The sequence below is a fragment of the Hyla sarda genome, chromosome 10 (assembly GCF_029499605.1).
Source record: "Hyla sarda isolate aHylSar1 chromosome 10, aHylSar1.hap1, whole genome shotgun sequence".
Lineage (NCBI taxonomy): Eukaryota > Metazoa > Chordata > Amphibia > Anura > Hylidae > Hyla > Hyla sarda.
The window spans coordinates 124,369,463-124,441,551 of NC_079198.1; the positions used below are offsets into that span (position 1 = coordinate 124,369,463).

At 42.8% G+C, this 72,089-nt stretch overlaps 2 protein-coding genes across 5 annotated transcripts in view; both read right to left on the reverse strand.

The window, feature by feature from the left end:
- Window positions 1-9,896: 9,896 nt before the first annotated feature.
- Window positions 9,897-48,783, reverse strand: STT3A (STT3 oligosaccharyltransferase complex catalytic subunit A). Of its 3 annotated transcripts, none has more exons than XM_056544264.1 (18): window positions 48,632-48,783; window positions 33,287-33,412; window positions 32,676-32,736; window positions 30,898-31,019; window positions 28,357-28,502; window positions 25,977-26,067; window positions 25,788-25,894; window positions 24,649-24,813; window positions 24,061-24,241; window positions 23,329-23,484; window positions 21,345-21,436; window positions 20,436-20,591; window positions 20,131-20,319; window positions 17,720-17,836; window positions 16,387-16,489; window positions 16,112-16,300; window positions 13,052-13,167; window positions 9,897-10,165 (listed from the first exon to the last, which is right to left on the reverse strand). In XM_056544264.1, exons 2-18 carry the CDS (start codon window positions 33,372-33,374, stop codon window positions 10,127-10,129), a joined length of 2,118 nt encoding a protein of 705 aa, XP_056400239.1. In that variant the 5' UTR covers window positions 33,375-33,412; window positions 48,632-48,783; the 3' UTR covers window positions 9,897-10,126. The 3 variants fall into 3 exon arrangements, with proteins under 3 accessions (XP_056400239.1, XP_056400237.1, XP_056400238.1); XM_056544262.1 differs by having other exon boundaries at window positions 48,568-48,722; XM_056544263.1 differs by lacking the exon at window positions 48,632-48,783 and adding an exon at window positions 37,928-38,056.
- An 11,719-nt stretch (window positions 48,784-60,502) lies between these two features.
- EI24 (EI24 autophagy associated transmembrane protein) overlaps window positions 60,503-72,089 on the reverse strand; it is a 14,956-nt gene continuing 3,369 nt past the window's right edge. For both annotated transcript variants that reach the window (XM_056544272.1, XM_056544273.1), the window contains exons 3-11: window positions 69,863-70,008; window positions 68,858-68,918; window positions 66,266-66,332; window positions 65,889-66,013; window positions 64,009-64,128; window positions 63,727-63,838; window positions 62,777-62,888; window positions 62,441-62,515; window positions 60,503-61,081 (exon numbers count right to left, since the gene is read on the reverse strand). In XM_056544272.1, coding sequence (XP_056400247.1) covers window positions 60,937-61,081; window positions 62,441-62,515; window positions 62,777-62,888; window positions 63,727-63,838; window positions 64,009-64,128; window positions 65,889-66,013; window positions 66,266-66,332; window positions 68,858-68,918; window positions 69,863-70,008 — 963 coding nt within the window. In that variant the 3' untranslated portion in view covers window positions 60,503-60,936. The remainder of the gene's footprint in view (window positions 61,082-62,440; window positions 62,516-62,776; window positions 62,889-63,726; window positions 63,839-64,008; window positions 64,129-65,888; window positions 66,014-66,265; window positions 66,333-68,857; window positions 68,919-69,862; window positions 70,009-72,089) is intronic.

Consider the following 72,089-nt stretch of genomic DNA (forward strand, 5'->3'; position numbering starts at 1 on the left):
AGGAGTAATATTATTTACATGGGACTGTATGTTGTGGGGGATGAAGAAAGAGGAGTAATATTATTTACATGGGACTGTATGTTGTGAGGGCTAAAGGGAGAGAAGTAATGTTATTTACATGGGACTGTATGTTGTGGGGGATGAAGAAAGAGGAGTAATATTATTTACATGGGACTGTATGTTGTGGGGGATGAAGAAAGAGGAGTAATATTTACATTGAACTGTATGTTGTGAGGGCTAAAGGGAGAGAAGTAATGTTATTTACATGGGACTATGTTGTGGGGATGAAGAAAGAGGAGTAATGTTATTTACATGGGACTGTATATTGTGAGGGATGAAGAAAGAGGAGTAATATTATTTACATGGGACTGTATGTTGTGGGGAATGATGGGAGAGGAGTAATATTTACATGGGACTGTATGTTGTGGGGATGAAGAAAGAGGAGTAATATTATTTACATGGGACTGTATGTTGTGGGGATGAAGAAAGAGGAGCAATGTTATTTACATGGGACTGTATGTTGTGGGGATGAAGAAAGAGGAGTAATGTTATTTACATGGGACTGTATGTTGTGGGGATGAAGAAAGAGGAGTAATGTTATTTACATGGGACTGTATGTTGTGAGGGCTAAAGGGAGAGAAGTAATGTTATTCACATGGGACTAGTTGTGAGCGTTAAAGGGAGAGGAGTAATGTTATTTACATGGGACTGTATGTTGTGGGGAATGAAGGTAGAGGAGTGATGTTATTTACATGGGACTGCATGTTGTGAGGGCTAAAGGGAGAGAAGTAATGTTATTTACATGGGACTGTATGTTGTGGGGGGTGAAGAAAGAGGAGTAATGTTATTTACATGGGACTGTAGTTGTGAGGGCTTAAGGGAGATAAGTAATGTTGTTTACATGGGACTGTATGTTATGGGGAATGAAGGTAGAGGAGTGATGTTATTTACATGGGATCATATGTTGTAGGGAATGATGGGAGGGGAGTAATATTTACATGGGACTGTATGTTGTGGGGATGACGAAAGAGGAGTAATGTTATTTACATGGGACTGTATGTTGTGGAGTATAAAGGGAGAGTGATGTTTACATGGTTCTGTATGTTGGGGGAGCTGAAGGGAGGGAAGTGATATTTACATGGGACTGTATGTTGGTGCTAAAGGGAGAGGAGTGATACTGTATTACTTTCATGGGACTGTATGTTGTAAGGGCTAAAAGCAGAGGAGAGATGTCACTTGGGAGAACACACTAAAAACTAATACATGTTATTACTAATGGTTGGAATAAAGGGGGGAAAAAAGTATAATGTGGGAATTTATGCAAGTACATCTGGCTCAAAAAGTTTTTGCACAAGCCCCTGATTTGTGCAGAAATGTGACTTTTTGTAGTTTTACCTCAGCTGTCCCGGCATGCTGGGAGTTTTGTAACAGCTGGAGGCACCAAATTTGGGAAACAGTGGACTGGGATGTGAGATGCAGGTCTTACTAAAAAGGACCCCCAATGAATTTCCTATGTTTGGTAAACATAATGGGGGATATTTATCATTGGATTTACACCACTTTACGGTTTCTAAATATCCCTGCAAAATCTGCGCAATTGCATTTTTTTCCCTCTATTTTCAGTAGCACATTTTTCATTTGTTGGGTGCACTGTACACCACTTTTTCCAGTGGAGCTGTATTTATTATTTGCGCAAATTAAATGTAGAAGTTTTTTTTTTTTTTTGCGCAAATAGGACACGTACAAATGTGTCAGATGCCAGAGCACAAAGCTTAAACCTCGCTCTGCATCTCACTGGTTTCTATTATTGCGCAGAATTTATCATGTCTGTGCACCATTTTGGTAAATTTTGAGAAATTGTGTAAAAAATACACCAAGCAAACGAGTAACAATTATACTACCTGACACCAGCAATTATAAATGTCCACCTATCTTGTGCATAATGTATTATACTGTGCATTTAATTTAATAAATTCCCTGCAATGTAAAATGTTGCTTTTATTTACGCTAGTGGAGACTGGCGTGACTTCCGTGCCACTTTTTTTTAAATTGTGGCAAATTTTTTTGCACAATCTTCTTCAAAATCTACATAGAAAACAATAATAATTCCCGTCCTGGGATGGACAGTGTTTTTAATGTGAAGGTGATGGTAAAATTAACACAGATTTCAATTAATAGATTCCTACAAACAAGATGTATGTGGAGTTTATAGTGACATAAATACAAATACACAGATATATGTATATATGCAAAAACTGTCTGCAGCACTCCAAATGCAGTGAAAAAACAGGCGGTAGCTTTATTCCATGGTAAAATACAGATGCAATGTTTCGGCTGCCAGCGCAGCCTTTTTCAAGCATGCCGAAACGTTGCATCTGTATTTTACCATGGAATAAAGCTGCCGCCTGTTTTTTCACTGCATTTGGAGTGCTGCAGCCATTTTTTTGCTTTTGTCTGGATTCGGACCTTGGACCAAGGACCATTGGCCGCCTGCACCACCTCAACTTTCATTTTTGGTTGTTCATATTAGGGATCGACCGATATAGATTTTTTTTAGGGCCAATACTGATATCAATAATCTGTGACCTTTCAGGCCGATAGCCGATAACTTATACCGGAATATCGGTATAAGTTATCGGCTATTTCCCCCCACCCAGCCCCGCAGAAGCCGCTGCAGATCAATGATTTAAAGCGGGGGCTTTAAATCAATCAACTGCAGCGGCTTTTGCGGTGCCAGAGGCCGCCGCCTGCCTCTCTCCCCCTGCCTGTCCTGGGGTCCTCCATAGTCCAACAACCACCACCGCCGCCGCTGCCCCATTGCCTCCCCCATCCTCGGTTTTATAATTACCTGTTCCTGGGGTCCGCACTACTTCTGGCTCCGGCAGCGTCCTGAGCTGTGACTGTGCGCACTGACGGTGATGTCGCGTTGAGGACGTCACTCGTCGCTGCGCAGCGCGTAGGATGTTGCAGGAGCCAGAAGTAGCGCGGACCCCGGGAACAGGTAATTATGAAACCAGGGATGGGGGGGGGGCAATGGGGCGGCGGTGGTCTCTGGGCGGGGCATTATGGGCATATCGGCAAGGTAAGTGCCGATACCGATAATGTCCAAAATCTTGAATATCGGCCAAACCGTTGGCTGTCCGGGCATGCTGAGAATTGTAGTTTTGCAACATCTGGAGGTCCACAGGTTGGAGACCACTGCTATATGGCATCCTGCAGCACATTTACCCACAGATGTTGCATGTGGGCCTGTAGATCCAGCACACTTGGAGCTGGGTTCACCCTAAATACTCGACTGGTAATAAATCTGGTGATCGGGCAGGACAAGGAAGGGTTACAATGTGGCGGAGACATTCCTGGGAAACCATTTATGTGTGTGGGTAAGCGTTATCCTGCTGGAAATGCCAGGTGGAAGCCATGAGGGGTGGCAGGATGTCCTGCCAGGTCACCGGCAAAGGCTCCCCAGATCATCACACCAGCAGGGGGCAGTGTGTGGCTTGACAGTAAAGGCAGGATTGAAGCTCTTACCTCACAGCCTCTATCCCAGTGTCTTCGGCTGTCCGGGCATGCTGGGAGTTGTAGTTTCGCAACAGCTCGAGGCTCCCAGCTTGGGAAACACTGCTCTATACTTTAACTTAGTGCTGGCTGGTATGACCAAAAATGCATATCACAGTAATTTTGTAAGTTATGGCGGTTCCACGGTTTTTATCGATATTTCCCCCCCCCCCCCCACACACACACTGAGGAACTAATATGCTGTATTTCTCTAATTTCTCATTTGAAGCGCTGGCGGCCAGCATCTCATTCATTTAAAGCGCCGGCGGCTCGCATCTCATTCATTTAAAGCGCCGGCGGCCCGCATCTCATTCATTTGAAGCTCCGGCAGCCTACATCTCATTCATTTAAAGCTCCGGCAGCCTACATCTCATTCATTTAAAGCTCCGGCGGCCTGCATCTCATTCATTTAAAGCTCCGGCAGCCCGCATCTCATTCATTTGAAGAGCCGGAGGCCCGCATCTCATTCATTTGAAGCGCCGGCGGCTCGCATCTCATTCATTTGAAGCGCCGGCGGCCCGCATCTCATTCATTTGAAGCTCCGGCGACCCGTGTCTCATTCATTTGAAGCTCCGGCAGCCCGCTTCTCATTCATTTAAAGCTCCGGCAGCTCGCATCTCAGTCATTTGAAGCTCCGGCGGCCCGCATCTCATTCATTTAAAGCGCCGTGGCCGTCTGCGGCTGATAATTCATTAATTTGAGGGGGAGGGCGACCGGTATTGCGGTATAGGAAAAACATACCGGATTTCGGTATGAACCAGTATACGCCCAGCACACTACTTTAACTCATCTGTCAACAGAACCTGGATTTGTCACTAAAAACAATAATGGTTGCAGTGCAGTGCAGTTTTTCCCCCACTTACACCACAACTGCAATCAAGGGCAACAGCGCGTGGCCATCAATGGCAGGACACGTAATGGGTGCGAGATATTCTTTGGGAAATGGTCCAGCCAGAGACGGGTGTAATGAAGGCAGCCAAATATGTCTGGATGGTGGATAAGGAAACTGTGGGAACTTCTCATGTATGTCAGTAGATGAAACAATAGTGATACTGGTAGTCTGTGTGCATGGCCCCAGGTAACCCCTGCTCCCAACAACTAACAATTAAAACGACGATCCTCTTTCTCTCAGGCCAATGAACTGGGCAAAATCACTTTTGTACATGACCCAGGGGGAGACTTGTCAAAATATGTGCTGCAGAAATATCAAGCAGTTGCCCATAGGCACCAATTAGAGTGCTTTTATTTTTCAGATGCCTTTAAAAATTAAAGAAGCAATTTGATTGGTTGCTATGAGCAACCACACAGGTTTTGATAAAACTTCCCTCAGGGTCCAATTAGACCACACCTGTAATTATTTACATATGTGAATGACGTCTTTTGCAGCCATCTGGCATTTCTATCTGGGTGATAGAGATAGATAGATATATCTATATCTATCTATCTATACGTACGTTGTTTTTTGTCAATAATTAGACAGGTATTAATCGGCATCCTGCAGAGAACGGGATGCTGATGTATACATTGGTAACTGAAGTTACATTATTAATCAGTTCCAGGGCGACCATCGTATGTTGAGATCATAACTGTATGGAAAACTTGTAATTGGTTCTGAAGCCCCAAAATGTCATCCAAAAATAGGAAAAAGTGAAGTTTAACCCCTTAATGACCACAGACGTAAATTTACGTCCTGGTGCGGCGGTACTTAGCTAGCAGCAGCCGGGGACCTGCCGGTAATGGCCAACATCCGCGATCGCGCGGATGTCCGCCATTAACCCCTCAGATGCCGTGATCAGTACAGATCACGGCATCTGTGGCAGTGCACAAGTTAAAATAGATGATCGGATCTGAGATCGAGCAGAAGATCACCGATAATACTGATCAGTGCTATGCCCTATGAATATCACTGAACAGTATTAGCAATCAAATGATTGCTATAGATAGTCCCCTATGGGGACATAAAAAAGTGTAAAAAAAAAAAGTTGAAAAAGTTAAAAGTGAAAAATCCCCTCCCCAATAAAAATGAAAATTGTCTGTTTTTCCCATTTTACCCCCAAAAAGCGTATAGTTTTATTTTAATCCAAATATGATAATGATCCAGTACGGTGAACGGCGTAAATGTAAAAAAATGTCTAAAAATGCTGCTTTTTTGTCACATTTTGTTCCAAAAAAAAAAAAAAAAAATGATCTAAAAGTTTTATATATGCAAATGTGGTATCGATAAAAAGTACAGATTACAGCGCAAAAAATGCGCCATATATATATATAGAAAAATGAAAAAATTGTAGGTGGTCAAAATAGGGCGCTTTTAGATTGATATGTATGAGTAAGGCCAGCACCTGGCCGAAACGCATCACATCCTGTCTAACCTGTGATCCATGTAGCGTCCAAAAAAGATGGCATATTGATCTGCAAATCGAGCTGGAGGCTCATCTTTTTGTTTCATTACAAAGTACAATTGGTCACAAAAAAATAGCCCTTATATGGGTCTGTAGATGGAAATATAAAAGAGTTATGGATTTTAAAAGGCGAGGAGGAAAATACAAAAACGCAAAAATAAAATTGGCCTGGTCCTTAAAGGGTACTCTGGCCCTAAGACATCTTATCCCCTCTACAAAGGATTGGGGATAAGATGCCTGATTGCGGGGGTCCCGCCGCTGGGGACCCCCGCAATCTTTCATGCAGCACCCCGCCATCATCATCAGCCTCCGGGTCTGATGTTTGCTCCGGTTCTGATGAATCACGATCAGAGGGCCGGAGTATTGTGACGTCATGGCTCCACCCCCTCAATGCAAGCCTAGGGAAAGGGGTGTGACAGCCACCGTGCCCCGTCCAATAGGCTTGCATTGATGGGGTGGGGCGGAGCTGTTAAGTCACAATACTCTGGCCCCATGATCGTGATTCATCACCCCAGAACGGGTAGAATGAGCCAAAACCCTGAAGGGAGGGATCTTCCCCCCACAGCGATAGGCTTCCGAAATGGCAGACAAGATCCACCGAGAAAGGGTGGCCTTGGAAGCAGGTTATCCCTTACGACGACCTTCCATAAGGACGAAAAAGAAATTGCACTGACGAAGGGAAGAGGTGATAGAGAGGTAGGACCTAACAGCCCAAACCACATCCAGTTTGTGGAGCAAACGCTCCTTGGGATGAGAAGGAGCAGGACAATGTCCTCATTGAGATGACCCTGCCCAAGGAATCATTAGGGCATCCACGGCTAGAGCCAGGGGGTCCCGGGACTTTGCACAATCGGAAGGTTCTTCCATTTGTGTCAGAGACGCGAAGGAGGTCCACGTCTGGAATGCCCCAGAGGTCGCAGACCTGCGCGAAGTCCTCCGGATGTAGAGACCACTCGCCGGGGTCGGCTGAGGAAGTCCGCTTCCCAGTTGAGCACACTCGTAATGTGAATCGCTGAAATGGCCGAAACCATGTGTTCCGCCCAGATAAGAATCTTTGTCACTTCGGCCATGGCTGCCGAGCTGCGAGTGCCGCCCTGCCGATTGATGTAAGCTACGGCCGTGGCCTTGTCCGACTGGACACGGACAGGGCGGGTCTGAAGCAGGGGCTCCCAATGAAGAAGACCAAGAAGAATCGCCCTCAGTTCCAAGATGTTTATCAGAAGAAGGCCTTTCCAGGGAGACCAGAGGCCTTGAACCGTCCAGTCCCTGAACACACCGCCCCAGCTCGACAGACTGGCATCTGTTGTGACCACCTGCCAGTGGAGGGGAAGAAATGATTTTTCCCTGAAGAAGGGGGGAGCGGAGCCACCAGAGCAGAGACTGACGGATCCGACAAGGGAGAGCAATCTTGCGATCGAGAGACAGAGGAGATTCGTCCCATCGAGAGAGAATCGCCAGTTGAAGGGGGCGGTAACAAAACTGGGCAAAGGGTACGGCCTCCATGGCCACCACCATCCGACCCAAGACTTCCATGCAAATGCGGATTGAAACTGGGACCCGGGCCAGAAGGGAGCGGACTCCTGACAGGAGAGTCAGACGTTTGCGCGGAAGTCGGCAAGAACTGCATAGCAGTCAATGGTGACAGCGCAGTGCCGTGCGAATAATACTTCGGCGGTGGCCGCCAGACGCACTCTCCGCCCGCAGAATTCTGCAAGTGGAGATTCTGCAGTGTGGACATACCCCAGATGCACTGAAGGGTGTTTGGGCGTGATGGGGCTGTTAGTTTTGCAACAGCTGGAGGCACACTGGTTTGGGAAACAATGCTGTGAGCAAAGGCCACCATATCCATGAAGAGACTGGACACATCAGGGTGAACCAGTTTACTTCTTTGTATATACCCTTAGGCTATGTTCAAATGACGCAATGTCTGCACGGAGAATCTCTATGTCCGACATTCCGCAAACTGCGGGGCACCGGCACGATATGCCGGCACTAGGACCGAACAGGGATGCGCAGTCTCATAGATGGCTATGCATTCCGTGCGGACAAGGGAAATGGAAATTCCGTGCCGGAAACATCTGGCACAGAAATTCTGCTGCGTGCACAGCTCAGTAGAATCCCATTGAATTCAACCGGACTCTGCTGTAGCGGAATCTCCATGCAGAATTCCAATGCGGAATTAGACGTGTGAACATGGCCTTAAAGGGGTAATCCGTTGGAAACCTTTTTTTTTAATTTTTTTTTTTACAATCAAAGTTAAACAGATTTGTAAATCACTTCTATTAAAAAAATCTTTACCCTTCCAGTACTTTTAAGCAGCTGTATGCTACAGAGCAAATTATTTTTTTTTAATTTCTTTTTTGTCTTGTCCACAGTGCTCTCTGCTGACACCTGATGCCTGTATCAGAAACTGTCCAGAGCAGGAGAAAATCCCCATTGCAAACCTATCCTGCTCTGGACAGTTCCTGACACAGACAGAGGTGTCAGCAGAGAGCACTGTGGACAAGACAAAAAAGAAATTCAAAAAGAAAAGAATTTCCTCTGTAGCATACAGCGGCTAAAAAGTAGTGGAAGGGTAAAGATTTTTATAATAGAAGTAATTTACAAATCTGTTTAACTTTCTGGCACCAGTTGATTTAACCCCTTAAGGACCAAGCCAATTTTATTTTTGCATTTTAGTTTTTTCCTCCTCGCCTTCTAAAATCCATAACTCTTTTATATTTCCATCTACAGACCCATATAAGGGCTTGTTTTTTGTGTGACCAATTGTACTTTGTAATGAAACCTCATTTTACCATAGAATGCACGGCGAACCCAAAAAAAAAATATTTTTTTAGGGAGGAAATTTAAATGGAAACCAAAATTTTGCACATTGTGGAGGGTTTTGTTTTCACACTATACACTTTACGGTAAAAATGACATGTGTTCTTTATTCTGTGGGTCAGTACGATTAAAATGATACCCATGGCTAGATACTTTTATATTTCTGTACCGCTTAAAAAATAAAAAAAAAGTAAAACTTTTTGTACAAAGTCGGTAATCTAAAATCGCCCTATTTTGACCACCTATAATGTTCACATTTTTCCGTATATAGGTCGGTATATTTTTGCACCGTCATCAGAACTTTTTATCAATACCACACTTACATATATAAAACTTTTATATCTTTTTTTGTTATAAAATGTGAGAAAAAAAAGCAGCATTTTTGGAATTTCCACATTTTTTTACTTTTTATTTTTTCATTTTTTTACACTTTTTATGTCCCCATAGGGAACTATCTATAGCAATCATTTGATTGCTAATACTGTTCAGTGCTATGCATAGGACATAGCACTGATCAGTATTATCGGTGATCTTCTGCTCGATCTCAGATCCGATCATCTATTTTAACTTGTGCACTGCGACAGATGCCGTGATCTGTACTGATCACGGCATCTGAGGGGTTAATGGCGGACATCCGCTTTGGTCTGCTCGATCTCAGACCAGAGCAGGAGACGCCGGGAAATGGACAGAGGCAGGTGAGGGGACCTCCGTCCGCCATTACAGATGATGATGATCGGATCGCCGCGGCAGCGCTGCGGGCGATCCAATCATCTATTTTATCATGCGCATTGCCGCAGATGTGGTGATCTGTACAGATCACGGCATCTCAGGGGTTAATGGCGGACATCCGCGCGATCGCGGATGTCGGCCATTACCGGCGGGTCCCCGGCTGCTGATAGCAGCCGGAACCTGCCATGTATGACGCAAGCACCGCTCCGATGCTCGCGGTCATACACAGGACTGGTGCGCGAAGTACTGCGAAACCAGGACGTACATTAACATCAGTGGTCGTTAAGGGGTTAAAAAAAGAATGTTTTCCACCGGAGTACCCCTTTAATGGTGCAAAGGCTTTGCATATCCTATTACCGAATATATAAGAGGAAATACAGGACTGCAGGCTTTGTATCCCCATCTTTAATTGACCACCGTAAAGTCGATACCACAATTTCAATCATCTGGTAACACATTCGTATTGATAAAAAGCATTCCATCTCCGTTACGGGCAGCAAACAGTGCAAGTTCTACGGCCAATCAAGTTCCATTCTTCCCTTCAATAGAAACAGTATAAAAATCTGGTTCACAGGCGAGGGTACTCTCAGTGCTGTTTGTTTTTAAAGCTGAAGGCATCGCTATGTCCGAGACAATCCGCGGTTATCGAGATCTTTCACCTGTTCAAAAGGCAAAACATGAGATCAGAATTAGACACACAGCCTAACATCTACTGCAATATGAAATTATATAATATATATCTCTCTATCATACATATATCTCCAGTACCAGAGTTAGTGTTCCTGAATCAGGGTGCCTCCAGTTGTTGCAAAACAACTCCCAGTATTCTTATTGTTTTACAACAGCTGGAGGCACACTGGTTGAAACACACTGACCCAAGTGCTTCATGCTAAAAAGGAGTGCAGAGCAGCACCATTAATCCAGCTCACCTTTACGACGTTCAGAAATTCTGCAGAATTAATGCCGCCACCTTAATTCCGCATCATGCTGAATTTCCGCATGAATACTCAGCGCGTAAAAAAAAAATGCTTTTAATTCATTGCTTTTCTGTCTGTCAGGAATTGTCCAGAGCAGGAGAGGATCACTATGCTCTGGACAGTTCCTGACACAGAAAGAGGTGTCAGCAGAGAGCACTACTGTGGTCAAACTGGAAAGAACTACACAACTTCCTCTGGAGCATACAGCAGCAGATAAGTACTGGAAGGATTAGGATTTTTATATAGAAGTAATTTACAAACATGTATAACTTTCTGGCACCGTCTCCCATTAATGTCACAAACAGAATTCTATTGCAATGAAGTTCTGCATCTGTCCGCACATGCTGAGAGTTGTAGTTTTCTTAAAGGGGTACTCCACCCCTAGACATCTTTTCCCCTATCCAAAGGATAGGGGATAAGATGTCTGATAGCGGGGGTCCCGCCTCTGGGGACCCCCGCAATATTGCATGCGGCACCCACCTGTTTCTTGTCCCGAAGCGCTGGAGGGTCTGAGTCGCGACCACTGGAACTGAAGTTTGTGACGTCACGACTCCGCCCCATGTGACGTCACGCCCCGTCCCCTCAATGCAAGTCTATGGGAGGGGGTGTGACGGCAGTCACGCCCCCTCCCATAGACTTGCATTGAGGGGACGGGGCGTGACGTCACTGACTTCTGTTCCCGTGGTCGCGACCCAGACCCTCGAGCGCTTCCGGACAAGGAACAGGTGGGTGCCGCATGCAATATTGCGGGGGTCCCCAGCGGCGGGACCACCGCTATCAGACATCTTATCCCCTATCCTTTGGATAGGGTAAAAGATGTCTAGGGGTGGAGTACCCATTTAACAGCTGGAGAGCCATAGGTTGGGTTCATCGGTTATTTTTAATGTTTTTTTCTTCTTAAAAAAACTGATGTTGTTCATCCATTATCACCCGTTATTACCAGTTACATCCGTTTTTTGTTTTTTTTTTAATCAGGCTATGAACCCCTTTTTTTGTAAATCTGTACTGAGCATGTTCAGTAAAAAAATAAAAATAAAAAAATTGTTAAAAACCCTGACAATAACAAATTTTTTTTTTTTTTTTTTTTTTAACATCCTGTTCCCATAGGTTTCAATGTTAAATTTTAACATCCGATTTTCCACCATTTTTTTTTTTTTTTTGCTGGACAAAAAATTAGTGCGTGCACCGTCTTTTGTGCCGGCAAAAATAACTGACATTAGTAAAAAACAGACATGTCTGATGCAAAAGGATGTTCAAAAAATCCCATTGACATGAATGGGATTTTTTGACGGCCGTTTTCAGGACTTTATGCCGGGAGTAATAAGAGTTTTTTTTACAGGATGATACCTGTAGTGTGAAAGGGGCCTGACTGGGGTTGCTTCTGATTTCACGCTGCAGATGTGCAGACGCCAGTCACATAAAAGCGGATTTCCAGCTGTAGATATGCTATGAGCAGAGACACATGGCTACCCGACCGCAGCACAGCTTGCTCTAGTGACTGGCTTTGGCCCATGAGATTTGCTGCAGATGAACCATGTGTGACCCTAGCCTAAGAGTGTATTCACACGTGCAGCATCCTGCGCATATTTGATGCTGCAGATTTAAATGTGAACTAAATGATTTAACATTGCATCAAATCTTCAGCTTCAAATCTGAAGCATTAAAGGGGTACTCCGACCCTAACACATCTTATCCCCTATGCAAAGAATAGGGGATAAGATGCCTGATCGTGGGTTCCCGCCGCTGGGGACCCCCGCAATCTATCATGCAGCACCCCGCTATCAGCCGCCTCCGGGTCTGATGTTCGCTCTGGTACTGATGAATCACGATCACAGGGCCGGAGTATTGTGACGTCACAGCTCCGCCCCCTCAATGCACGCCTAGGGAAGGGGTTGTGACAGCCGCCACGCCCCCTCCAATAGGCTTGCATTGAGGGGGTGGGGCCTCACACAGGGGCGGAGCTGTGGCGTCACAATACTCTGGCCCCATGATTGTGATTCGGAGCGTAAATGTGCGTCATGGTGCATTAAAGAGGTACTGCGGTCCTAAGACATCTTATCCTCTTTCCAAAAGATAGTGGATATGTCGTCTGACCACGGGGGTCCCGCCGCTGGGGACCCCTGTAATTTTGCATTCGGCACCCACCTCTGAGCTGCACGCCGCTGCAAGCTCACAAACTGCCAGGTGCAGACCACGGGGCCGGAGTATCGTGACGTCACGACTCCCCCCGTGTGATGCACAGCGGGGGGGGGGGGGGGCTGACAAGTCTATTGGAGGGGGCGTGACGCCCGTCATGCCCCCTCCCATAGACTTGCATAGCGGGGGCGGAGGGTGACGTCACACGTCAGACATCTTATCCCCTATCCTTTGGATAGGGGATAAGAGGTCTTAGGGCCGGAGTACCCCTTTTAAATTTGCGCTGGGTACTGTACGTGTAAATAGACCCTGCAGCCCAACACATTTACGCATCTCCTGTATTGACCCATTTAGCATGGAGCGGAGAAGATTACCTCACCGCTCTACCATCAAAAGGATTAAACCATTTCCAATGGATTGTGAGATACGTACTTTGTATATTCTGACCAGCCAGTGCTCGGTGGTGTAGGCTTCCTCCAAGACATCAAGCTCAAAGTCCTTGTTTCCAATTTCAGCATTTCTCACACGGTCATAACCGGGAGGTCGCTCTAAAATAGAAAAGAAAGGTTAAAAAGTCTTAAAGGGGGTTCTCCACACACATTTTATTTTAGATTACTGCGCTCAGCTGCTTTTCTCTTTCACTAAGGTAGGAACAGGGTCATTACAAAAAAATCATTTCTTACAGTCTTGGTTTCTAGGGATCCACAGCCTAAGAACCCATTTTTTTTATTTTTTTTTATTTATTTTTTTTAAATATGGTTGTCATGCTGATCTCTGCCATTAACTCTTCAAATGCTGTGATCAATATTGGTTATGGCATCTAAAGTATCAGTGGGGCTTTGTGAGACTTTTGGACCACCCGCAGTATGATTACGGGGGTCCGATGAGTCAAGATGGTGGCTGGAGGTCTCCTTACCTGCTTCATGCTACTGTGCTTCGATCAGTCTGTATGGTCTGCCTTCTAGCAGGCTGTACAAGTGGATTGCAGATATCACTGATCAATGCTATGCCAATACATAGCACTGAATAGTAATAGCAATCTTTAGATTGTAGAGACTATGGCGTAAATGGAATAAAAAGTGACCAAAAAAGTCAGATATACCCAAGAGTGGTACTGATAAGTTACAGATGGTGGTGCAAAAAAAAAAAAAAAAAAAAATTATAATATATATATATATATATATATATATATATATATATATATATATATATAATATATATATATATATATAATATATATATATATAATATATATATATATAATATATATAGTGACATCCTATTACCACTTCATTTTTCTTGTTTAAATGTAACAATAACATAACCGAGAGTGGTACATATACAAATTAAAAAGAAAAATATAAAATGAAAAATTAAAATAAAATATTCAGGTTACTGTTCTTGCAGATGATTGTTCTTACCTGGCTATTCTCAAGACATGCTATTAATCTGTGATATAAATGTCTATATTGTATTTGGAGAAAGTCTATTATAACAACAAACGTTTTGGGTATACCCAGGTGTGAACAAGGCTTAAAAATTCATGTTTCTCAATCCGATACTCCAGCACCATGTCTTGTATTAGAACGATTTTATTATGAAGTGTGTGGTCATGTGACCGCTATCTTGTGTATTTTAAGATGTTCATTGTGGTTACCTGTTACCTACGACTAAGCACTCCGGTGCGAAACGCATCAGGTTATCCTGTGTACTGCGTTATGCTGAAATAAAGTTCAGAGTTCTGAACTGCATACAACAGTTCTGTGCCGGACTATCTTCTTTATTGCAAATTGTGTGAGCCGGAGGCGGTACCGGTGTGTCTGCAGCACGTACTAAGGAGCAGTTGCGGGTGTGGTGAGCGGTGATCCATTGTTGTGCATATATATATATATTAATAAATAGCCCTAATACAGCCCTGTATACGAACAAGGTATAGGAGGTCAGCAGAGGACAATTTTAAACATACTACTATTTTTTTTTAGAATAAGCTTGGCTTTATTTTTTTCCTTTTTTAAGAGGTACAATAGTAAAGCATGTAAAACTTCTGTATTGTTTTATCCAGGGAAATAAAACACCTATGTTGTCATGATCAGTAGGGGTCCCACAATAGCACTGGATCATCTCTATTATTGCAAACTCATCTCCTACCCTTTAATCGTCATTTACATAATGACAGACCTAATATTCAAGAAGCTCCTTAAAAGGGGTATAGTGGTCCCTCAAGTTACAATATTAATTGGTTCCAGGATGACCATGGTATGTTGAAACCATTGTATGTTGAGACCATAACTCTATGCAAACCTGGTAATTGGTTCTGAAGCCACCAAAATGTCATCCAAAAATAGGAAAAAGTGAGGATTAAACAATAATAAGTAGATAACTGATACTTTTATATGTAAGGATTTGCTTTATCTGTAAGAAAGATCTGCTGGGAGCTGTAAATCACTGTCTAGGTCAGCGTTTCCCAACCAGGGTGCCTCCAGCTGTTGCGAAACTACAACTCCCAGCATGCCCGGACAGCCGTTGGCTGTCCGGGCATTCTGGGTGTTGTAGTTTTGCAACAGCTGGAGGCACCCTGGTTGGGAAACAATGGTTTATGTAGGGGACATGAGCTTCTTCAGGATCCTATACAGTACACACAGTGTCCCAAATGGAGCCGCCCTCACTTGGTGTCCAAAGGAGCAGCTAAACCTGGCACAGGTAAGGAGTAGTACAGAACTTGTAGTTCCCTGGTTCCTTGTCCCTGTAGGGGGCGCTACCAGACACCAGTCAGTGCATATGCTTCAGTAATAGAGGTGATTTACCAGTGAATGACAATTCTGATTGGTCAGTTCCTCCAGTTGTGATGCATTTCACAGATCTGGACTGTCCATAGCATTGTATGTTGAGTCTGGTTTCAAGTTACGATGGTCCAGAAAAGACCATTGTATGTTGAAACTATTGTATGTTGAGGCCATTGTAAGTTGAGGCATCACTGTATTCCGGTGAAAAAACAATTTTTTTTTTCATATAAACTGGCTCCAGAAAGATTTGCAGATTTGGTTTTTAATTCTATTAAAAAAAAATCTTAATCCTGCCAGTACTTATCAGCTGCTGTATGCTCCAAAGGAAGTTCTTTTCTTTTTGAATTTCCTTTCTGTCTGATCACAGTGCTCTCTGCTGACACCTCTGTCCATGTCACGAACTGTACAGAGTAGGAGCAAACCCTCATAGCAAAATTCTCCTGCTCTGGACAGTTCCTGAGACAGACAGAGATGTCAGCAGAGAGAGCACTGTGGTCAGACAGAAAAGAACAACTCAACTTCAGCAGCTGATAAGTATTGGTAGGATTAAGATTTTTTTTTAAATAGAAGAACATTACAAATCTAACTTTTTGGAGCCAGTTGATATGAAAAAAAAAAAAAGTTTTTCACCAGAATTTCCCTTAATCTTTCCCTTACATCTTAACTGGAATTCAACTCTTAAATCATAATTTCTAATGACAACACTTACTGGCTTCTGTGTAAACTTGTCCAAATCGGTAGTAGCACATCTTATACATAAGGCAATTGAGAAGCACTGGGGAGCCTTCTCTGTCCACACGGAACTCCCCTGTGGGGGTGTAGTAGTCGTGTTCTTTTATGTGTTTCCCGGTGTCTGTGCTGCCACCAATTCTCACCATCCACAGAAACTTGTTAATATCTGGAAAACAAAAATAAAATAAAAGTTGAAAACATAGCAAAACAACCAAATATCCAGAAATGGCGATAAAACTAAAGAGCTCTCACCATCTGACGAATATCCAGTCAGGCCTCCAAATATCACAAGGACATAACTCACATCCAGCTCTCTCATAATCTCATAGGCTTTTTCCTCCGTGGACGCCATCGCCTGGGGGGGGGGGGGGGGGAAGAAAAAAAAAAAGTTAGAAACTGTGTATCCCACCTAGAAAGTATATTCTGTGGCAGTGATCTCTAATTTGTGGCTCTTCAGCTGTTGCAGAACTACATCTTTCAGTATGCCTGCGGCAGTGTTTCCCAACCCGGGTGCCTCCAGCTGTTTCAAAACTACAACTCCTAGCATGCCCGGACAGCCTTTGGCTGTCCGGGCATGCTGGGAGTTGTAGTTTTGCAACAGCTGGAGGACCCTGGTTGGGAAACACTCCCAGCAAGCCCTAACATCTTTCAGTATGACTTTGGGCAGTGTTTCCCAACCAGAGTGCCTCCAGCTGTTGCAAAACTACAGCTAGCATGCCCAGACTGCCAAAGGCTGTCTGGGCATGCTGGGAGTTGTAGTTTTGCAACAGCTGGAGGAAACCTGGTTGGGAAACACTGCCCAAAAGCATACTGAAAGATGTTAGGGCTTGCTGGGAGCTGTAGTTTTGTAACAGCTGGAGAAATAAAAGCTGCATCAGATGTCCCACAGCTGGCCTGTACCCCCAACCTGCATTCTGCAATAGGTAAAGAGCAAAAGATGTGTATAGATCACGTATGCCGTCACCAGCCACAAGAAAACCAGCAGATGTTAGAGCATGATGGGAGTTTTAGTACTACAACAGAGGGACAGGTTGGAAACTGCATGCACCAATTACACATACAGCCACAAGGGAGAGCTACCAACTAGGGAATGATAGATAGTGTATATTGTAGTACTACAATGGATTGGAAATTGTGCAGCGATCACACAGAGTAACCTGATTGCATTATACTATCTTTCTCTTTCACCGGCAAAGCTGCATCTTTGGAGATGCCCATGCATTTCAATATGAAAAAAAATAAAATAAATAATAATTATTACAATAAACAATAATAATTAAATAAAATACTGATCCTAATATAAAAATAAATAAAATATAAAAATATTTTTATTCTATATATATATATATATATATATATATATATATATATTTTTTTTATATATTTATTAATATTTTTATTATTTTTATTTATAAAAAAATAAAAAAATATTTTTTTAATTTTTATTATAATTTTTTATTAATTAAAAATAATAAAATTTTTATTAATAAACAAATATTTTTTTTTTTTTATTAATAAAAAATATATATAATATTATTATTATTAAAAATAATAATAATAATAAGTAGGCATTTGTCTGTCTTACCTGGCCCACTCTGGAAATGTGAGTGTTATTCCAGGTGTTATTGTCCACTAGGATCGTTCTATTGGCCATGGCTGTTATCTGGTATCCATAATCCCACCACGACATCACCTTGGCATCCTGGGAAAAACAAAGGGGGAATGATGTATATAGAATATGGTATTTACACATAATTTCCACCTACATGTAGTCTTACAATCCGATTAATATTGCAGGCTATGGAAATAAGACTGCATGATGGATCCTTCCCTTTCTGCCAGCTGCATGGTGCCCACAGGTTTTACAATGCGGTAATCTCTTGGCCAGCATATTACTCACAACTATTTTAGGGGAACCCCCCCCAGGGGAACCCTAAACTAAATACCCCCCAATTAAAATATACCTTTTATTATTCCATTTAAAATATAAATTGTGATGCACATAATTATGTGATTCTGCAAGTGGATGTAATGACACCACCACTAACTTTTAAAACCACAGTTGCCACCGTACTCCTTGACTCCTGTACTTGTCTTTTGTAAGCTCCTGAATGCTACAGAGTGAGCGTGGGTAGCTCAATCTCCTATCTATTGGGAGCCGGTGGCTACTGCTTGTTAAAATCACCAAAATTTAGCCCTCCCTTCCAACGTTTCACTGGCTCCCCAGCTTCGTCAGGAAAGTATGGTATTATGTGCATCACAATTTATATTTTAAATGGAATAATAAAAGGTATATTTTAATTGGGGGGTATTTAGTTTAGGGTTCCCCTAGGGGGGTTCCCCTAAAATTGTTGTGAATAAATTGACCCTAGTATCTCCCTTTGGGGTTTTGTTGTTTAGCATATTACTCAAGCGCTCAGCTCAGGGGTATTCCAGGTTTTTAGTAACTTTTCAGTATCGTGCCTGTGATGAAAATAGTTATTGTATCTTAAGTACATTTACCTGCCTTATATGTGTGGGGTGGATCAACCATTTTTCGTGTTTTCATGTTCTCCCCATGTTCAGCATTCCTCCATTGTCTGGATGACTATTGTCTCAAGCCTTTCCCAGGATCCTGTTTGGCTAAAGACAACAGCTGATCACAGGGCTTGGCTGCTTCTTGTCTTCCCTGACAAGCCAGCCCCCTTGATGAGGTGTGTGATCTAGCTGTACCTGCCACCGCACTGGCGTTCAATTAATCTCCCGCTGTCTACAGACAATGGGGGACGCATTAGATGCCAGAACGGAAGTACTGCTACACCGCACATGTCATCAAGGGGGCTGGCTTGTCATGGAAGACAAGGAGCAGCCAAGCCCTGTGATCAGCTGTTGTCTTCAGCCAAACAGGATCCCAGAAAAGGATCGAGACATCACCCAGACACCAGAGGAATGCTAAACCTGGGGGGGGGGGGGGGGGGTTGGGGGGGACCATGAAATCATATAAGAGTGGTCAATCCATCCCACACTGGTTAGGAAAGTGAAGAGAAACCTTTGCCTCATGGGCACGATCCTGAAAAAGTTAATAAAACCTGATATACCCATTTAAAAAAACAACAAACAGTACTACTGCACTAAAGGGGCACTCCAGCATTTAAAAACTTATCGGATAGGTGATGTGTCTAATCTTAGAGAAGGGGGGCAACCTCCGGGACCCCTTGCAATCTCTCTTGCACTCTTGTATTCTCTATGGAAGCCCTGGAGATCCCAGAGTGCTGCACTTGTGTATCCCATAGAGCACTCCAATAGAGAATGCAAGGAGCGTGTGCAGACCCTGTGCTGTGGATTCAGGGCCCCTTTCTGGAGATTGCGGGGGTCCAACCTCCTGTGGATAGGTGATAAGTTTTTACACACTTGTGTAGGACAAATAAATCAAGGATACAGGTCAGGGGTTCTTTTAGGAGTTCTTGAACTAACCCTATTCATATAAACCTTAACTCCTTAACAACCACGGACGTAAATGTATGTCCTGGTTTTGCGGGACTTCCCGCACCAGGACGTACATTTACATCTTGTGTATGACCGCGAGCATCGGAAGGGTGCTCGCGTCATACACGGCAGGTTCCGGCTGCTAGCAGCAGCCGGGGACCCGCCCATAATGGCCGCCATTAACCCCTCCGATACCGTGATCAATACAGATCACGGCATCTGTGGCATGTGGACCTGGGAGCTTGTGACATCATAGCCCTTCCCCCTCATGATTTCACGCCCCCTTCCATAGACTTGCATTGAGGGGGCGGGGCAATGACGTCACAAGCTCCCGGCGGCGCTCCAGTTTGTTCCAAACGCTGAGCAGCGGAGTACCCCTTTAAACTTTGTAGGAGAGTCCCAAATACTAACAGCATAAATAACACCACATAACGGTGCAGTCTGGCACAGTCCGGTGTATACCTACCTCTACCTGTACCTTATACCCCTTCAGCATAGAAAGATAAAGAAGAGCAGACACCCAAGACTCACCTCGGGGGTGTTGTGCCTCAGCCAGTAATAAGCCTCTCTGAAATCATCAAAGATTATACGGCTTCCATCTCCGCCACGGGCAGAAAGCACAATAGAGGGCGAGGAATACGCTTCACTGGTGACCCAGGTGGAGTGGAATGTATAAGTAACCAGGAAGAAAGCCATGACCATAATCATCCCGCTGGCGACCTGGGGATGGGACAGAATGTTATAGTTAAAAAGGAGGTCTTACAAAACTTTTTGGAACACACATTTTTTTTTATTTTTTTTTAGGGAGGATACATTACAAAGGAGTACACCCTCACCTCATTCTTGATGGGGTAGGTGGAATCTTGCTGTTTCTTTGACTTCTTGTCAGGACGGCTTATATCAAGGTTCTTCATGTACGTGGTTAATACCTGAGATACCCCGATACCAGAGAGAATGCACATGACTGGAGCCAAGACCAGCATCAGACGCACCTTTAAGAAAGACAGATGTCTGAGTTAAGAAGTTTTTGCTGTATGCCTCAGTGGGATTGCATAGGCGTGAAACAGGTATTCCCATATCAGCACATATTCCTATGGATATGCAAGAAATATTAATAGATTTCAAATCTGGGACACACACATCTACCTCTAGAACAGCAGTCTCCAAACTGTAGCCCTCTAGATCAGTGTTTCCCAACCAGGGTGCCTCCAGCTGTTTCAAAACTACAAGTTACAAACTTCAAAACTACAAATAAGTTTCATTAAGGCACCCTTTCTCCTAGTGGGATTTATATTTGTATATCAAAACTACAACTTCCAGCATGCCCGGACAGCCAAAGGCTGTCCGGGCATGCTGGGAGTTTTAGTTTTGTAACCGCTGGAGGTTGGGAAACACTGGATGTTACAAAACTACAATAACCAGCATGCTGAAAGTTGTAGTTTTGTAAAAGCTGGAGGCACCCTGGTTGGGAAACATTGCTCTAGATGTTGCAAAACTACAATGCCCAGCATGCCCGGAGAGCCAATGGCACCCTGGTTGGGAAACACTGCCACAGACATACTGAAAAATGTTAGGGCATGCTGGGAGTTGTAGTTTTGTAACAGCAGGAAAGCCACAGGTTGGAGAAATGAAAGCTGCAACAGATGTCCCAGAACTGGACTGTACCCCCAACCTGCATTCTGCTCTAGAACCTTGTCGAATATTGTGCAATAAAGCCTACGGGTTGGGAAATGAAGGCTACGTACCATGACAGCAGAGAAGTACATGCTGGTGACTCCATACATGATGATGAAGATTCTGGCATCAGACAGGTTGCTGAAGCAATAATAGAGACCCACTGTATAAGGAAGAGAAGATTGATGGGATTGAGAGCTGGTTTGCTGTAGGTATATATTCTGCACAGAGACATACAGATTTAGGCTGGGTTCACACCACGTTTTTGCAGTACAGTTCCCGTATACGTGTTCAATGTGAAAACCGTACGGAACCGTATTGAAAACCGTATGCATTGACTCTTCATTGAAAACAGTATGCCAAGCAATGCATCCGGTTGTGTCTGTTTTGCATCCTGTACGGTTTTGTCAGTTTTTTTCCCGTACCCAAAACTGTAGCCTACCACGGTTTTTGGTCTGGGTGGAAAACCGTATTGAATCGTATATTTTTTTTTTAACATAGGAGTCAATGGGAACCGTACATGCGTGTACGGTTCCATCCAGTTTTCACCATACGGTTTTTGACTTTGCACAATTTTTTTTCTTCGAATTTTTATCAAACAAGTGAAACTTTATTCATAATGGAGTGAAAAGTTAAAAACATAAGTTTTTTAATCTTAAAAAAAAAAAAAAAAAAACAGATGCAACCAAACATTCTTCAAACCGTATACGGATTTTAATTTTTACACACGTTTTGATACAGTTTAGTCCGGTTTTGAGGAATCATTTTTTTAAATAAAAATCCTGATACAGGAACTGTATTGCAAAAACATGGTGTGAACCCAGCCTTAGTATTTACTGATCTTTCAATTCCACAAAAATATAAGTTGTGTATTTTTGCAGAGTTCGGTTCCGGAAGCTCATTGTAGTCTATGGGGCTTTTTTTCCCTCCACTAAATGCGGATTTTGCTAAAAATTTGCATGGAATTTAACTTTTGCAATGAATAAAGGCACTTTAACGTGCACTGTGGACTCATGCGGGACACCGCAAATAATTAAAAGATGCAGAATTCCGGCCAAATTGATGAGGCCACAGAATTCACAAACCTATGCGGAATTTCTGCAGTGTCAACATAACCTTGGTCCAACACTGTTAGGCCACTTTCACGCTACAGGTATCATCTTGTAAAAAAAACCTCCGTTATTACTCCCGGCAAAAAGTCCTGAAAACTGCCGTCAAAAAATCCCATTCATTTCAATGGGATTTTTTGAACATCCTTTTGCATCAGTCTTGCCCGTTTTTTTACTAATGTCAGTTATTTTTGCCGGCACAAAATACGGTGCATGCACAAATTTTTGGTCCGGCAAAAAAAGTTTATAAAAAATTGTGAAAAACTGGATGTTAAAATTTAACACTGAAGTCTATGGGAACTGGCTGTTAAAAAACCTGACAATAACTGATAACGGATGTTGTTTTTGAACATCCATTTTTTGTACTGAGCATACTCAGTACAGCTTTACAAAAAACGGTTAAAAACCTGAGAAAAAAAAACAAAAAAAAAACTGATGTAACTGAATAACGGACGAACATCATCAGGTTTTTTTAAGAACAAAAAAAAAAAAACACAACAGATGATAGTCATCAGTTATCATCCATTTTTACCAGTTATTGCACCTGTTTTTTTTTTTTTCATCCAGATGATACCTGTAGTGTAAAAGGGGCCTTACACACATACAATTCTTATTTAGGCTAAGTTCGCTCATCTCTAGCTCCGTCCTATTCAGGGTCAGATTCTAAACGGACCCCGAACAGGTCTGAGCACAAATGACACCATCGAGTAACGATGGATCCCATTGACCTGAATGGGGTCAGTCGGGTGTTCATTATTTTAGGGGAGTTAAGTGGATTAAAATACTGGACATCCAGCATTTTTTTTTTCTCTCAGATCGACCAGTCTTTTTGCGAGTTCCCTTTAGCGGAGCACAGCGGTGATGTGAGAGAGGCCTTAGATTCATATATACAGCATGCTGCTTTAGATCATCAATTCAACATTAAAAAAACATGATACCACCGGACCTGGGAACATGAAGACGAGGAGCTGAAGATCAAAGTAGTAGGAGGACCAAGTAGTCGGCTGATGTTCAGAAACTGACGCAATGATAGGAATGTTGTTCTTGGCATAAGAAGGATCCAGAAGGGAGTAGAAACGGCCAGTCCATGGAGAGATTTTACCTGACGCAGAAGAGAAAACAGTCAGTCAATGTCTGTCCCAATACACAATGGGGGAGACTGACCAATATGGCCTAAATTTAGATCAGCATTTCCCAACCAGGGTGCCTCCAGCTGTTGCAAAACCTACAATTCCCAGCATGCCCGGACAGCGGAAGGCTGTCCGGGCATGTTGGGAGTTGTTTGTTCTGCAACAGCTGGAGGCACCTTTATTGCAAACCGTGATTTAGAGGATTTAGAACAAAGGCAGAAGCTGCACCAATTGTAGTGTCAGATAATGTGTGATAAGCTTGACGAATCTTGCTAGAATCTTAGAAACTTTTCCTTATGTCAACTATTTGTTATGTTGTTGCAAAATATTGGTCAATACTATAACATTATTCGGTCAATATTAGGGATGCGCAATATATAATCGCAAAAGCAATCAAATCACTATTTTTAGTCCCATAATCACAATCTCAAATTTTCCCCATATCGTGCAGTCCTATTCAACACTATTCCGGTTCAGCAGCATGCCATGAATTGTATGCAATGTGTATTGCTAGCCTAAAATCTATTGGTGCATCTGTATTGTTTTACCTGTCAGCATAAGTACAGCTCCTACAGTGAGCAGGATAAAGCCCACCAAGGAGATGACGCTACGGAAGAGGATCTCAAACTGCTGGGCATTCAGCTTACTCCGCAGATAATCTACAAAGGCATGGATCTGGCACAGGCCGAACACTCCTAAGGCCGCCATGTGCTCAGAGGACAGGACTGGCTGTGGGCGGCAGAAAAAAAAAAAACACAAACGTGAAGATGCAAATTGATGCAATATGAAACCTAAAGCTATGTTCAACTAGTGGAATTTCCTAATGAAATTCCGCTTGGAAATTCCGTTGCAGCAGAATCCTATTGCTTTGAATGGGATTCTGCTGCATGGTGCACACTGTGGAATTTCCGCGTCAGATGTTTTCACAGTGGAAATTCCGATTCAGGCCTTGACCATTCTTTCAGCAGAATCTGCTCGAAAATGCATTGCAGTCTATGGACACGGAGCATTTTAAAGAGGTCCTGCTTTATGCAGACTGTCAGCCTGTGTTTTCACGGGTAGAACTTCTGCAAAAATTTGCCGTATGAACATGGCCTAAGGAAGACTGGAAGCCACATTGCCTTTGAGATAATTACCTGGAATCCAACAAAGGAGATCTGCATGGACAGGATGGTGCCTAAACAATACACTGTGCAATAGGCCACGTAGATGCGATGGGAAAAGCGTCCGGTCAGCATCAAGACAAGGACATGAAGAGGGATAAGATTGATCAGAAAGACGTAACCACCCCAGGAGGAGACCTGCACACAAGCAAAAAAGGTTTGGAGGAAAGTGTGACCGATGCAGAGGGTCCATGATGTGCTATTTACTTACACCAGTGTTTCCCAACCAGGATGCCTCCAGCTGTTGCAAAACTACATCTCCCAGCATGCCCGGACAGCCAAAGGCAAAGGCTGTCTGGGCATACTGGGAATTGTAGTTCTGCAACAGCTGGAGGCACCCTGGTTGGGAAACACTGACTTACACTTTAGCTTTCCATCACTAGGATAAGCTTAGGAACTACTCATGAATTAGGAGTATTCTGATTGTTACAAATGATCAACTATTCACTGAATAGGCAAAATACCCTAGATCTGTGGTAGTAGGAGATGATCATTCTGCTGGTACTCCAACCGAATGCTGGGGTCAAGTTTGGGCTCTATTCAATGTCTATGGGGTTACTAATGATAGCAAATTACAGGGCTCAGCCATCTCCATACAGCAGCCACTTGCAAACTTGACCACCGACTCCATTCAAATGGGGAACAAGGGCCCTCCATTTTAGTAATGGGACCCAATCCAATCTAGGAGTTATAAAACTTTTTACCGCCAGAATACCCCTTTATTAGAAGCTGTATGGGCCAATATGCTGTGAGCCCTTGTCTTAAAATTCAATGGGGGAGATTTATAAAAACCTGTCCAGAGGAGAAGTTGCCCAGTTGCCCACAGCAACCAATCAGATCGCTTCTTTCATTTTGCAGAGGCCTTGTTAAACATGAAAGAAGCGATCTGATTGGTTGCTATGGGCAACTTTTCCTCTGGACAGGTTTGGATAAATCTCCCCCAATGACTTCCATCCCCTACACCAATGCTTCAACAGTCCAACAGCCATAGGGCTACTGCAATTTCATATTAACCAATAACATCTTATTGTTTCTAATTTTTATGCACTAGTTATGAACGTTACTGATACATTCGTAATGAAATTACAATTATCCCGGCAACATATACTCACCATGTAAAAATAGGCAAGAGCGCACATGGCCGCCCAGTAGATGGATCCAGTCTTCACTGCTTTGATCCACATGTAATACGTGAGCAGCATACAGAAGATGGCGATACCTGAACTCAGGAGAGAAACCAACATTATACCAGAAACACCACACACAGGTCCCAGCCCAAGGTCTCGGGTGTAGTCTCTCACCTTCATTATCATATGATCCGGCCACAGAACGGGAGATGTATCCCGGAACAACTGCAATCATCGCTGCGGCTAAGAGCCCCGCACCGGCGTCCTACAGAGGTAAAGAAGGCAAATAAAAACCTTGGCATCAATTAGTTAAAGGGGTACTCCGGTGCTTAGACATCTTATCCTCTATACCACAAGGCCGGCAGCATGTGACGTCACGACTCCGCCCCCGTGTGACATCATGCTCCCCCCCTCAATGCAAGCCTATGGGAGGGGGCGTGATAGCTGTCACGCCCCCTCCCGTAGGCTTGCATTGAGGGGCGGAGCGTGACATCACACGGGGGGCGGAGGCGTGACGTCACACGCCGCCGGCCCTGCGGTCGATCGTAATCAGACCCGGAGCGAACACGCTTCGGGAACTGATTACAAACGGGGTGCCGCATGCAAGATCACAGGGGTCCCCAGCTGTGGGACTCCCACAATCAGGTATCTTATCCCCTATCCTTTGGATAGGGGATAAGATGTCTAAGCACCGGAGTACCCCTTTAATGGCTTGTTCTTGTTCTCCATTGTAATGTAGATAAAGCTTATTTATTGATGATTTAAATGTCCCAACACTTTATAATACACTTTGTGTTTCAATTATTTAACATTTATGAACATTCCTGCTTGCTGTTATTGAATGGAAACGCACCCTGATTAGAACCAAACACTGAAAGAATGCCTTGATCAAACCCAACTAACATGCCCAGTGCTCGCTACAGTTACATGTTACTGTGAAAAAATACATTTAAGGCCCTGTTCACACTACTGAGATTCTGCACAAAGTTTCTAAAAAGGAACACTATGGGAGTTCCATTGCTCGGTTCACATCTCAGTTCTGAGACAGAACTGTTTACAAGGAATCACCCTCAATTTCCTGAGTATGAACACAGGCAGACTTAAAGGGGTACTCCGCTGCTCAGCGTTTGGAACAAAGCTCGTGACATCACATCATAGTCCCGCCCCCCCTCATGACATCACGCCCCACCCCCTCAATGCAAGTCTATGGGAGGGGGCGTGACAGCTGTCACGCCCCCTCCCACAGACTTGCATTGAGGGGGCGGGGAGTGATGTCATGAGAGAGAGCAAGGTGTGAGGTCATGAGGGGGCGGGGCTATGACTTCACAAACTCCTGTCACCAGCGTTCGGAAGTGTTTTCCAAATGCTTAGTAGCGGAGTACCCCTTTAATTGCGAGATAGCAGTGTGTTTCCCGCTGCTAGTTTGAATCAGGCCAGGCCAACCACAGTAGGTTCTCTCAGCAGTGGAATTTCCTTTGCGGAAAATCCTTAGCAGATTACATATAGTTCACTGAGGTCTGCTGAGGATTTTCAGAAGCAGAAATTCTGCTGACAAAAATCTGCCCCGTGGAGAGCCAACCCTGATTCAAACTGGAAGCGGGAAATACGCTGCCATGTCGCAAATAAATCCGCCTGTGCAAATGGACCCTAAATCTGTTTTTTTTTTTTTTTTTTGTTTGTTTGTTTGTTTTCCCTCTGCCGATGGGGACCCCCGTGATATTCCATGCCGCACCCCGTTAGAATCAGCCCTCGGAGTGTGCGCGCTCCGGGTCTGATTACTGGCGATCACAGGGACGGAGCATAGTTGTCATGCCCCCTCCCATAGGCTTGCATTGAGGCGGCGGAGCGTGACGTCACACGGGGCGGAGCCGTGACATCACTATGCTCTGTTCCAATGATCGCCAGTAATCAGACCCGGGGGCTGATTCTAACGGGGTGTGGCGTGGAAGATCACGGGGGTCCCCAGCGATGGGCCCCTGCGATCAGGCATCTTATTCCCTATCCTTTGGATAGGGGATAAGAGGTCTTCGCGCTGGAGAACCCCTTTAAACTAATTTATAAATGACTTCTATTAAAAAATCTTTACCCTTCCAGTACATTTTAGCAGCTGTACACTACAGAGGAAATTCTTCTCTTTTTGAATTTCTTTTTTGTCTTATCCATAGTGCTCTCTTCCGACACCTCTGTCCGTGTCAAGAACTGTCCAGAGCAGGAGAGGTTTGCTATGGGGATTTTCCCCTGCTCTGGACAGTTCCTGACACGGACAGAGGTGTCGGCAGAGAGCACTGTGGACAAGACAAAAAAAGAAATTCAAAAAAGAAAATAATTTCCTCTGTCGTATACAGCCGCTAATAAGTACTGGAAGGATTAAGATTTTTTTTTAATAGAAGTAATTTACAATTCTATTTAGCTTTCTGGCACCAGGTGATTTAAAAAAAATTAAATAAATGTTTTCCACCGGAGTACCCCTTTAACCTAGTAAGAAAACAAATTGTTTAGAAACTTTCAGAACTTGTTACCATTATTATAAAAAAAAGGATGTCCAAGTACTTACTTTCAGCTCTTTGGTCAGGTGGTAAGTGACAACAGTGGTGAAGGAGGAGAAGAGAGGAGCGAGGAACACGCATACATTCCTGATGTCGATGGAGATGTGAAAAAAGTGCAGAACATGGTAGAAAGCTGCTGATGTGATCATCAAACCTAAGGGAGAGGGTAAAAGAGAGCAATGAATAGGAAACCCCACTATTATTCCTGTCCAGCATTAACAGCACATTTTATGGGAACTCTCCAATACTCTAATAAGCCATAAAATTAAAACCACCTGCCTAATAGTAGTTTTAAATGTAGTTTTGAAACAGCTGGAGGCACACTGGTTGGGAAACACTGCTATAGACCTATGATGTGACTTGTGGTATCAGCAGATCCCGTAAGGCTGGGTTCACATCACGTTTTTGCCATACCGTTTTCAATCAGTTTTTCTAAAGAAAACCGTATGGCAAAAAAAACCAAAAAAAAACAAAAACGGATGGAACAGTATGGGAAAAAGTAAACCATATGAGTTTTTAAACCATATACTGTTTTTAAAAGTGCATACGGTTCTGTCCGTTTTTATATAAATAAAAAACATACGTTTATGAAAATGTTGTCCATTTTTAATGGGAGGGGTGTTGGGTGGGGACTTTAGGATGCAAATGCGCATGTGCAAAGTAAAAACCGTATACATGTGCGTTTCCCATTGACGTCCATGTTAAAAAATTTTTTTTAAAAAAATGTATGCGGTTGCTGTACGGTTTTTAAACCTGAGACAAAACAGTGGTCAACCACGGTTTTGAGTACGGGAGAAAACCGTATTGCAAGCAAACCTAGGGAATCTCTTATTCCTGAACAATGTCTTCAGTGTGGCCGGGGCATTAGCCTGCTGACAGAGGGCACTGCTATTAGGGAACCCCTCTGCCATGAAGGAGGGGAATTTGTCTATACCAGTGTTTCCCAACCAGGGTGCCTCCAGCTGTGGCAACTCCCAGCTGAAGGCTGTCCGGGCATGGTTAGGTAGATGGAACGTGTCACAGTAACATCCACATGATGCCAGGACCCAAAGGTCCACAGCAGAAAATGGCCCATCACACTGCCCCACCGGATTGTAGTCTTCCCATAGTTACTTCACTTCATGCTCCAGTTCTGATGCTCCCGAGTGCTCTGACTGGTCTGCGGGCCCCATATACAGCAAGCTGCAATGTCTTGTGTGATCGGACACCTTTCTATCATAGACGTCAGGAATGTTTTCAGCACTTTGCTCTACAGCAGCAAATCTGTAGGACCGGACTGCAAACAATTAGCCATGGACCCCCCCCCCCCCATGACCCTTTCCTCGATCATCGGTCGCCCTTCTTTGAAGCATTTTTGGTGGATACTAACCCCTACGTACCGGGAGCACCCCATCTGCAGATGTTCTGACCTCATAGTCTACACATCAAAATTCACCACTTGTCACAGTCACTCAGATCCTAACACTTGACTTTTTTTTTTTTTGCTTCCAAAAACAACATCTAACAGGTCACTTCTTGGTTGTCATTACAAAATCCACTTTATTCTCCTCACTTGACAGTAGTTTTAGGGTACGTTCCCACCTGGCGTATTTTACTGCTGAGTATTTTCCTACCCATTGACTTCAACGGGAAATAAAATACGCAGCAAAAAACGCCAGGTGGGAACGTAACCTTAATGTTACGGCTGAGGTGTAATTCTTAAGTCGCCTGCAACCAAAGCTTGGTAGGATCAAACGGGGGAGATTTATCAAGACCTGTGCAGAAGAAGAGCGGTGCAGTTGCCCATAGCAACCAGACTGCATGTTTCATTTTTAAAAAGGTCTCTGAAAAATGAAACGAGAGACCTGATCGGTCGCTTTGGGCAACTGCACCGCTATTCCTGTACATAGGTTTTGATAAATCTCCCATAAAATTAGAAGCGCTGGCTCTGCCATGCTTACTCTATATCCTGGATGATCCAGACTCACGCTCTTGCGTCACAGGGTCCAAACGGTGCACAAGTCAGAACAAAGGCAGCGTCTCGAATGAAGCACAGGAGATTAACAGAATCTCTGCAGCACACGTCTCTGATCCAACATAACTTTATTGACAGCAAAGTGCTGCGCTGTACTTTGCTGTCAATAAAGTTACGTTGGATCAGAGACGTGTGCTGCAGAGATTCTGTTCCTCTCCTGTGCTCCATTTGATAAATCTCCCCCATCGCTCCCCAGAGCTTTGCTCTATTTGAGAAAGTCGTGCTCCACTGACTAAGCAGCTCAAATTAAAGGGGTTATCCAGGAAAAAAAATTATATATCTCAACTGGCTCGAGAAAGTTAAATAGATTTGTAAATTACTTCTATTTAAAAAAATCTTAATTCTTTCAGTACTTATGAGCTGCTGAAGTTGAGTTGTTATTTCAGTTAAGTTTTTTCCTGGAATACCCCTTTAAGGGTAAGGTCACATGTGCCGTATTTTGTTACCCATTGACTTCAATGGTAGAATATGGCATGTGTGACCCTACCCTAAAGAGTTAATAAAACAGTACACTTAGGAGGGGGCAGAATCCTACCTGGATAGATGGTTCCCCCTATAATTCTTCCTAGTGGATACCATGCTCGGTCATCGAACCAGTTATGGAACTTATAAAACCCTTCTTCTGCCAGGAACCTGGTTGTCCGATAGTTGAAATACCTGAGGGATAGGGAGACAAAAATTGCAGATAAGGTCCAAGACAGTGTCTACCAAACAGAATGCCTCCAGTTGTTTCAAAACTACAACTCCCAGCATGCTGGGAGTTGTAGTTTTTCAACAGCCAGACACACATTGTTTGGAAGAAAACTGTGCTACGAAATAAAATGCAGAATTGTGAATTAATCTCTGGGTGGGAATAGAGAATAACACCTTCCAACTTAATGGAGAGGCTAATAATCCATTGGAGTCTAGTGCTTTGTTATTTGAGAGAATGCGGCAGATTTACTATAGCAAAGGCACCAAAGAGCTGCATTACGTGACTTGCACAACATTTATTTTAGATGCTTGAATAAAAGGCCCAATTTATCTTAAAAGGAGCCTAGTAAGAAACTGGCCTGTATGAAATTCTGTATAGGGGGATGTCCCAATACAAATGTCCCTAATACCGATTCCCATAAATGTAGACAATAAAATAATATATGTAATAAATAAATATATATATTATATATATATATATATATATAAAATATTAAAAAATTTATATTTTTATTTTGTTTATTAATAATAAATAAATCCCTCTCGCCTTCCCTAACTTCCTGCTCTGAGGCCTCTTTATTGTTCGCTTCTTTATCCTGAGTGGTGCAGGACCTGCCGGGCCTGAGGTCATTTCATCACACAGAAGGTCCCTCACCACTGTGGCTTGTAGGTAAAGTACTGGGGACTTATACCTAATAGGGGGATTATCTACCTACCGGATGATTCTGCCCAATAAGGGGGGGGGCGGGGGATTCTCTACCTACTTACTAATGGTGCAATTTTTTTTACCTACCTTCTTAATAGGGGGGATTCCCTACCTACTGGGGGATATGCTTTGAACTTACTAGGGGCTTCTACCTAACGCGAGGCGGAAGGTTTCCTACCTAACTGGGGATTCTACCTAATGCGGGAATATTCCCTATCTACTTACTGAGGGTGTCTACCTAATAGGGGAGTATTTCTTATCTACTTACTATGGCTTCTACATAATAGGGAGGTATTCCCTACCTACTTACTGGGGGAGGGGGTTAGGGGTTCTACATAATAAGGGTGTATTCCCTACCTACTGGGGGGCCTTTACTTAGCTACTAGGGGCAATGAGTGCCAGTGAGGACCTAAGGTGTCAAAATCTAGAGCTACCCCTGCTGTCACATCACATGAAAAGAAAAAAAATAGAAAAGAAGAAGTCTTTGTACATAAAAAAAAAAAGAAGAAGAATCAGGACTTTTCTAGTCTAAACTTAGACCAGACAGTCCATTGGGGTTGCCAGATTAATCATACAGCCTGGGACACTGTAATAAATCTATGAATTAGACAGCATTAATATATCTGCACCAGCATGTAGAGTTCTTGGTGTAGAGACATTCCCAGAATGGCAAAGGGGGCTGTAAGAAATAGAACTGCAGAATTCTGAATGCAGCTCTGGAGGTGACTGGAGTATGGGGCCTCACTTTCCAGAGAACAAACATGATTCTGGGCGTGGGATAAATACACGAGTCTCTCATCATCGTAGTTGTCGCCTTCATCTCCAGCTCTTAAATTCTACATCCAGGGCATTTACAAGGACAGGTTTGTCCGGTCAGACCGCTCACTATGTGGAGGTAATAAGGCAGAACTTACGGATCAAACTCATGGATGACACTCTCAAATCTCAAGACGGAAAATAACCGGGTGGAAAAAGCTGAAAGAGAGAGAAGAGCAAAAATAAATACAATATCAGGAGGCTCTAGAGCAGTGTTCTCCAACCAGTGTGCCTCCAGCTGTTACAAAACTACAACTCCCAGCATGCCTGGACAGTCTTCGGCTGTAGATTTGCAACAGCTGGAGGCACCTTGGTTAGGAAACACTGATCTAGACATACGGTATTTTCATCATATATCTAGATCAGAGTTTCCCAACTGGGATGCCTCCAGCTGTTGCAAAACTACAACTCCCAGCATGCCTGGACAGTCTTCGGCTGTAGATTTACAACAGCTGGAGGCACCTTGGTTAGGAAACACTGGTCTAGACATACGGTATTTTCATCATATATCTAGATCAGAGTTTCCCAACTGGGATGCTTCCAGCTGTTGCAAAACTACAACTCCCAGCATGCCCGGACAGCCGTTGGCTGTCCGGGCATGCTGGGAGTTGTAGTTTTGCAACAGTTGGAGGCATACTAGTAGGGAAACAATGATCTAGAAAAATATTGGGGTCGGGGGTGAAGACAGGAGGATGATGGGGGTACTCACAGAGAATTGCGGCCATGGACAGGATGAGGAGTTTGAGAAGAGTGTCCTGTTTCTCAAAGGACAGCCGCAAGAATCCTAACCGAGTCATTTTCACATGTAGGGGAGGGAGACACAACACTCAAACACCTGCGGGGCGAGAAAAAGCATCTGCGATCATGAATCTGCGCACAAAAATTACATTTTACCACAGAATGAGAGGAACAGAGAGTATTTTGGGAAAATTTTATTAAAAGTTTTTTTTTTTTTTTTTTTTTAAATAAAACTGTTGCCAGAAAGTTAAAGAGATTTGTAAATTACTTCTATTTAAAAATCTTAATCCTTCCAGTACTTCTCAGCTGCTGTATGCTCCACAGGAAGTGCTTTTCTTTTTGAATTTCCTTTCTGTCTGACCACAGTGCTCTCTGCCGACACCTCTGTCCATGTCCGGAACTGTCCAGAGCAGGAGAGGTTTGTTGGGGATTTGCTTCTACTCTGGACAGTTCCGGACATGGTCAGCAGAGAGCACTGTGGTCAGACAGAAAGCAAATTCGAAATCGAAAAAAAAAAGAACTTCCTGTGGAGCATACAGCAGCTGATAAGTACTGGAAGGGATAAGATTTTTTTAATAGAAGTAATTTACAAATCTGTTGATTTTAAATTTTTTATTTTAGGGATCGACCGATATTCACGATTTTGGACATTATCGGTATTGGCAATTACCTTACCTAGCTGATAATTTATACCGATATTCCGGTATAAGTTATCGGCCTGAAAGGTCACAGATTATCGGTATCGGCCCTAAAAAATAAAAACATATCGGTCGATCCCTAATTTTATATATATATATATATATATATATATATATATATATATATATATATATATATATATTTTTTTTTTTTTTTTTTTTTTTTTTACTTGAGTAACCCTTTAACACTGTCCTGCTCCACTTTGCAATTCTGTCCCTGAGCGCTCAAAAAGATCAGTACGCGCCTTTCCTGAAATACTCTGTGCTGCTGAGGACTCTGCTCTCATCACTACGTAACACCGTGACCACTTACATACTTCTCCTGGAATACTCTGTGCTGCTGTGGACCTTCCATCTCTTACTACAGAAAACTGTCCGTGAACCCCCCTTCCCCAGCACAGCAAACACTTCTTCTGAAATACTCTGTGCTGCTGTGCTAACGTAGTTCAGAAGAAGAAACTTCTCTCCTGACAATGCTATAGCAGTAGGTGCAAGACAATATGGTGGGCAGTGTAAAAAGGGTTATGCAAGAATAGAAGAAAAAAAAAGGAGCTAATTTCTTCCAAGAACAGCACCATGTCTGTCCCCAGGTTGGGTAAGGTACTGCAGCTCAGTTCCATTGAAGCGAATGGAGTCAAGTTGTAATACCACGCACAGCCTGGGGACAGACAGGGAGCTGTTTTTTTGAAGAAATTAGCTCTGGTTTTCTATTCCTGGATAACCCCTTTAAATACCTGGAGAAGCAACATCCACAGCAGCACAGAGTATTACAGGCATGTGCTTTTCTACCATGAGCTTTCCAGGGCCCTCGGCAGCACAGAGTTTTTCAGGAATGGGGAGGGGGGGGCACCCATTATTTGGGAGGTCATAACATGAGGTGTCTGGATGAGCAGAGTCCACAGCAGCTCAGAGTATTAAAGCTATGTGCCTATATCAGTGTTTCCCAATCAGGGTGCCTACAGATGTTGCAAAACTACAACTCCCAGCATGCCCGGACAGCCAACGGCTGTCCGGGCATGCTGGGAGTTGTAGTTTTGCAACAGCTGTAGGCACCCTGATTGGGAAATACTGGCCCATATGATGAAATGTTTTGCATGGTCAGACGAGCAGGGTCCTTGGCAGCACAGAGTATTTCAGGAGAAGGGAGCAACTATTATTTGGGAGGTCCTAGCATAAGATGTTTGGAGGAGGAAGGTCCTCCGCAGCACAATGTATTCCAGCGAGGGCGATTGCTGATCTTCCTGGGGGTCACAGAGCTACACGAAAAGATGGGCAAGGTCCACAGCAGCACAGAGTATTTCAGGGGAGAAAGTTATTACTGAACATGAAACAAACATATGCAGGGTCAATGCTGAGTAACCTCTTTCATCCTGAGTATTTTAGATAATGGCAGCACTTTGCTGAGGCTTTTAGCTGGCACCGAATTATATGTATGAAAAACACTTACCCAGCATGCACCAGGGGATAACAGGGCTCTATATGCCTGGTGAACAAAAGTACAGGCTGCTACTCACATCAGCGGATTAGTGATCACATTTCTCTAGACCAGTGCACTCACTATTCTGCTGGTGGGGTCACTGTGTACATACATTACATTACATTACTTATCCTGTACTGATCCTGAGTTATATCCTGTATTATACTCCAGAGCTGCACTCACTATTCTGCTGGTGGGGTCACTGTGTACATACATTACATTACTTATCCTGTACTGATCCTGACTTATATCCTGTATTATACTCCAGAGCTGTACTCACTATTCTGCTGGTGAGGTCACTGTACTTATCCTGTACATTACTTATCCTGTACTGATCCTGAGTTATATCCTGTATTATACTCCAGAGCTGTACTCACTATTCTGCTGGTGAGGTCACTGTGTACATACATTACATTACTTATCCTGTACTGATCCTGAGTTATATCCTGTATTCTACTCCAGAGCTGTACTCACTATTCTGCTGGTGAGGTCACTGTGTACATACATTACATTACTTATCCTGTACTGATCCTGAGTTATATCCTGTATTATACCCCAGAGCTGTACTCACTATTCTGCTGGTGAGGTCACTGTGTACATACATTACTTATCCTGTACTGATCCTGAGTTATATCCTGTATTATACTCCAGGGCTGTACTCACTATTCTGCTGGTGAGGTCACTGTGTACATACATTACATTACTTATCCTGTACTGATCCTGAGTTATATCCTGTATTATACTCCAGAGCTGTACTCACTATTCTGCTGGTGGGGTCACTGTGTACATACATTACATTACTTATCCTGTACTGATCCTGAGTTATATCCTGTATTATACTCCAGAGCTGTACTCACTATTCTGCTGGTGAGGTCACTGTGTACATACATTACATTACTTATCCTGTACTGATCCTGAGTTATATCCTGTATTATACTCCAGGGCTGTACTCACTATTCTGCTGGTGAGGTCTCTGTGTACATACATTACATTACTTATCCTGTACTGATCCTGACTTATATCCTGTATTATACTCCAGAGCTGTACTCACTATTCTGCTGGTGAGGTCACTGTACTTATCCTGTACATTACTTATCCTGTACTGATCCTGAGTTATATACTGTATTATACTCCAGAGTTGTACTCACCATTCTGCTGGTGAGGTCACTGTGTACATACATTACATTACTTATCCTGTACTGATCCTGAGTTATATCCTGTATTCTACTCCAGAGCTGTACTCACTATTCTGCTGGTGAGGTCACTGTGTACATACATTACATTACTTATCCTGTACTGATCCTGAGTTATATCCTGTATTATACTCCAGAGCTGTACTCACTATTCTGCTGGTGAGGTCACTGTGTACATACATTACATTACTTATCCTGTACTGATCCTGAGTTATATCCTGTATTATACTCCAGGGCTGTACTCACTATTCTGCTGGTGAGGTCACTGTGTACATACATTACATTACTTATTCTGTACTGATCCTGAGTTATATCCTGTATTATACTCCAGAGCTGTACTCACTATTCTGCTGGTGGGGTCACTGTGTACATACATTACATTACTTATCCTGTACTGATCCTGAGTTATATCCTGTATTATACTCCAGAGCTGTACTCACTATTCTGCTGGTGAGGTCCCTGTGTACATACATTACATTACTTATCCTGTACTGATCCTGAGTTATATCCTGTATTATACTCCAGGGCTGTACTCACTATTCTGCTGGTGAGGTCACTGTGTACATACATTACTTATCCTGTACTGATCCTGAGTTATATCCTGTATTATACTCTAGAGCTGTACTCACTATTCTGCTGGTGAGGTCACTGTGTACATACATTACATTACTTATCCTGTACTGATCCTGAGTTATATCCTGTATTATACTCCAGAGCTGCACTCACTATTCTGCTGGTGAGGTCACTGTGTATATACATTACATTACTTATCCTGTACTGATCCTGAGTTATATCCTGTATTATACTCCAGAGCTGCACTCACTATTCTGCTGGTGAGGTCACTGTGTATATACATTACATTACTTATCCTGTACTGATCCTGACTTATATCCTGTATTATACTCCAGAGCTGCACTCACTATTCTGCTGGTGAGGTCACTGTGTATATACATTACATTACTTATCCTGTACTGATCCTGACTTATATCCTGTATTATACTCCAGAGCTGCACTCACTATTCTGCTGGTGAGGTCACATGTTGCCTCTGAGCTGAAATCTCCCAGCTTTCACTGCCTGCACAGATCTTGCTCTGGCGATTTACATTCTGGAAGGTGTCATCTTTACACCAGGCACTTACTCATCCTTCATTTGAGGAAAAATTAAGTGCCCCCCTCCATTCAGCAGGAATAACAATTCATATTGGTAACATTTTCACAACTTGTCCTCTGCTAAAGCGACCGACCTGAGCTGAATAGAACAGACTCCTGTATTTGCCTTTTAACACAACCAGGAGACCATTACTGTCCCCATCTGCAGAGATCACTGTGTCCACCATTATAAGACTAGAACCTCCAGAGGAAAAGTTGTCCAGTCTCCCATAGCAACCAATCAGATCGCTGCTTTCATTTTTCAGAGGGCATTTTAAAAATGAAAGAAGCAAGCTGATTGGTTGCTATGGGCAACTGGGCAAGTATTCCTCCACACAGGTTTTGATAAATCTTCCCCATAGATCCCACTGTGGTCTATAATTTATTTTTATTTATTTATTTTTTTCTTTTTTTCTTATTTCAAACGAGTTTTATTGTAAGATTAACAAACTCAGAGCAATAGCAGAAAAAAGCTCTAACACAGTTTGGTCTATAAATTTATATAATTTTCTAACTAATGGGTCTACTGAAGGGATGCAAAACATGGGGGTCCGTCCAGGGTAAGGCTGGGTTCACACCACGTTTTTGCAATACATTTCTCATATACATTTTCAACGTGAAAACTGTATGGAACCGTATTGAAAACCGTATGCCAAAAGATGCATCCATTTTGCATCCTGTACAGTTTCGTCAGTTTTTTTTTCCCGTACCCAAAACCGTAGCCTACCATGGTTTTTGGGTTCGGGTGAAAACCCGTAATATATTATATTATATTATATATATATATATATATATATATATATATATATATATATATATATATATATATATATATATATATATTATTTTTTTAATTTTTTTTTTTTTTTAACATGGGAGTCAATGGGAACCGTACAGAACCGTATGTGCGTACGGTTATCCGGTTTTCACCATACGGTTTTTACTCTGCACAGTTTTTTTTCTTGGAATTTCAATCAAACAAGTGAAACTTTATTCATAATGGAGTAAAAAGTAAAAAAACGGATGCAACCGGACATCATTTTTCAAACCGTATACGGGTAAAAATTTGTACACACGTTTTGATACAGTTTAGTCCGGTTTTGAGGAATCCGTTTTTCATCAAAAACCTGATACGGGAACTGAATTGCAAATACGTGGTGTGAAGGCAGCCTAAGTGTACTTTCAGACAAGCAGATTTACATTGTATTTTACGCTGCAGATCCGCCACTGAAGGACCTCTGTATGCTGCCTTTACATGTGCCTGCTCAGAGAGTCAATACGCCGCTACGTGCAGACACACTGAAGCGATATGCTTGTCGCCGCGCATGCACGGTGTGCTCGCACACATCGCGCCCGCTCCCCATGCTCCATGAGCTAGGCCAAGAGCTGCCGTGATGTGCGATTATACTGCGCATGCACGTGGCGACTCGCACATCGCAGTGTGTCTGCTCGTAGCGGCGTATTGACTCTCTGAGCAGGCACATGTAAAGGCAGCATACAGAGGTCCTTCAGCAGCGGATCTGCAGCGAAATACACGCGGACAATCTGCTCGTCTGAACGTACCCCAAGAGGTGGTATTTACATCATCTGTTCATATACACCAGGAGGCTGACGGACTCCACTTGGGCAGCGCAGGTGACAGGAAAACAAACTCCCTGCACCCGAGTCCTGCAATCTGACTGGTGTCACTGCCTCCTATACAGCAGGTGAAGATGGAGGCCAGTGCCAGGAGGAGCAGGAGAGGGAGGTCTGATGTCCTCACACCTGCACAGTGTGTATGTATGTATATATATGGAATTGTATTTCTAGAGATTCCCCTAATTTGCAACAAATGAATGGAAAAAGTAATCTGTGACCCTGGCTACTGGGCTTGATGCCCTCTAGGCTGCAGGCAGAGTCATGGCTGCAGCCACTAGAGGCTGGAATTGTCTCTTCCTCCGGGATGCACACAATGAGTGACGGCAGTGACTGTGAGGGAGCCCAGAAGGAGAGTGTTTTTTTTTTTTTTTTTTTTTTAAATCTTCATGTGGGTCCTACCTACAGGGCAAATTCTATATTCAGGGGATAAACTACGGTACTTTCAGAATAAAAGACACAAACCTAGAAAAGCAGTTGTGAGTAGATATAATTACATATGTATTATCTTATATACATATTTATGGTCAATGATCCTCCCTAATTACTACAACCATACAGTATTATCCTATATACTGCTCTATTGTCAGTCATACAGTATTATCCTATATACTGCTCTATTGTCAGTCATACAGTATTATCCTATATACTGCTCTATTGTCAGTCATACAGTATTAATCTATATACATATAAGACCAGTGATCCTGCACTATTACAACCACAGTATTATCCTATATACTGCTCTATTGTCAGTCACACAGTATTATCCTATATACTTCTCTATTGTCAGTCACACAGTATTATCCTATATACATATATACTGCTCTATTGTCAGTCACACAGTATTATCCTATATACATATATACTGCTCTATTGTCAGTCACACAGTATTATTCTATATACATATATACTGCTCTATTGTCAGTCACACAGTATTATCCTATATACATATATACTGCTCTATTGTCAGTCACACAGTATTATCCTATATACATATATACTGCTCTATTGTCAGTCACACAGTATTATCCTATATACATATATACTGCTCTATTGTCAGTCACACAGTATTATCCTATATACATATATACTGCTCTATTGTCAGTCACACAGTATTATCCTATATACATATATACTGCTCTATTGTCAGTCACACAGTATTATCCTATATACATATATACTGCTCTATTGTCAGTCACACAGTATTATCCTATATACATATATACTGCTCTATTGTCAGTCACACAGTATTATCCTATATACATATATACTGCTCTATTGTCAGTCACACAGTATTATCCTATATACATATATAATGCTCTATTGTCAGTCACACAGTATTATCCTATATACATATATAATGCTCTATTGTCAGTCATACAGTATTATCCTATATACATATATACTGCTCTATTGTCAGTCACACAGTATTATCCTATATACATATATACTGCTCTATTGTCAGTCACACAGTATTATCCTATATACATATATACTGCTCTATTGTCAGTCACACAGTATTATCCTATATACATATATACTGCTCTATTGTCAGTCACACAGTATTATCCTATATACATATATACTGCTCTATTGTCAGTCACACAGTATTATCCTATATACATATATACTGCTCTATTGTCAGTCACACAGTATTATCCTATATACATATATACTGCTCTATTGTCAGTCATACAGTATTATCCTATATACTGCTCTATTGTCAGTCATACCGTATTAATCTATATACTGCTCTATTGTCAGTCATACAGTATTATCCTATATACATATATACTGCTCTATTGTCAGTCATACAGTATTATCCTATATACATATAAGACCAGTGATCCTGCATAGAGCTGGGCAGTATGACCAAAAATGTGGATCACGGTATTTTTGTAACATGGCGATTCCACGGTATATAACAGTATTTCTCCCCCCCAATTAATTATCAGCCCAGCGCTGCGCTGTCCCCATCGGGGAACTAATCACATGTCACCCGCAAGCGCTGCCCTCCTCGTCCTCCTGTTTGTTGCGGGCGCCGGGACTCTGTACTGTACGCTGTATCCCTATGCCCGGGCTGCAAAAGATAAAATAAACTTTAACTCACCTTCCTACGTCGGCCTCACGCTCTTCCTTGGGACAGGAACGTCGGACAGCCGTCAGCCTATCACCAGCCGCAGCCATGTTCCGCCTCAGCCGGTGATAGGTTGAACTCACTGTCATGTAAGGAGCAGGCCGGCTTCTTACATAACAGTGAGCTCAACCTATCACCAGCCGAGGCGGAATATCAGTGCGGCCGGTGATAGGCTGCCGGCTCTCCAACGTTCCCGTCCACAGGAAGCAGGTCCAGACCAACGGGGGAACGTAGGAAGGTGTGTTAAAGTTTATTTTGTTCATCTTTTGCAGCCCGGGCATAGGGATACAGCGTACAGTACAGAGTCCCGGCGCCGGCAACAAACAGGAGGACGAGGAGGGCAGCGCTTGTGGGTGACATGTGATTAGTTCCTTGATGGGGACAGCGCAGCGCTGGGCTGATAATTAATTGGGGGGGGGGGGGGGGGGGAGGAGCAGAACAGCGCTCGTGGGTCACATATGATTAGTTCCCCGATGTGGGGACAGCGCAACGCTGGGTTGATAATTAATTCATTGCCGAGAGGGAGGGGCCCAACTAGTATTGCAGTATGGGAAAAATTCATTTTGTGCAGCACAAAATTATCGGTATGGACCGGTATACCGCCCAGCACTATACATATTATTCCATACACACATGTATACTGCACTAATATACCAATCATACATTACTCCATACACACACGTCTCCTGCACTATTCTACCAATCATACATTATTCCATACACACATCTATCCTGCACTATTATACCAATCATACATATTCCATACACACATGTATCCTGCACTATTATACCAATCATACATTATTCCATACACACATGTATCCTGCACTATTATACCAATCATACATATTCCATACACACATGTATCCTGCACTATTATACCAATCAAACATATTCCATACACACATGTATCCTGCACTATTATACCAATCACACATATTCCATACACACATGTATCCTGCACTATTATACCAATCATACATATTCCATACACACATGTATCCTGCACTATTATACCAATCACACATATTCCATACACACATGTATCCTGCACTATTATACCAATCACACATATTCCATACACACATGTATCCTGCACTATTATACCAATCATACATATTCCATACACACACGTATCCTGCACTATTATAACCAATCATACATATTCCATACACACATGTATCCTGCACTATTATAACCAATCATACATATTCCATACACACACGTATCCTGCACTATTATACCAATCATACATATTCCATACACACATGTATCCTGCACTATTATACATATTCCATACACACATGTATCCTGCACTATTATACATATTCCATACACACATGTATCCTGCACTATTATACCAATCATACATTACTCCATACACACATGTATCCTGCACTATTATACCAATCACACATTATTCCATACACACATGTATCCTGCACTATTATACCAATCATACATATTCCATACACACATGTATCCTGCACTATTATACCAATCATACATACTCCATACACACATGTATCCTGCACTATTATACCAATCAAACATATTCCATACACACATGTATCCTGCACTATTATACCAATCATACATATTCCGTACACACATGTATCCTGCACTATTATACCAATCACACATATTCCATACACACATGTATCCTGCACTATTATAACCAATCATACATATTCCATACACACACGTATCCTGCACTATTATACCAATCATACATATTCCATACACACATGTATCCTGCACTATTATACATATTCCATACACACATGTATCCTGCACTATTATACATATTCCATACACACATGTATCCTGCACTATTATACCAATCATACATACTCCATACACACATGTATCCTGCACTATTATACCAATCAAACATATTCCATACACACATGTATCCTGCACTATTATACCAATCATACATATTCCGTACACACATGTATCCTGCACTATTATACCAATCATACATTATTCCATACACACATGTATCCTGCACTATTATAACCAATCATACATATTCCATACACACATGTATCCTGCACTATTATACATATTCCATACACACATGTATCCTGCACTATTATACCAATCATACATACTCCATACACACATGTATCCTGCACTATTATACCAATCAAACATATTCCATACACACATGTATCCTGCACTATTATACCAATCATACATATTCCGTACACACATGTATCCTGCACTATTATACCAATCATACATATTCCATACACACATGTATCCTGCACTATTATAACCAATCATACATTATTCCATACACACATGTATCCTGCACTATTATAACCAATCATACATTATTCCATACACACATGTATCCTGCACTATTATACCAATCATACATTACTCCATACACACATGTATCCTGCACTATTATACCAATCACACATTATTCCATACACATGTATCCTGCACTATTATACCAATCATACATATTCCATACACACATGTATCCTGCACTATTATACCAATCAAACATATTCCATACACACATGTATCCTGCACTATTATAACCAATCATACATATTCCGTACACACATGTATCCTGCACTATTATACCAATCATACATCTTCCATACACACATGTATCCTGCACTATTATACCAATCATACATCTTCCATACACACATGTATCCTGCACTATTATACCAATCATACATTACTCCATACACACATGTATCCTGCACTATTATACCAATCACACATTATTCCATACACACATGTATCCTGCACTATTATACCAATCATACATATTCCATACACACATGTATCCTGCACTATTATACCAATCATACATACTCCATACACACATGTATCCTGCACTATTATACCAATCAAACATATTCCATACACACATGTATCCTGCACTATTATACCAATCATACATATTCCGTACACACATGTATCCTGCACTATTATACCAATCACACATTATTCCATACACACATGTATCCTGCACTATTATACCAATCATACATTATTCCATACACACATGTATCCTGCACTATTATAACCAATCATACATTATTCCATACACACATGTATCCTGCACTATTATAACCAATCATACATTACTCCATACACACATGTATCCTGCACTATTATACCAATCACACATTATTCCATACACACATGTATCCTGCACTATTATAACCAATCAAACATATTCCATACACACATGTATCCTGCACTATTATACCAATCAAACATATTCCATACACACATGTATCCTGCACTATTATAACCAATCATACATATTCCGTACACACATGTATCCTGCACTATTATACCAATCATACATATTCCATACACACATGTATCCTGCACTATTATACCAATCATACATTATTCCATACACACATGTATCCTGCACTATTATACCAATCATACATATTCCATACACACATGTATCCTGCACTATTATAACCAATCATACATATTCCATACACACATGTATCCTGCACTATTATAACCAATCATACATCTTCCATACACACATGTATCCTGCACTATTATACCAATCATACATATTCCATACACACATGTATCCTGCACTATTATACCAATCACACATATTCCATACACACATGTATCCTGCACTATTATACCAATCATACATATTCCATACACACATGTATCCTGCACTATTATACCAATCACACATATTCCATACACACATGTATCCTGCACTATTATACCAATCACACATATTCCATACACACATGTATCCTGCACTATTATACCAATCATACATATTCCATACACACATGTATCCTGCACTATTATAACCAATCATACATATTCCATACACACATGTATCCTTCACTATTATACCAATCATACATTACTCCATACACACATGTATCCTGCACTATTATAACCAATCATACATATTCTGTACACACATGTATCCTGCACTATTATACATATCCCATACACACATGTATCCTGCACTATAATACCAATCATACATTACTCCATACACACATGTATCCTGCACTATTATAACCAATCATACATATTCCATACACACATGTATCCTGCACTATTATAACCAATCATACATATTCCATACACACATGTATCCTGCACTATAATACATCTTCCATACACACATGTATCCTGCACTATAATACATCTTCCATACACACATGTATCCTGCACTATAATACATCTTCCATACACACATGTATCCTGCACTATTATAACCAATCATACATATTCCATACACACACGTATCCTGCACTATTATACCAATCATACATATTCCATACACACATGTATCCTGCACTATTATACATATTCCATACACACATGTATCCTGCACTATTATATCAATCATACATATTCCATACACACATGTATCCTGCACTATTATAACCAATCATACATTATTCCATACACACATGTATCCTGCACTATTATACATATCCCATACACACATGTATCCTGCACTATAATACCAATCATACATTACTCCATACACACATGTATCCTGCACTATTATACATATCCCATACACACATGTATCCTGCACTATAATACCAATCATACATTACTCCATACACACATGTATCCTGCACTATTATAACCAATCATACATATTCCATACACACATGTATCCTGCACTATAATACATCTTCCATACACACACATGTATCCTGCACTATAATACATCTTCCATACACACACATGTATCCTGCACTATTATACCAATCATACATATTCCATACACACATGTATCCTGCACTATTATACATATTCCATACACACATGTATCCTGCACTATTATACCAATCATACATATTCCATACACACATGTATCCTGCACTATTATACCAATCATACATATTCCATACACACATGTATCCTGCACTATTATAACCAATCATACATATTCCATACACACATGTATCCTGCACTATTATAACCAATCATACATTATTCCATACACACATGTATCCTGCACTATTATACCAATCATACATTACTCCATACACACATGTATCCTGCACTATTATAACCAATCATACATATTCCATACACACATGTATCCTGCACTATAATACATCTTCCATACACACATGTATCCTGCACTATTATAACCAATCATACATATTCCATACACACATGTATCCTGCACTATAATACATCTTCCATACACACATGTATCCTGCACTATTATACCAATCATACATATTCCATACACACATGTATCCTGCACTATTATACCAATCACACATTATTCCATACACACATGTATCCTGCACTATTATACCAATCATACATATTCCATACACACATGTATCCTGCACTATTATACCAATCATACATTATTCCATACACACATGTCTCCTGCACTATTATACCAATCATACATTATTCCATACACACATGTCTCCTGCACTATTATACCAATCATACATATTCCATACACACATGTCTCCTGCACTATTATACCAATCATACATTATTCCATACACACATGTATCCTGCACTATTATACCAATCATACATATTCCATACACACATGTATCCTGCACTATTATACCAATCATACATATTCCATACACACATGTATCCTGCACTATTATACCAATCATACATATTCCGTACACACATGTATCCTGCACTATTATACCAATCATACATATTCCATACACACATGTACCCTGCACTATTATAACCAATCATACATATTCCATACAAACAAGTATCCTGCACTATTATAACCAATCATACATATTCCATACACACATGTATCCTGCACTATTATAACCAATCATACATATTCCATACACACATGTATCCTGCACTATTATAACCAATCATACATATTCCATACACACATGTATCCTGCACTATTATACCAATCATACATTACTCCATACACACATGTATCCTGCACTATTATAACCAATCATACATATTCCATACACACATGTATCCTGCACTATTATAACCAATCATACTTATTCCATACACACATGTATCCTGCACTATTATAACCAATCATACATATTCCATACACACATGTATCCTGCACTATTATAACCAATCATACATATTCCATACACACATGTATCCTGCACTATTATAACCAATCATACATATTCCATACACACATGTATCCTGCACTATTATACCAATCATACATATTCCATACACACATGTATCCTGCACTATTATAACCAATCATACATATTCCATACACACACGTATCCTGCACTATTATAACCAATCATACATATTCCATACACACACGTATCCTGCACTATTATACCAATCATACATATTCCATACACACATGTATCCTGCACTATTATACCAATCATACATCTTCCATACACACATGTATCCTGCACTATTATACCAATCATACATATTCCATACACACACGTATCCTGCCCTATTATACCAATCATACATTATTCCATACACACATGTATCCTGCACTATTATACCAATCATACATATTCCATACACACATGTATCCTGCACTATTATACCAATCATACATATTCCATACACACATGTATCCTGCACTATTATAACCAATCATACATATTCCATACACACATGTATCCTGCACTATTATACCAATCATACATATTCCATACACACATGTATCCTGCACTATTATACCAATCATACATATTCCATACACACATGTATCCTGCACTATTATACCAATCATACATCTTCCATACACACATGTATCCTGCACTATATTCACACAGTATCCCCTATATACAGGACACACATGCATCATCCTCCATACAGGATGTAACACTGTGCAGCCCGTATACAGTGACGTGCGGTATACAGGGGCTCTCCCTCCAACAGGCCGCTCCAGACAGCGCGGTGTCCCATCTGGCAGCGGCCGTCCTCCCGCTTTCCCCAGTCCTACGATCTCACCTGGCAGCGGCCGCTCCTCTCTCTTCACTCTCCCCATCAAACTCCCCACACTTTCTCAACCTACCCTGACAGTCAGAAGGCCCCGCCCCCACTAGCCGATTGCCCAGACGTGCCCGCTGGGCCGTTCGAATTGGACAAAACAAACAAGGTTGGCCAAGGGAAGCCGAAGGGGCATTTGTTCATTGGCCGCTCCAGTGCCTGCGTCACCATGAGGGCGGGGCTTCCTCGTGGACTGTCACAGCAGCGCTTGAAGCTAGGCCAGGTTTGGTTGAGGCGCGAGGAGTGACGTGTCCATTCCAGCCAGGCGCGCGGAGATAGGAGGAAGCAGAGGGGGGGCGGCAGCGCCACCTATAGGATGGGAGGACGCGCGTAAGATTTTCCTATACAAGAGCAGCGCAATGGTGAGCGCACTGTGCTATCGTCCGCCACCTGGTGGCGGGGAGAGGTAACTTCCATCTTATTGTTCTATTGTGTTTTATTGTCACTGAGATTGCACATAGAAATCCAGCCCCTTATCTCTCAACTGCGCCCCCTACAGGGTCCTGGCACACAATAGTGCACTGCAATAAGTTCACAGCAATAGGTCACACTGCTAGCCACTTCACAGGATAATGGGAGTTGTAGTTTTGCAAAAGGAATGGGGAAAATAAAGGGAGGACTAAGGCAATGTTCCCTGTCGTCCTTCAGCAGCACAATATGGGGTGTTTCCACCCCCGTGAGCTAATAGGACAGAGGATTTTTTAAATTAAATCAAACAAAAATTATTATAGGCAGCTCCACCTTTGCCTATATAAATGCCCACTACACAACAGCAAGAAAAGAGGGTAGAAGGTGCTTCATGGGTAAAACCTTTCGGTTAGGTGAGGTAGGGGGTGAGAACCAACTAGGGATCGACCGATATCGATTTTTTTAGGGCCGATAACGATACTGATAATCTGTGTAGGTTCCAATATTCCGGTATAAGTTATCGGCTATTTATCCCCCCGCGACGCCGCTGCAGATCATTGATTTAAAGCGGGCGCTTTAAATCAATGAACTCCAGCGGCTTTTGCGGAGCCAGAGACCGCCGCTGCCACCCGCTTCTCTCCCCCTGCCTGTCCTGGGGTCCTGAGTCCTACCACCGCCGCTGCCCCATTGTCTCCCCCATTCCCGTTTTATAATTACCGGGGCCCGCGCTACTTCTGGCGTCCTGAGCTGTCACTGTGCGCACTGATGGTGATGTCGCGTTGAGGACAACACTCGTCATTGCGCAGCGCACAGTGTAACTCAGGACGCCGCAGGAGCCAGAAGTAGCGCGGACCCCGGGAACAGGTAATTATAAAACCGGAGATGGGGGAGGCAATGGGACAGCGGGGGTGGTGCGGTGGTATGGGCGGGGGATTATCGGCAAGGTAATTGCTGATACCGATAACGTCCAAAATCGTGAATATTGGCCTATAATATCGGCCAAACCAATAATCGGTCGATCCCTAGAACCAACCACAGCCGCTTACAAGATGGAATTGTGTGGACGCAAACACAATAGTGTTTAGCGTATGGAGGTATAAACCAAGTCGTCCGTAGCCTTCCTGGGAGTCGAATGGACCAAGAAGTGACCGAAGAAGAGAACAGGACTAGTGTAGGCGCCTGGATGATGAAATGCCGGAGAGCAGCAGGTAGAATAACCAGGTAGGTTTATTCAGCATAGATGCAACGTGTTTCGCTGCGCATGCAAAGGAGTATATTCTTGGATGGGTGGTAAATTTGGAAAAGTCCAATTTAATTCCAGACAAGGTAAGAACATTTCTGGGTTTCTGCCTAGATCTCCTATCATCCTCAGCAGAAGCAGTCCCATGGGCATTGTGGCATATGAGACCCCTACAAGCAAAAGTTCTGCAATCCTGGGACAGGAAGATTCTCTTCTCAGACTTTCTCCTTCAGTTCGCAGGTCCCCGAGGTGGTGGGCTGTACCCCGGGACGGGATGTCTCTTCTAGAACCATGTTGGTTAGTTTTGACAACAGACGCTTCAGGGTCCGGATGGGGCGCTCATCTTCTAGGGAGGAAGGCGGCTGGGAAATGGAGTCCAGAAGAACTACTTCTATCTTCCAATATCATGGATCTGAGAGCAATCTACTATGCACTCCTTCATTTCTCCCCTCTCCTCATGGGAGAAGCTGTCAAGGTGAGAACAGACAACATGGTAGCAGTTTATTATATAAACAAACAGGGAGGAACAAGATCTGTTACACTACTTTAAGAAGTGGCAAAGATCTTCCATTGGGCAGAGTCCAGAATACTCAAGTTATCTGCTGCCCACATGAAGGGAGTCCAGAATGTCATTGCGGACCGCCTGAGCAGAGATCTGACAGTTCCTGGGGAATGGACGTTGGACCAAGAGGTATTCCTTCAGCTTGTGGATCTTCGGGGTCTTCCAGAAATAGACCTGATGGCTACAAGAGCCAATCACAAGTTAGACAGTTTCTGCTCCCTTTATCCGACAATCCTTCTTGGATAGATGCCATGACAATTCCTTAGAGATTAACAATGGCATACATCTTTCCGCCAACTTCCATGATCCCCAGGGTATTTATTGATGAAGATCAGACAGATCAGGCCTCAGTGTTAGCAATTATTCCATTTTGGCCCAAGAGATCCTGGTTCTCGCAGCTTATTCAGATGATCAGAGGAGTTTATTGGAGACTTCCCCCCCCAAGCAGAACCTGGTGCCTCAGGGCACTCAGCTCTGCCACAACCTCAGAACATTCAATCTGACAGCATGGAGGTTGATAGGTCCCTATTGAAAGCCAGAGGGTTTTCAGACCACATACTTCAGACGCTATCTCACTCTAGGAGGGAGGCGACTAACAGGGCTTACGCCAGAGTTTGAAGAATTTTGGTGGTGTTCTGTCAAGAAGATTGACCCCTCCTCCTCTTCTGAAATTCCTACAGAATGGATTTGACAAAGGCCTTTCTCCAAACTCTTTCAAGGTACAGTTAGCAGCTTTATCAGCGTTCCTTCTCAGACGCCTCACTCAAGAGTCGGTAGTCAAATCCTATTAAAGCCATCACCAGAATTTGTCTAAGATCTGTAAAACCTGTTGCCCCATGGGATTTGGCGTTAGTTCTGCAAAAACATTGCGCTCAACCCTTTGAACCCTTAGAGGAAGTGGAACTTAGGTTCCTCACTGTTAAACTGATCTTGTTGTTGGCTGTTACTACTGCCAAGAGTGTTCGTGAACTTCAAGCTTTGGTTTCAGTTGAACCTTAAACCACTTTCTTACCTGGGATAGTGTATCTGAGATTCCTTTCATCTTTCATGCCTAAAGTTGCTTCTTCCTTTGCAAACATTAATCAAGTAATTTCTTTTCCACAGTTTTCTCCAAAGTCTGGATCTTTTTAGAGGGATTTTGCAACCCTAGACTTGGTAAAATGTTTAAAAATGTATTTGGAAATAACTAAATCCTTTCGAAATTCTGGATTCATGGTCCAAAGAAGGGTTCTAAAGCATCAAAACCTTCTATTTCCAAGTGGAGTTGTGAGTGCATTAACCCCTTAGGGCCTATTTTCACCTTAAGGACAAAAAAAATGTAGTTTTTGCATTTTAGTTTTTTCCTTCAAAAATCATAACACTTTCAATTGTGCACCTACAGACCAATATAATGTCTTGTTTTTTGCGTCACCAATTGCACTTTGTGATGACATCACTTATATTAAAATATAACCGGGGGTGAAACAAAAAAAGAAACGTCATTTTGTAAATTTTGTGGGCTCCCGATTCTACGCAGTGCACTTTTCGGTAAAAATGAAACCTTATCTTTACTCTGTAGGTCCATACGGTTACAAGGATACCCAATTTATATAGGTTTTATTTTAATACTTTAAAAAATTATAAACTACATGCACCAAAATTAGTATGTTTAAAATTGGAATCTTCTGACCCCTATAACTTTTTTTTTTTTCTGTGTACAGGGCGGTAGGAGGACTCATTATTTGCGCCGTCATCTGCAGTTTTTATTGGCATTAATTTTGTTATGACAAGACTTTTTGATCGCTGTATATTAATATTTTTATGGTATATGAAGTGACCAAAAATTCGAATTATGGATTTTGGTATTTTTTTTTTACGGGTACACCATCAACCATTCGGTTCAGCTAACCTTATATTTTAATAGTTCGGACATTTACGCATGCGCCCGTACCACATATGATTATTTTTATTCTTTATTACATTATTTTATTTAAAAAAATGGCAAAAGGGGGGTGATTTCAACTTTTAACAGGGAAGGGGTTAGTGAACTTTAATAATTTTTTTTTTTTTTTTAAGCCATTGCATAGCATTGATCAGTGTAACCGGCACTCTGCTGCTCTAGCCTGCTGCGCAGGCATGGAGCATAAGATCGCCGATCGGACGACGGAGAGGCAGGTGAGGACCCTCCCGCCGTCCTGTAAGCTGATCGGGACCCGAGATTTTGTCGAGATAGTCCCGATCAGCTCCGCTGAGCTGCCGGGATTCTTTTACTTTTGCTTTAGAAGCCAGGTTTTTGATAAAATTCCCCCCTATATTTCTGCACAATTGTGCCAAAATCCTACAAATCAGACAGCAGTGGATAGTTCAGGGGCGTTACCATGGTGGGAAAGCAAACTAATAGGAATAGTCAGCTCACCTATCTGTTGCCCTGTCAATACCGCACGGCTCCACACTTTGACCTCATGCCTCATATTCTACTCCACTGTACAATGAAAAGAGATCCAGCAATGTAGCATAGTAACATAGTTCATAAGGTTGAAAAAAGACCAGAGTCCATCAAGTTCAACCTATATCCCTAATGAGTCCCTACTGAGTTGATCCAGAGGAGGCAAAAAACCCTCATACTAGAGGTAAAAATTCCTTTCCGACTCCAAATATGGCATCAGAATAAATCCCTGGATCAACGTTCTGTCCCTATAAATCTAATATACATAACCAGCGATGTTATTATTCTCCAAAAATGCATCCAGACCCCTTTTAAGTTCTTTTACTGAGTTCCCCATGACCACCTCCTCCGGGAGGGAATTCCACAGTCTCACTGCTCTTACAGTAAAGAACCCCCGTCTGTGCTGGTGTATAAACCTTCTTTCCTCTAGATGTAGAGGATGCCCCCTTGTTATAGATACAGTCCTGGGTATAAATAGATCATGAAGAGATCTCTGTACTGTCCCCTGATATATTTATACATAGTTAGTAGGTCGCCCCCTAAGCCTTCTTTTTTCTAAACTAAATAACCCTAATTCTGATAATCTTTCTGGGTACTGTAGTCCTCCCATTCCCCGAATTACTCTGGTTGTCCGTCTTTGAACCCTCTCGAGCTCCACTATATATTTCTTGTACATTTGTGCCCAGTACTGTACACAGTATTCTATGTGTGGTCTGACCAGTACTGTACACAGTATTCTATGTGTGGTCTGACCAGTACTGTGCACAGTATTCTATGTGTGGTCTGACCAGTACTGTACAGAGTATTCTAAGTGTGGTCTGACCAGTACTGTACACAGTATTCTATGTGTGGTCTGACTAGTACTGTACACAGTATTCTAAGTGTGGTCTGACCAGTACTGTACACAGTATTCTATGTGTGGTCTGACCAGTACTGTACATAGTATTCTATGTGTGGTCTGACCAGTACTGTACATAGTATTCTATGTGTGGTCTGACCAGTACTGTACACAGTATTCTATGTGTGGTCTGACCAGTACTGTACACAGTATTCCATGTGTGGTCTGACCAGTACTGTACACAGTATTCCATGTGTGGTCTGACCAGTACTGTACACAGTATTTTATGTGTGGTCTGACCAGTACTGTACATAGTATTCTATGTGTGGTCTGACCAGTACTGTACACAGTATTCCATATGTGGTCTGACCAGTACTGTACACAGTATTCTATGTGTGGTCTGACCAGTACTGTACACAGTATTCCATGTGTGGTCTGACCTGTACTGTACACAGTATTCTATGTGTGGTCTGACCAGTACTGTACACAGTATTCTATGTGTGGTCTGACCAGTACTGTATATAGTATTCTATGTGTGGTCTGACCAGTACTGTACACAGTATTCTATGTGTGGTCTGACCAGTACTGTACACAGTATTCTATGTGTGGTCTGACTAGTGATTTGTACAGCGGTAGAATTATTTCCTTGTCGTGGGCATCTATGCCCCGATTGGTGCACCCCATGATTTTATTTGCTTTGGCAGCAGCATGTCTAAAACTTTTATATAAATGGTCATTGTATGAATTAAATACTTTTTATATTTTGTTCTTGGCAAAACATTAACTTCTAATATACTTAATAAAAAAAAATCTTTTTATAGAAATCATGGCTTAGAAAAAAAAAAAAGACCACCAGGGGTCCCCATACCATCCAGAACATAATCCTGTCCAGCTGCATCATCATCTTTGTCCCAGCTGAAGCACAGGCAGGGACAAAGTCCAGAAAGTGATGGCGGGACTAGCACTCCACTGTGCTTACTCCTGTCCTATCAGACTGATTGGATGAAGAGACAGACTCAGGGAGGAAGTGAATGCATGGTCAGTGAGGGTGGGCTAAGTGGTTGAACAAAATGTAAAGAAGAAATCCAGCTCACCACTGCAATGTAGTGCACGGATCTGTGCCTGGCTTGGCACACTGTCTTGATCACTTGACACTGTTAAAACCGACCATACCATCAGATGCGTTTCGAGCGCATGCGCTCGAAACGCTTCTGAAGGTATGGTCGGTTTTAACAGTGTCAAGTGTTCTTCAATAAAGCTATCATTTCCAAGTGCTGGATCATCGTTCTTTTCTGTTGGCTAAGTGGTTGCCTTAGACATGCCCCTTCCTGAGCAGTGGGTGTCAGAATGAGTGAGCAGAAGAACACAGGGATTTGTGAGCCAAACGCTCTCCCTGTACTGAACACTGGAGAGGATGCAAGATGGCTGCCTCATCCCACCAATGGGGCAAAGAGAACTACGTGTGATATTTAGTCTATGAACACACGGCAGAATATTTGTGGAATGGCATGATAACACCGGCGGACATTTCACAAACAGCATAGCACTGGCAGAATGTGCAGTCCCTAGGACCGCTGGGAAATGCGCCCTTTCCATATTCCAAGCGGATTTTGCAAAAAAAAAAAATTTATATATATAAGCTTTAAATGATATATCCAGTGGTGAAACACTTATCCCCTATCCTAAGGATAGGGGGATAAGTTTCAGATCGCGGGGGGGGTCTGACCGCTGGGGCCCCCCGCGATCTCCTGGGGCCCCGACAGCCCGCGGGAAGGGGGAGTGTTGACCACCGCACGAAGCGGCGGCTGACACGTCCCCTCAATACAACTCTATGGCAGAGCCGGAGCGCTGCCTTCAGCACTCCCCGGCTCTGCCATATCGCTGCATTGAGTGGGCGTGTCGGCCGCCGCTTCGTGTGAGCCGGGGCCCCGTACAGAGAGATCGCGGTGGGCTCCAGCAGTCAGACCCCCCCCCCGCGATCTGAAACTTATCCCCTCTTGCATTGGACTATATTCTATTGGGTACGTGCACACCAAGCATTTATAGTATGTTATCCTACAGCGATGAAGAGGCTAATAGGATTGAAGAGGCTGCGGAATTTCTGAAAACCCCGGTGGATGAATTGAAACGCCGGGGACTCGAGAAAGAGAGCCGTCGCCTTGTTGCATATGAGCTACATAAGGTAACTCTCGCTGAGTACCACAGAACGAGTCGTATCCCCCGCGGCCTAAGGGTTAACCTGAGACCGACTCTGTTTGCTGAGGACGAAGCCTTTTGCAAAGACTTTGAACGTATTCTGAACAAGTGCTCTTTAGATATTATCGTTCTGACGGTACAACGTTTGCAGAAAGCAATAACGGACCTGAAGGAGGAAATCGCGGCTTCTGAACAGCAGCTTAAGGATATTCTGTCAACCGAGGACTTCACGAAATTTAAGGAGAACTTGGATTCGAAGATCGATACTTTGTGTAAGGATCTGGAACAGCGTAAAAGGAAGAAATACCTACGTGACACGGAGGATTATCTGGCCAATAGAGTGTACCGATGGCGGGAGCAGCCCGGATTCTACAGGCGCGGTGGAGCATTCCCCCGTGGTGGCTATTCCTCCTCGAGTTCCGGCAGCGAGCAGGGAGCTCGCAGAGCTGGGCGTCCCCCTTTTCGCGGACCATGGCGAGGACGCCAGGACGCCGAGCCGGCAGAAATCATCGACACTCTGGCAGGACAGATTGTCACGAGATCACAGGTACGGACTCCTTAGTTATTAATATCTCCTCACGTACTTTGTCACCCGTGGAGACCTTGGTCTTACAAAAGGGATTATCCCTCAGTCCGATTGAGAGACTAAATACCTTTCAACTAGACTTGGATTTGGAGCGTTTGTTCAGACGCATCAGACTTAAAACGCACTTTTTTATTAACCCGATAGAGAGACAGCCTGAAATTATGAATACGGAGGTTATTTCTCTTGATAACTATGATTTACGTAATAAAAGTGTTTATATGCCTCCTAAGTGTTACCATCCGATTGAGACCTACTGTACAATTGTGAGAAACCAGGTTAGTGAAGGCACGAGGAAATTACTAAGGGGGGACTATTGCACATATGGAAATCTTACTAAAATGGAAATGTCTGCTGTAAAATCTCTGTCCGCTGATCGCTCGATAACTATTAAAGCTGCTGATAAAGGCGGATCTATAGTCGTCATAGATACTGTATAGAAATGAAATATTGAGGCAATTAGCGGACAGAGATACTTACATGCAGGTGGAAAGGGACCCCTTAACTAGGATACAGAAAGAAATTAAAATCCTCCTAGATAGATATCTGGAGGAGGGGGTGATAGATACGAAAATGTTGAAATATTTACAGAAGGAAGATCCCATTACCCCGGTGATATATGTCCTTCCGAAGGTGCATAAGAGTTTGAGGGATCCACCGGGTAGGCCGATTGTGGCGTCGGTGGACTCGGTGTTATCCCCCCTTTCTATAGTCTTGGAAAAAACTTTAACCCCATTTGTGAAACAGACTCCAGCTTTTCTGTTAGATACCATGGACTTCCTAAATTCTGTTGGGAACATCACTGATATCTCAGAAACCACATTATTGGCTACGATTGATGTAACTAGCTTGTATACAAGCATTACACATGTGAAAGGTTTAGAGGCAGTTATATGGTTATTACAAAAGAGTCCATATACGGAGAAACAGAAGGAATTTTTTCTGGATTTATTGAAGGTGTTCTGTATGAAAATTATTTTCTATTTGGGGATAATTTTATATTCAATGCAGAGGATCGGCGATGGGGGGCGAACGTGGCCCCCCCTTATGCAAATGCTTATATGTCTTGGTTTGAAGAACAATTTGTTTATAATAATGATTTATTTTTACGACATGCCAAAATATGACGTCAATTCATTGATGACATCATTTGCATCTGGGAGGGGCCACGTTCGTCCCTGGAGGAATTTTTTCTATATCTGAACAACATCTGGGATGAATTTAAATTTACGATAACCATAGATGACAGACAGGTCAGTTTTCTTGATACTCTTTTGATAAAGAATGACATGGGTGGTTTTGTCACGGATCTTTATCAAAAACCAATGGATAAAAATAGTTTGCTCTATTTTCACAGTGCCCATCCGTCCTCTATTGAAAAATCTATCCCTTTCTCCCAAAAGAAGAGGGTACAGAGAATTGTTAGCGATCCCTCTTTGAGAGAAAAATGTACTATTGAGTTAGTGGAGAAATTTAAAGCTAGGGGATACCCGGAGAGGATTATTAATGCTATCCCCCAGGATAGACCCCGAGAGACAACCAAAAAATGTGACAGAATACCATTTGTCAGGACCTTTCATCCCCAGATGAACTTAATTGACAATATAATCCGAGAGAACTGGTCGATTCTAAGTAATGCATACCCCGATATCTCAGAATTTCAGACCGCTCCTTTGATTTGCAATAAAAGGCTCCCGAATTTACGTGATAGGCTAGTAAGGGCAGACTTGGGGTCCAGTAAGAGAAGCAGACAAATGTTTTTAGGTTCCCGGAAAAACGGGACATACCCATGCCTGAATTGCGCCCAATGTTCTAATGTATTGAAGGGGGATAGGATTGTACACCCGCATAGTGGTAAGAGCTTTTATTCAAAGGGCTTTTTTACCTGTAAGACTAAAAATGTGGTGTATTTGATTAAATGTCCGTGCGGTCTCCTGTACGTTGGAGAGACCACCCAACGTATAGGAGACCGGATTAATAGACATAAATCCACTATACGGTGTGACAATCTATTGTTCCCAATACCTGCACATTTAAAAAAAAAAATGGGTCATAACATTGCAGTTACAATATCAGGTATTGGAGGAGATAGTGCCTCCTCATAGAGGGGGGAGTTTGAAGAAGCTCCTCCTGAAGCGGGAGGCCCACTGGATCCACAAATTAGGGACCCTCGAGCCGAGAGGGTTGAATCGCGAATATGAAATAGCGAGATTACTCTGAAGTTTTTTTATGTTTGCTCATTCTGTCTATAATATATTATTTTTTGATTTTATTTCTAGAGACCAATGTGAATGAATAATTTACAAGGCGAGGACATGAAAAAATATAAGCATTTGGGCTTTTTGCTTTTTGTATCTCTATGTAATAGCATCCTCCTTTTTTTCTTGTTTGTTTGTAGTCATGGTTACTAATGAATTGTAATTAGCCCCCATGTCTTATATACTAGTCATGTGATGCTTTTGCTTTGTGCAGTTGAGAAAGGCTTTCATGCCGTAACGCGTACTGCGTCTTACTTTATGTGATATTGCAAATATAAAATAAATAAGAAGAAAAGAAAGATTTATTTGAGTGCCGGGACTCCTACTTTATTAGGCTTCAGCGGTCAGACCCCCCCGCGATCTGAAACTTATCCCCTATCCTTAGGATAGGGGGTACGTTTTTCACCACTGGACTACCCCTTTAAAGTAGAAGTCCACCCTTAGTCTACCTCCTGTTCTGCAAAGATCAGTGCAGAGACACAGCTCACGCTGAGTAGTACAGTTGCCAAGGCAACCAAACAGCACCCAGCGAGTTCCGTGCATGAGCCCTTTTCACACGAACATGACCCGTGCACAAAACTCGCTGGTTATCTTACAGTTGCCCGAGCAACTGTACTGCCCATCGTGAACTGTGTCTCTGCCCCGATCTACACAGAACGGGCGGGAGACAAGAGATGGACTTATAATTTAACTATGGCGAAATTCTGCTGCATTATTTGGCACAAGTGTTTACACCCAGGCTGCTCCCCAACAATTTTTTATTTATTTCATAAATACACATTTGTAAATCTGCCCTAGACAAAGTTTGAGACATTCATCTCACTCAATAGGATAAATCCATCTATGCAGTTCTACTGCATTTTATGTGTTTGATACAAACCACGTGCCTTGGGTGATTGTCAGGTCTAAGCTATTTGCGGATGTCTCACCCTCATGTTCCCCGGGTAATGTATAGGAAAAAAATAAAGATAGAACAGATCCACGACATGTCACATCAGTCACATAGAAATTGTTCATTTGCTGCTTTTTTTTTTCTTTTTGTAAATCACAAAATGGTCAAATTTAGACAAGTATTTTTTTTCCTTTTTCTTTTTTTGTCCATCGCTCAATTAGACACAAATAATTAACATCAAGGTAATAAAAACCGTAAATTAACCCCTTTCATCCCTGAGTGATGACGCCCAAGTGCTTAGGAATTACTGGATACCCTAAATTTAAAAAAATAAAATAACAATTTCCGTTTCTTCCAATAATCCAGTCTGGGATGACGGCATGGACAGAATTGCAGGAAATCGCTCAATGGCGAGATCACCCAGTTGATGTCGCTCACTCCATATGAATTATCTATCTAATCAATGTACATATTCCAAAATTTACCACTTGATATTTTTTTTTTCCTTAGGGGGATAGATAGATTTAATAGAAAAAAAATATAATAATTCTGCAGATAATTCTGTGGAAACGTCTAACACTGTACTGTAAGGAGCGGCACTGGGTTACACAGATCTGTTTGGGGGGGGGGGGGGTGTTAGGGTTACTTTGTCACTCTTCTTTGCTGCATTTGGAGACATCTGGTTGAATCTTGAAGATCTTACAAACCTTAAAAAATTGGATAATCCAGATCAGGGCTGTACTTGTTTGACACGCGCAAAAGTTTTACAAACGAGCAATAGTCTCAGGACTGAGGGGCCCAGCAATAAGGTGAAGAACAGAAAGAAACACAATGTAAGAAACGTGGCACCTTGTGCGGAGGAGACAGAACACTTGTGCCGGTCAGAAAGAGTTAAAAACATGGCGGTCGCTGGGGACGGACTGCTCCTTTAATGTCCCAGTGTGGCCTTGTGTTTGGCAGGAGACGGGTGAGGGCTGGTGGTGGCGCTCAGGCTGGACTGCAGGTAGACAGTCTTGTGAAAGAGACGGTTGCTGAGGAAGACGACCAGAGAGAAGAGACGCAGCTGGAAGTGACTGTGGATACAGAAAGATGGAGGACGATCAGACTGTGACTGCAGTTTAGCTCAGCTATATCCATGCCACATACTTAAAGGGGTATTCTGGCCAAAAACATCTTATCCCCTATCCAAAAGGATAGGGGATAAAATGCCTGATCATGGGGGGCCCGCTGCTGGGACCCCCGTGATCTCCCTGCAGCACCCACATTCTATGCCAGGCTGCGTCTCCAGTTTCGGAAACCTCCGGGACTGGGGACGTGACGTCACGCCACTGCACGCCCCCTCCATTCATGTCTTTGGGAGGGGGCGTGACAGCTGTCACGCCCCCTCCCATAGACATGAATGGAGGGGGCGTGGCGTGGTGTCACGTCCCCAGTCCCGGAAACCCAGAGGTTTCCAAAACTGGAGACGCAGATGTTTTTGCCCGGAATACCCCTTTAATGCACTCTGCATCATGTCGCCAAGACAAATCGGTTGCAGTTTTTGATCTCTGCTTGCTGACAGTGAAAGGAAACATACTGCTTACATCCTGAGACCTCCTAAACAGGGCACATGGGAGGACACAATTGTATGCTCTGGAATTAAACAATGAAGGTTTATAATAAAGGACAGTAAGCAGAGGTATTGAAAACTGAGAGGAATTGGGACATAAAAGTAAATTTAAAGCATTATGGTCATTAAAAACAACTTTTGTCATGTCGATCAGACACGTCAAAAGTTGTTGATCGCATCGGGTGTTACTCCTGAGAACCAATGTGATTGAGTTATAAGCTGGGGAGGCAGGTAGAATTGCGCTTCATTCCCCGGCTGACTGAGAGATCCGTCCATTTCTCTGCATAGAAGTCCACAGAAGTGTATACAGAGTAATGTACGGATCTCTCTGCCAGCCAGGGAGTGGAGCCTAATGCCACTGCTTCCCTGGCTAATAACTCACAATTAATTTAAAGGGGTTATCCAGGATAAAAAAACTTTTTTTATATATATATATATATATATATATATATATATATATATATCTCAACTGGCTCCCGAAAGTTAAACAGATTTGTAAATTACTTCTATTAAAAAAATCTTAATCCTTTCAGTACTTATGAGCTTCTGAAGTTAAGGTTCTTTTCTGTCTAAGTGCTCTCTGATGACACGTGTCTCGGTAAACGCCCAGTTTAGAACTGAAAGGATTAAGATTTTTTAATAGAAGTAATTTACAAATCTGTTTAACTTTCTGGAGCCAGTTGACATATATAAAAAAAGTTTTTTCCTGGAATACCCCTTTAAAATCTAAATCTTTCATTATACAAAGAATAACATTTATTTGCTGGATGTGCAATACTGCTCTAAGCTGTGTTCTTTCGCTACTTGGTAGGACAATACTTACTATGCTTTCACGGGTGTCTTTGCTTCATTCGCACTGATGATAAACAGCGGGAAGAGAATGGAGAAGAGGCAGCCACTGCAAGAAGCGAGGAAAAAAATGTCATTGACATGATCTCAGCTGTCACCAATGTCAAAGATCCTGATATCGCTTCTCAAGCTGCATATCCTGCTTAATAATATTACTAACTTACAATAACCATCATGGTAAATGTACAGATATATGATGTGCCATCCCGATCCTGGAGGTGATGCCACATTTACATAATTACAAGTTAAATTACAGTCTTTATGGACTAGTTTCCTCTATTGCCTGAACACGGTATGTAAGCAGCCTTACCTGATGATATATGACGACTGCATGGCTGTGAGGGAGGCAAGGGGTAAACCAAAGCCAAAGTAATAGGGCCAGTTACGCTCAATGTTTGATAACCGCTGATGCATCTCAATCCCTGAAAAAGAAAAGAGATAGAGAGACCAAGAAAAACAGACACACAAAGGGGAGAAAAAAAAAGCAGGAGGTAGAGAGAGGAAAAAAAGAGAAAAAAAAAGGTGTAAGAGGTAGAGAGTGGGAAAAAAAGAGGAAAAAAGGTTAAAAAAAAGTAAGAGGAAGAGTGTGGAAAAAAAAAAAAGGTGAAAAGAAGTAAGCGGTAGAGAGAGGGAAAAAAAGAGAAAAAAAAATGAAAACAATAAGAGGTAGAGAGAGAAAAAAAAGTTACAAAGTAAGAGGTAGAGAGAGAGAGAGAAAAAAAAAGTTAAAGTAAGAGGTAGAGAGAGAGAGAAAAAAAAAGTTACAAAGTAAGAGGTAGAGAGAGAGAGAGAGAGAGAGAGAGAGAAATAGAAGACAGAAAAAAAAGCAAACAAAAGTAAGAGGTAGAGGAAAAAGAGAAAAAATTAAAAAGTAGGAGGGAAAAAAAGGAGAGAAAAAAAGTAAGAGGTAGAGAGAGAAAAAGAAGCAAAAAAAAAAGGCGAAAAAAGAGCAAGAGAGAGAGTTCGAGGCGCAGAAGAAAAAAAGAGGAAAGACAAATTAAGAGTAGGAGTTGAGAAAAAAAAAAAAGACAAACAAAGAGGGTGGGTGATGACATGAGATCGTGGTTCAGACCGAAGACTAGTCACATGACTGTCTATGACAGTGGTCTCCAACCTGCGGACCTCCAGATGTTGCAAAACTACAACTCCCAGCATTCCCGGACAGCCAACGGCTGTCCGGGCATGCTGGGAGTTGTAGTTTTGCAACAACTGGAGGTCGTCAGGTTGGAGACCACTGGTCTATGAGATAATCTCTGTTACCTTTGTTGAACCATCTGTATTCGAAGCAGTAGAGGGAGTAGAGAAGAGCCATGTGCAGCAGACTGATGAGCTGTCCGATCACTTCTATGGGGAAGAGACTGACAAACATGCCCTGCAGCCATATACAAGACAGGAGTCAGCACCGGCCATACACAATATAATCACAGATAGAGTCTACATGAGCCGTGGATATATTACTCTGATCTACAGTCCACTGCTCATCTATAGCCTGTGATGGGGCAGGTCCACAGATAGAGTCCCTGTCTATACATAGGGAATTACCTGGATGAGGAAAAGCGCCTGGAGCAGGAGGTTAAACAGCATGTCAGCAATGATCTTACTGACACTAGGGAAGGGCTGTGCTTTTCTGCCGGACATCTCAAACGCCAAATCTGCAATGTCCTGAAGGAAACACGAAAACCCAATGTTCATTTATGAGGTTCTATACAATTCACAATCCTGCAGTAAAGACTTCTGGGAATATATTTCTTACTCAACCCCTCATTATTGTCTCATTAATGGGCCTAACCCAGGGGGTCAAGTCCTGGGAAAAAAAGTGTGGGAACTCACCCAAAATTTCCACTAAAAGGGGTACTCCACCCCTAGACATCTTATCCCCTAGCCAAAGGATAGGGGATAAGATGTTTGATTGCAGGGGGCCCGCTGCTGGGGACCCCCGCATTCTCCCTGCTGCACCTAGCATTGGTTTAGAGCGTTGGGTGCAGTAACGGAGGCTCGTGACGTCACGGCCACAGCCCCTCAATGCAAGTCTATGGGAGGGGGCATGATGGCCGTCATGCCCCCTCCCATAGCCCTGCATTGAGGGGGCATGGCCGTGATGTCACAAGCCTCTGCCCCCCCCCCCCCCCCTTCGCCAGTCATTCGGCATGGAGCAAAGTTCACTCCATGCACCGGATGTCTGAGGTGCCACAGCCGAGCTCGCGCGATTAGATCTGGATAGGGGATAAGATGTCTAGGAGCGGAGTACCCCTTTTAGGGGCTGCAGGACTCCTGCTAATGGGAACTGCGTTCCTACTGTGGAAAAAGTGCAGGAACTCCGTTCCCACGAGTTCCTGCAGGACTTGAGCCCTGGCCTAACCTGTCCGTCAATTAAGGAGAGCAAGGAGGTGTGGCAGGCTGTGGCACTCGGCTCCACCTCCCTGACACTTGGCTGAGAAATAAAAAGGAGATTTTATAAGTTTGGCCACCACCGTCAGCTCCAGCAGTGCAGATTCCCTTTACGGTAATTGCTACCCTTTAGATGTGACGTGTATCAGTACACCCTCCGTGTTGCTTGTAATCCCACATGCAGTTTTGATGCAATTTACTGAAACATGAAGTGGGGGGGGGGGGGGGGTTATCAAAACCAGTGTAGAGGAAGAGCGGTGCAGTTGCCCATAGCAATCAGATTGCTTTATTCATTTTTTTTAAAGAGGCCTGTGAAAAATGAAAGAAGCGATCTGATTGGTTGCTAGGGGCAATTGCACCCACTCTTCACCTACACTGGTTTTGATAAATCTTCCCCAATGTCTTCTTGATCCATTTCTGTCTTTGGAGAAACTGCATGTGTGATACGAGCCTTAAGTAGTTTCTTTAAAGGGGTACTCCGCTGATCAGCTGTTCCGAACACTGGAGTCGGGAGCTTGTGACGTCATAGCCTCGCCCCCTCATGATGTCACGCCCCGCCCTCTCAATGTAAGTCTATGGGAGGGGGGGGGGGCGTGACAGTTGTCACACCCCCTCCCATAGACTTGCATTGAGGGGGCAGGGCGTGATGTCATGATGGGGCAGGGCTTTGACGTCACGAGCTCCTGACTCCAGTGTTCGGAACAGCTGATCAGCGGAGTACCCCTTTAAAGAAACTACTTAAGGCTCGTATCACACATGCAGTTTCTCCAAAGACAGAAATGGATCTAGAAGACATTGGGGAAGATTTATCAAAACCAGTGTAGGTGAAGAGTAATCAGTATGGGGTGTAAGTTTGCTCTAATATAATATATAAACTCCCCCCCCCCCCCCCCACTCCCATTTCAGTAGGAGGTGAAGGAGAGCACTAGACACCTACTAAACACAAAAAGAACAAAGAACGTAAGCTTCCCTGCACTTATGATCTGTGGTGGACATGGTGCCCCAGACTAACACCTAATAATAAAACCTCTTACCTGGAACCATATGGCGTTGACCACCTTGCTGAGCACAAAAAGGGGAAGGACCCAGAGTGCGCTAAACACAGACGTGAGGATGAACTCCAGCCAGGACCAGACATCTCCATGCAAGGAAGGGTCACCTGACAAGAAGGAGACGTACTACACATCAAATTGGAGTTCAAAATCACTAAAACTGCAGAAGCAACAACTGCCCTGAGGTGCGGTGTAAGACATACAATGATTTTAGCCATTAATCCATTATACAAAGAAATCTATGTTATATTTGTACTATAGGTTTATGTCATGTGTCCAATCGGTTCATACAATCATGTAGCATCAGGAGACCACAACACCATCACCCACACCCCCCCCCCCCCCAGGGTGTTTCTTACCTATTATTCTTGCTGTGACTGACTGCAGAAGAGGGATGAACATTCGGTAGAACAAGAAGAGACTTAGCTGCAAGGAAACCATAGATAAAGTAAGGCCGAGTCTAATACTAACACTAAGCACTATACAGAATATGTCATGGATGCGGTGGGCAGAGACTGCGAGATGCATTTCATAATGTGATGGTATATTTCTAGGACAATGTTTACCAAACAGCGTGTCTCCAGCTGTTGCAAAACTACAACTCCCAACATGCCCGGACAGCCTTTGGCTGTCCGGGCATGTTGGGAGTTGTAGTTTTGCAACAGCTGGAGGCACACTGTTAGGAAAACAATGCACTAGGATCACTTTATGACGGGTTGGGGTCTAAAACCTAGGAATGAAGGGGGCGCAGGGTTTTTTCCAGCACAAAAGTCCTATGTTATCAGTCTGTGCAGTGCGACATTGTTCACATAAATGGGAAAGGCTGCAATTGGTTGTCCAGAGCTGCTGTGCGAGAAAAAAAACCCTGAGCAGTGGTGTAGTGATATCCCTGCATCCCCTTTATTCTCAGAGGTCGGACTTTCACCAGTCATAAAAGCACATGCAATAGTTGTAAAAGCAAAATACTGACATTCTGCTCCTAGTTTATTAAAGGGTTACTCCGCTCCCCAGCGTCCGGAACATTGAGTTCTGAACGCTGTGTACGGGCTTCCGTGTTCACGCCCGCCCCCTCGTGACATCACGGCCTGCCCCCTCAATGAAAGTCTATGGAAAGGGGGCGCGACAGCCATCACGCCCCCTCCGTGACGTCACATGACAGGGGGCGGGCGTGAAGACGGAAGCCCGCACACAGTGTTCGGTACTCAATGTTCTGGACGCTGGGGAGCGGAGTAACCCTTTAAAATGTATGAGTCTGGAGTTCAGACTGGACACAATTGTAACAAACTCTAAGGGTCTGCTCACATGGGCGGATTTAATTGCGAGAGAGCAGAGTGTTTCTAGCCGAGGATCCACCCAAAATTCAAACTCCCAGCGGGAAACATGCTGCTGCTGCTCGTCTTCCTTTGTCTTAGGCTCGAAACGTCACAGTGCTGTCAGCGTATGGCGGACGCAGTGATGTTCAGCCTCGGCCAGCATGAGTGCACTGTCATGTAAGGAGGTCTGGCTCCTCCTTCTCCCTGCTGCTTGGGCTCCTTACATGACAGTGCACTCAGCCTATCACTGGCAGAGGCGGAACATCACTGCGGCCGGCCATACGCTGACTGCAGTGTGACATTTCGAGCCTAAGAAGAAGGAAGACGAGCAGCGGAGGAACGGGACGCAGATACCGAAGCAATGGGAGAACGTAGAAAGGTGAGTTAAAGTTTGTTTTTTATGTTTTTGCAGCCCGGGCACAGGGACAGGTAAAAACTTTTCGCTGCACTTCTCCTTTAAGTCCGCCCTTGTGAACAGACCTTTAGGGTACATTCACACGGGTGGATTTTTTTGAGGGTTTTCTGCTGCGTATTTGAAAGTGGGCGGGCTCTTCTCCGCGGTGGAATTTACACTGCGGAAAATCCGCCGCAGTCCCTACTGACTTCAATGGGGCTTGCGGTGGATTTTCCGCAGCGTAAATTCCGCCGTGGAAAATCTGCTGCGGACAGCCAAGAAGAGCCCGCCCCCTTACAAATACGCAGCGGAAAACCTGCAAAAAAATCTGCCCGTGTGACCCCTAAGGGTAAGTTCACACGTGCGCATTGTGCTGCATATTTTGCTGCAGATTATCTGTAGCTGATCTTGCTATCCATTAACTTCAATGTTTAGCAAAATCAGCTGCAGAAAATTTGCACCTGTGAATATACCCTAAGGGTCTATTCACACGTACAGTATTCTACGCAGACTTGATGCACAGGAATTTCTGCTGCAGATTTCAATGTAAACTAAATGACCGAACAGTTTAAAATCCTGCGCATCAAATTTGAATACTGTACATGCGAATAGACCCTAAGGGTGCGTTCACATGGGTGGATTTGATTGCAAACTATAAATGAAGGTGGTCTCTCTACAGAAAATTTTCAGCAGCAAATTTGGTGCAGACCCCATTGAAGTTTATATGGACTGCTGCGGATTCTCCACAGCTAAAATTCTGCTGCAGACAACTCGTAGAGAGTCAGTGATCCAAAAAAAAACTGTGCCCCTCTAGGCAAATGTGACAAAGGTTATCTAATATATTTCTCTACAAATTTGGAGCCCGAGACTTGCCCGGAATTACAGCAATCAGGAGAAGTATTTTTCGGAAGTCCCGTGCAAGTCTATAGATTCCGGCATTTCTGTATTCTGTTGTAATCCCAAGGTAAGTCTCATGTTCCAAAAATGATGAGAAATTTATATAGATCTCTTGCCCCTGAGACCATCATCGGAGGTACACTTTAACTGTGGGAAGTAGGCAAGACCCATGAAGGGTTTCCTATGGGACACTGTGTCAAATCCATACATAGGTTTGGTTCACCATTTTTGAGAAACCCCAATTTGCCCAATGCATCTCAATAATTCATTTATATCTATGTGCGACTTCTACCATCTTTTGATGAGTCTCAATGACTGGTTAGAAGATGGATTCAGAAGGTACGTACCCAGAAGACACCGCCGTTCCAAGCACAACACTGAAAAATTCGGGTGACAATGCGAGGCTCACTATGAACACAAAAAAAATTGGTGACAGTGAGTAACAAACTAGATAGTCCCCATTACAGGCCCCAGCTTTCCTACAGCCCTGGGTGGCAAATCTGCCTAGTTATGTAGCATCAAAGAAGAGAGGGGTGTCTCAAAGTGTACCTAAGCAGATATGTCATTCAGGGGCCTAGAATAGCTGGTCAGCAATCTCTGTGAGCAGCCATATTGGTTACCAATGTACTCTTAAAAGGGGTACTCCGGTGGAAATCTTTTTTTTTTATCAACTGGTGCCAAAAAGTTGAAACAGATTTGTAAATTACTTCTATTAAAAAATCTTAATCCTTCCAGTACTTATTAGCTGCTGAATACTACAGAGGAGCTCTCTGCTGACATGACCACAGTGCTCTTTGCTGACACCTCTGTCCATTTTAAGAACTGTCCAAAGAAAAACCCCATAGCGAACATATGCTGCTCTGGACAGCAGAGAGATGTCGGCAGAGAGCACTGTGCTCATAATGTCAGCAGAGAGCTCCATGTTCCAAAAAGAAAATAAATTTCTCTGTAGTATTCAGCGGCTAATAAGTACTGGAAGGATTAAGATTTTTTAATAGAAGTAGTTTACTAATCTGGTTAACTTTCCGGCACCAGTTGATAAAAAAATAAATAAAAAAAGGTTTTCCACCGGAATACCCCTTTAACAGATCTGTTTTCTAAAAATGAGTGACAACCAATAGGGCAGCACACAAAGATTGTCAATCAGCTTTCCCAGATCTCTGCATGGCATAGTTATGTACTGAAACATCCCTAGATGAGAAGCCCCCAACCTGTAGAGAGAATACCACTCCCAGCATGTCCAGACAACCTGTAGCTATCACAGCATGCTGGGAGTTGTAGTTCTTCCTCTTTATAGAGATACCCACTTGCTGGCAGAGAACAGCGATTATAATGGTTATGATCAAACTCACTTCTCTGGCTTCCTCTCCTCACTTTGGGCTCTGCGCTGGGCCAATGCACTACTTGCACGCCTCTTCCTCTGCTCTTCTCGTCTCTGCTGAATCCGAGCATCCAGCTTGGAAATCGTACATATTCCCCAAATGGAGTCTTTAATACCCTGCAGGACAGAGCGATAATGTGCGATTAATAATTAACAGGCCATTAAATACTTCAAGAAGAAGAAAACAAGAAAACGTTAAGACGCCCAGAAAACAAGACACAGCTTCATACGATATCAGCCAGGAAACCACAAATCCCAGCATGAATCACACAATATAAAGGGAAAACAACAGTAGATCTGTATGTAGTTCTTACACCACCACCTCACCCACATAGGACACATTTAAAGGGGCACAGATTAGAGATTCTTCTACAGGATCTGCTGACAATCTCCACTTTACAGTTTATATATAGAAATAAGATACAAACAGCCATGGCCTGAAATTTTTCTAGAAAATGAAGTATTTCTCACAGAAAAGGATTGCAGTAACACATGTTTTGCTATACACACGTTTATTCCCTTTGTGTGTATTGGAACTAAACCAAAAAAAGGAGGAAAAAAAGCAAATTAGATATAATATCACCAAACTCCAAAAATGGGCTGGACAAAATTATTGGCACCCTTAACTTAATATTTGGTTGCACATCCTTTGGAAAAATAAATGAAATCAGTCGCTTCCTATAACCATCAATAAGCTTCTTACACCTCTCAGCCGGTATGTTGGACCACTCTTCCTATAACCATCAATAAGCTTCTTACACCTCTCAGCCGGAATGTTGGACCACTCTTCCTTTACAAACTGCTCCAGGTCTCTTATTGGAAGGCGCCTTTTCCCAACAGTAATTTTAAGATCTCTCCACAGGTGATCAATGGGATTTAGATCTGGACTCATTGCTGCCACTTCAGAACTCTCCAGCACTTTGTTACCATCCATTTCTGGGGGCTTTTTGACGTATATTTGGGGTCATTGTCCTGCTGGAAGACCCAAGATCTCGGACACAAACCCAGCTTTCTGACACTGGGCTGTACAGTGCGACCCAAAATCAATTGGTAATCCTTAGATTTCATGATGTCTTGTACACATTCAAGGCCCCCAGTGCCAGAGGCAGCAAAACAACCCAAAACATTATTGACCTCCACCATATTTCACTGTAGGTTCTGTTTTTTTTCTTTGTAGGCCTCATTCCATTTTCGGTAAACAGTAGAATGATGTGCTTTACCAAAAAGCTCTATCTTGGTCTCATCTGTCCACAAGATGTTTTCCCAGAAGGATTTTGGCAAAATGTAGTCTTGCTTTTTTAAGTCTCTCAGCAGTGGGGTCCTCTTGGGTCTCCTGCCATAGCATTTAATTTCATTTAAATGTTGACGGATAGTTCGGCTGACACTGATGCTTCCTGAGCCTGCAGGACAGCTTGAATATCTTTGGAACTTGTTTGGGGCTGCTTATCCACCATCCGGACTATCCTGCATTGACACCTTTCATCAACGCCCATTGAGATCAGCTACAGTGCCATGGGTTGCAAACTTCTTGATAATGTTGCGCACTGTGGACAAAGGCAAATCTAGATCTCTGGAGATGGACTTGTAACCTTGAGATTGTTGATATTTATCCACAATTTTGGTTCTCAAGTCCTCAGACAGTTCTCTTCTCCTCTTTCTGTTGTCCATGCTTAGTGTGGCACACACAGACACACAATGCAAAGACTAAGTGAACTTCTCTCCTTTTTATCTGCTTTCAGGTGTGATTTTAATATTGCCCACACCTGTTACTTGCCCCAGGTGAGTTTAAAGGAGCATCACATGCTTGAAACAATCTTATTTTTCCACAATTTTGAAAGGGTGCCAATAGTTTTGTCCAGCCCATTTTTGGAGCTTTTTTCCTCCCTTTTTTAGTTTATTTCTAATACACACAAAGGGAATAAACATGTGTTACTGCAATCTGTGAGAAATACTTCATTTTCTAGAATAATTTCAGGGGTGCCAACATTTACGGCCATGACTGTACAATGTAGAAACCCTGGGTACATACAGTACATTATACTGTATAATATTCAAGAGCTGCACTTACTACTCTGCTGGTGGGGTCACTATGTACATACATTACATTACTTATCCTGTACTGATCCTGAGTTATATCCTGTATTACACTCCAGAACTGTACTCACTATTCTGCTGGTGAGGTCACTGTGTACATAAAT

What these genes read in the sequence shown, in the direction of transcription:
- STT3A (XM_056544264.1), bottom strand. Translation starts at nt 33,374, where the DNA reads ATGACTCGGTTAGGATTCTTGCGGCTGTCCTTTGAGAAACAGGACACT. An exon ending in ACCTGACCAAAGAGCTGAAA is followed by an intron (nt 26,068 to 28,356) that starts GTAAGTACTTGG and finishes TTACCTCTGTAG; the next exon opens with GACGCCGGTGCGGGGCTCTT. An exon ending in AGCTGTACTTATGCTGACAG is followed by an intron (nt 23,485 to 24,060) that starts GTAAAACAATAC and finishes CTTCTGCGTCAG; the next exon opens with GTAAAATCTCTCCATGGACT.